This window comes from Rutidosis leptorrhynchoides, chromosome 5, assembly GCF_046630445.1.
Source record: "Rutidosis leptorrhynchoides isolate AG116_Rl617_1_P2 chromosome 5, CSIRO_AGI_Rlap_v1, whole genome shotgun sequence".
Lineage (NCBI taxonomy): Eukaryota > Viridiplantae > Streptophyta > Magnoliopsida > Asterales > Asteraceae > Rutidosis > Rutidosis leptorrhynchoides.
The window spans coordinates 21,498,501-21,570,589 of NC_092337.1; the positions used below are offsets into that span (position 1 = coordinate 21,498,501).

The 72,089-nt window shown below is 35.6% G+C and overlaps 1 protein-coding gene across 1 annotated transcript; it reads left to right on the plus strand.

Moving 5' to 3' along the window:
- Positions 1-11,109: 11,109 nt before the first annotated feature.
- On the plus strand, positions 11,110-35,656 carry LOC139848446 (laccase-15-like). Its single transcript, XM_071838178.1, has 10 exons — positions 11,110-11,181; positions 17,850-18,001; positions 18,126-18,370; positions 18,503-18,631; positions 18,723-19,652; positions 20,988-21,113; positions 34,135-34,205; positions 34,676-34,739; positions 35,160-35,225; positions 35,649-35,656. The coding sequence occupies exons 1-10, from the start codon at positions 11,110-11,112 to the stop codon at positions 35,654-35,656; spliced, it is 1,863 nt and encodes a 620-aa protein (XP_071694279.1).
- Positions 35,657-72,089: the final 36,433 nt, after the last annotated feature.

Consider the following 72,089-nt stretch of genomic DNA (forward strand, 5'->3'; position numbering starts at 1 on the left):
AAATTACATATCCTTTATATCTAATCCATACACCAACGACCAAAAACACCTACAAACACTTTCATTCTTCAATTTTCTTCATCTAATTGAACTCTCTCAAGTTCTATCTTCAAGTTCTAAGTGTTCTTCATAAATTCCAAAAGTTCTAGTTTCATAAAATCAAGAATACTTTCAAGTTTGCTAGCTCACTTCCAATCTTGTAAGGTGATCATCCAACCTCAAGAAATCTTTGTTTCTTACAGTAGGTTATCATTCTAATACAAGGTAATAATCATATTCAAACTTTGGTTCAATTTCTATAACTATAACAATCTTATTTCAAGTGATGATCTTACTTGAACTTGTTTTCGTGTCATGATTTTGCTTCAAGAACTTTGAGCCATCCAAGGATCCATTGAAGCTAGATCCATTTTTCTCTTTTTCAGTAGGTTCATCCAAGGAACTTAAGGTAGTAATGATGTTCATAACATCATTCGATTCATACATATAAAGCTATCTTATTCGAAGGTTTAAACTTGTAATCACTAGAACATAGTTTAGTTAATTCTAAACTTGTTCGCAAACAAAAGTTAATCCTTCTAACTTGACTTTTAAAATCAACTAAACACATGTTCTATATCTATATGATATGCTAACTTAATGATTTAAAACCTGGAAACACGAAAAACACCGTAAAACCGGATTTACGCCGTCGTAGTAACACCGCGGGCTGTTTTGGGTTAGTTAATTAAAAACTATGATAAACTTTGATTTAAAAGTTGTTATTCTGAGAAAATGATTTTTATTATGAACATGAAACTATATCCAAAAATTATGGTTAAACTCAAAGTGGGAGTATGTTTTCTAAAATGGTCATCTAGACGTCGTTCTTTCGACTGAAATGACTACCTTTACAAAAACGACTTGTAACTTATTTTTCCGACTAGAAACCTATACTTTTTTTGTTTAGATTCATAAAATAGAGTTCAATATGAAACCATAGCAATTTGATTCACTCAAAACGGATTTAAAATGAAGAAGTTATGGGTAAAACAAGATTGGATAATTTTTCTCATTTTAGCTACGTGAAAATTGGTAACAAATCTATTCCAACCATAACTTAATCAACTTGTATTATATATTATGTAATCTTGAGATACCATAGACACGTATACAATGTTTCGACCTATCATGTCGACACATCTATATATATTTCGGAACAACCATAGACACTCTATATGTGAATGTTGGAGTTAGCTATACAGGGTTGAGGTTGATTCCAAAATATATATAGTTTGAGTTGTGATCAATACTGAGATACGTATACACTGGGTCGTGGATTGATTCAAGATAATATTTATCGATTTATTTCTGTACATCTAACTGTGGACAACTAGTTGTAGGTTACTAACGAGGACAGCTGACTTAATAAACTTAAAACATCAAAATATATTAAAAGTGTTGTAAATATATTTTGAACATACTTTGATATATATGTATATATTGTTATAGGTTCGTGAATCAACCAGTGGCCAAGTCTTACTTCCCGACGAAGTAAAAATCTGTGAAAGTGAGTTATAGTCCCACTTTTAAAATCTAATATTTTTGGGATGAGAATACATGCAGGTTTTATAAATGATTTACAAAATAGACACAAGTACGTGAAACTACATTCTATGGTTGAATTATCGAAATCGAATATGCCCCTTTTTATTAAGTCTGGTAATCTAAGAATTAGGGAACAGACACCCTAATTGACGCGAATCCTAAAGATAGATCTATTGGGCCTAACAAACCCCATCCAAAGTACCGGATGCTTTAGTACTTCGAAATTTATATCATATCCGAAGGGTGTCCCGGAATGATGGGGATATTCTTATATATGCATCTTGTTATTGTCGGTTACCAGGTGTTCACCATATGAATGATTTTTATCTCTATGTATGGGATGTGTATTGAAATATGAAATCTTGTGGTCTATTGTTACGATTTGATATATATAGGTTAAACCTATAACTCACCAACATTTTTGTTGACGTTTTAAGCATGTTTATTCTCAGGTGATTATTAAGAGCTTCCGCTGTCGCATACTTAAATAAGGACAAGATTTGGAGTCCATGCTTGTATGATATTGTGTAAAAACTGCATTCAAGAAACTTATTTTGTTGTAACATATTTGTATTGTAAACCATTATGTAATGGTCGTGTGTAAACAGGATATTTTAGATTATCATTATTTGATAATCTACGTAAAGCTTTTTAAACCTTTATTGATGAAATAAAGGTTATGGTTTGTTTAAAAATGAATGTAGTCTTTGAAAAACGTCTCATATAGAGGTCAAAACCTCGCAACGAAATCAATTAATATGGAACGTTTTTAATCAATAAGAACGGGACATTTCATTTACTTTGACGCATATATTGCGGGGAACCCAAATGCTATTTTACGCAACGGGTTAAGAAATTATTTTGACTCAATATATCCGAATATTGGACTTCGTGATTTAGAAAAAGCGGCTAACATGCAACATAAAGAAGCATGTTATGCTTACGGATTAGTAATGTTCGCTTCTCACCAAAGTGAGAACAAGAACATCAGGCTACAACTATTAAACAAAACGTTTCCACAAGTGACGGAGTCGGTAATTGGGGTAAGAAATGAGGTTTTTAGATTATTAGGGGACTGTTGGACATTACGTAACCCTCGTCCCTTTGATGACGTTACAACACGCTGTCTTATCAACGGCCATAACGGTTATGTTGCACAAGACCAAGGATGGGAAGTAGTCCTAGTAAAACCAGAATGCATGACTTGTTTCTGGACATATGAATTACGTGTCTTTATTGCCTTTGCTGAACGACTTGTGTACTAGCTAGAATTGTCTTCACAACTATCTTGTATCAAAGTTATTGTGTGCTATATTTCATGCTTTATGTAAAATAAGCGGTATTGTAAGTTTATAAAATATTGTATAAAAGTTTGAACGCGAAATATTATTATAATCAGTTTTTCATATAGAATTGTAGTAGTTGAATTGTATATTAGCTACTAAGTATGAACTTAACGGGTAGGTACTACCCGAATTTAAACTTATAAAATGCTAATATGAAGAAAAAGCTTTTATAAATGAGTTCATATTATGCTACGAAATACTATTAACTACTCTTAATATTCTGTATGATTAACTTGTTCCATTTAACTATTTTGAAGGAAATGGCACCGACTACTCGACACACCGTGAATATGAATGAAGAGGAATTCCGTACTTTTCTAGCTTCAAACATAGCCGCAGTACAGGCTGCGCTACATACCAACAATAACCTTGGATCTAGCAGTACAGGAAATCATGTAGGATGCACCTACAAAGAATTCACTGCCTGCAAACCTTTGGAATTTGATGGAACCGAAGGACCGATCGGATTGAAACGGTGGACCGAGAAGGTCGAATCGGTGTTTGCCATAAGTAAGTGTACTGAAGAGGACAAAGTAAAGTACGCTACGCATACCTTCACAGGTTCTGCGTTAACATGGTGGAATACCTATCTAGAGCAAGTGGGACAAGACGATGCGTACGCACTACCGTGGTCAGCATTCAAGCACTTGATGAACGAGAAGTACCGTCCCAGAACCGAGGTCAATAAGCTCAAGACAGAACTTAGAGGGTTACGAACCCAAGGATTTGATATTACCACGTACGAAAGACGATTCACAGAATTGTGCCTATTGTGTCCGGGAGCATTCGAAGATGAGGAAGAGAAGATCGACGCGTTTGTGAAAGGATTACCGGAAAGAATCCAAGAAGATATAAGTTCACACGAGCCCGCCTCCATACAACAGGCATGTAGAATGGCTCACAAACTCGTGAACCAAATTGAAGAAAGAATTAAAGAACAGACTGCTGAAGAGGCCAATGTGAAGCAAGTCAAAAGAAAGTGGGAGGAAAATGGTGATAAGAATCACCAATACAACAACAACAGCAATCGCAACAATTATCCCAACAATCGCAACATCAATCGCAACTACAACAAACGGCCCAACAACAACAACAACAACAACAGCAACTACAACAATCATCCCAACAACAATAATAACCGCAACAACAACAACAATCAGAAGCAGCTATGCCAAAGGTGTGAAAAGTATCACTCGGGGTTCTGCACCAAATTTTGCAACAAGTGTAAAAGAAATGGTCATAGCGCGGCGAAGTGTGAGGTCTACGGACCAGGGGTTAATAGAACGAAAGGAACAAATGGTGTCGGAACGAGTAATGGCGGAGCAAGTAGTGTCGGAGCAAGCTATGCCAATGTAGTTTGTTATAAATGTGGAAAACCGGGCCACATTATTAGAAATTGCCCGAACCAGGAGAACACGAATGGACAAGGCCGCGGAAGAGTTTTCAATATTAATGCGGCAGAGGCACAGGAAGACCCGGAGCTTGTTACGGGTACGTTTCTTATTGACAATAAATCTGCTTACGTTTTATTTGATTCGGGTGCGGATAGAAGCTATATGAGTAGAGATTTTTGTGCTAAATTAAGTTGTCCATTGACGCCTTTGGATAGTAAATTTTTACTCGAATTAGCAAATGGTAAATTAATTTCAGCAGATAATATATGTCGGAATCGAGAAATTAAACTGGTTAGCGAAACATTTAAGATTGATTTGATACCCGTAGAGTTAGGGAGTTTTGATGTGATAATCGGTATGGACTGGTTGAAAGAAGTGAAAGCGGAGATCGTTTGTTACAAAAATGCAATTCGCATTATACGAGAAAAAGGAAAACCCTTAATGGTGTACGGAGAAAAGGGCAACACGAAGCTACATCTTATTAGTAATTTGAAGGCACAAAAACTAATAAGAAAAGGTTGCTATGCTGTTCTAGCACACGTCGAGAAAGTACAAACTGAAGAAAAGAGCATCAATGATGTTCCCATTGCAAAAGAATTTCCCGATGTATTTCCGAAAGAATTACCGGGATTACCCCCACATCGATCCGTTGAATTTCAAATAGATCTTGTACCAGGAGCTGCACCAATAGCTCGTGCTCCTTACAGACTCGCACCCAGCGAGATGAAAGAACTGCAAAGCCAATTACAAGAACTTTTAGAGCGTGGTTTCATTCGACCAAGCACATCACCGTGGGGAGCTCCTGTTTTGTTTGTCAAGAAGAAAGATGGTACATTCAGGTTGTGTATCGACTACCGAGAGTTGAACAAACTTACCATCAAGAACCGCTACCCACTACCGAGAATCGACGACTTATTTGATCAACTACAAGGCTCGTCTGTTTATTCAAAGATTGACTTACGTTCCGGGTATCATCAAATGCGGGTGAAAGAAGATGATATTCCAAAGACTGCTTTCAGAACACGTTACGGTCATTACGAGTTTATGGTCATGCCGTTTGGTTTAACTAATGCACCAGCTGTTTTCATGGACCTTATGAACCGAGTGTGTGGACCATACCTTGACAAGTTTGTCATTGTTTTCATTGATGACATACTTATTTACTCAAAGAATGACCAAGAACACGGTGAACATTTGAGAAAGGTGTTAGAAGTATTGAGGAAGGAAGAATTGTACGCTAAGTTTTCAAAGTGTGCATTTTGGTTGGAAGAAGTTCAATTCCTCAGTCACATAGTGAACAAAGAAGGTATTAAGGTGGATCTGGCAAAGATAGAAACTGTTGAAAAGTGGGAAACCCCGAAAACTCCGAAACACATACGCCAGTTTTTAGGACTAGCTGGTTACTACAGAAGGTTCATCCAAGACTTTTCCAGAATAGCAAAACCCTTGACTGCATTAACGCATAAAGGGAAGAAATTTGAATGGAATGATGAACAAGAGAAAGCGTTTCAGTTATTGAAGAAAAAGCTAACTACGGCACCTATATTGTCATTGCCTGAAGGGAATGATGATTTTGTGATTTATTGTGATGCATCAAAGCAAGGTCTCGGTTGTGTATTAATGCAACGAACGAAGGTGATTGCTTATGCGTCTAGACAATTGAAGATTCACGAACAAAATTATACGACGCATGATTTGGAATTAGGCGCGGTTGTTTTTGCATTAAATACTTGGAGGCACTACTTATATGGGGTCAAAAGTATTATATATACCGACCACAAAAGTCTTCAACACATATTTAATCAGAAACAACTGAATATGAGGCAGCGTAGGTGGATTGAATTATTGAATGATTATGACTTTGAGATTCGTTACCACCCGGGGAAGGCAAATGTGGTAGCCGATGCCTTGAGCAGGAAGGACAGAGAACCCATTCGAGTAAAATCTATGAATATAATGATTCATAATAACCTTACTACTCAAATAAAGGAGGCGCAACAAGGAGTTTTAAAAGAGGGAAATTTAAAGGATGAAATACCCAAAGGATCGGAGAAGCATCTTAATATTCGGGAAGACGGAACCCGGTATAGGGCTGAAAGGATTTGGGTACCAAAATTTGGAGATATGAGAGAAATGGTACTTAGAGAAGCTCATAAAACCAGATACTCAATACATCCTGGAACGGGGAAGATGTACAAGGATCTCAAGAAACATTTTTGGTGGCCGGGTATGAAAGTCGATGTTGCTAAATACGTAGGAGAATGTTTGACGTGTTCTAAGGTCAAAGCTGAGCATCAAAAACCATCAGGTCTACTTCAACAACCCGAAATCCCAGAATGGAAATGGGAAAACATTACCATGGATTTCATCACTAAATTGCCAAGGACTGCAAGTGGTTTTGATACTATTTGGGTAATAGTTGATCGTCTCACCAAATCAGCACACTTCCTGCCAATAAGAGAAGATGACAAGATGGAGAAGTTAGCACGACTGTATTTGAAGGAAGTCGTCTCCAGACATGGAATACCAATCTCTATTATCTCTGATAGGGATGGCAGATTTATTTCAAGATTCTGGCAGACATTACAGCAAGCATTAGGAACTCGTCTAGACATGAGTACTGCCTATCATCCACAAACTGATGGGCAGAGCGAAAGGACGATACAAACGCTTGAAGACATGCTACGAGCAGGTGTTATTGATTTCGGAAACAGTTGGGATCGACATCTACCATTAGCAGAATTTTCCTACAACAACAGCTACCATTCAAGCATTGAGATGGCGCCGTTTGAAGCACTTTATGGTAGAAAGTGCAGGTCTCCGATTTGTTGGAGTGAAGTGGGGGATAGACAGATTACGGGTCCGGAGATTATACAAGAAACTACCGAGAAGATCATCCAAATTCAACAACGGTTGAAAACCGCCCAAAGTCGACAAAAGAGCTACGCTGACATTAAAAGAAAAGATATAGAATTTGAAATTGGAGAGATGGTCATGCTTAAAGTTGCACCTTGGAAAGGCGTTGTTCGATTTGGTAAACGAGGGAAATTAAATCCAAGGTATATTGGACCATTCAAGATTATTGATCGTGTCGGACCAGTAGCTTACCGACTAGAGTTACCTCAACAACTCGCGGCTGTACATAACACTTTCCACGTCTCGAATTTAAAGAAATGTTTTGCTAAAGAAGATCTCACTATTCCGTTAGATGAAATCCAAATCAACGAAAAACTTCAATTCATCGAAGAACCCGTCGAAATAATGGATCGTGAGGTTAAAAGACTTAAGCAAAACAAGATACCAATTGTTAAGGTTCGATGGAATGCTCGTAGAGGACCCGAGTTCACCTGGGAGCGTGAAGATCAGATGAAGAAGAAATACCCGCATCTATTTCCAGAAGATTCGTCAACACCTTCAACAGCTTAAAATTTCGGGACGAAATTTATTTAACGGGTAGGTACTGTAGTGACCCGAACTTTTCCATGTTTATATATATTAATTGAGATTGATATTTACATGATTAAATGTTTCTAACATGTTAAGCAATCAAACTTGTTAAGACTTGATTAATTGAAATATGTTTCATATAGACAATTGACCACCCAAGTTGACCGGTGATTCACGAACGTTAAAACTTGTAAAAACTATATGATGACATATTATGGATATATATATATATAGTTAACATGATACTATGATAAGTAAACATATCATTAAGTATATTAACAATGAACTACATATGTAAAAACAAGACTACTAACTTAATGATTTTTAAACGAGACATATATGTAACGATTATCGTTGTAAAGACATTTAATGTATATATATCATATTAAGAGATATTCATACATGATAATATCATGATAATATAATAATTTAAAATCTCATTTGATATTATAAACATTGGGTTAACAACATTTAACAAGATCGTTAACCTAAAGGTTTCAAAACAACACTTACATGTAACGACTAACGATGACTTAACGACTCAGTTAAAATGTATATACATGTAGTGTTTTAATATGTATTTATACACTTTTGAAAGACTTCAATACACTTATCAAAATACTTCTACTTAACAAAAATGCTTACAATTACATCCTCGTTCAGTTTCATCAACAATTCTACTCGTATGCACCCGTATTCGTACTCGTACAATACACAGCTTTTAGATGTATGTACTATTGGTATATACACTCCAATGATCAGCTCTTAGCAGCCCATGTGAGTCACCTAACACATGTGGGAACCATCATTTGGCAACTAGCATGAAATATCTCATAAAATTACAAAAATATGAGTAATCATTCATGACTTATTTACATGAAAACAAAATTACATATCCTTTATATCTAATCCATACACCAACGACCAAAAACACCTACAAACACTTTCATTCTTCAATTTTCTTCATCTAATTGATCTCTCTCAAGTTCTATCTTCAAGTTCTAAGTGTTCTTCATAAATTCCAAAAGTTCTAGTTTCATAAAATCAAGAATACTTTCAAGTTTGCTAGCTCACTTCCAATCTTGTAAGGTGATCATCCAACCTCAAGAAATCTTTGTTTCTTACAGTAGGTTATCATTCTAATATAAGGTAATAATCATATTCAAACTTTGGTTCAATTTCTATAACTATAACAATCTTATTTCAAGTGATGATCTTACTTGAACTTGTTTTCGTGTCATGATTCTGCTTCAAGAACTTCGAGCCATCCAAGGATCCATTGAAGCTAGATCCATTTTTCTCTTTTCCAGTAGGTTTATCCAAGGAACTTAAGGTAGTAATGATGTTCATAACATCATTCGATTCATACATATAAAGCTATCTTATTCGAAGGTTTAAACTTGTAATCACTAGAACATAGTTTAGTTAATTCTAAACTTGTTCGCAAACAAAAGTTAATCCTTCTAACTTGACTTTTAAAATCAACTAAACACATGTTCTATATCTATATGATATGCTAACTTAATGATTTAAAACCTGGAAACACGAAAAACACCGTAAAACCGGATTTACGCCGTCGTAGTAACACCGCGGGCTGTTTTGGGTTAGTTAATTAAAAACTATGATAAACTTTGATTTAAAAGTTGTTATTCTGAGAAAATGATTTTTATTATGAACATGAAACTATATCCAAAAATTATGGTTAAACTCAAAGTGGAAGTATGTTTTCTAAAATGGTCATCTAGACGTCGTTCTTTCGACTGAAATGACTACCTTTACAAAAACGACTTGTAACTTATTTTTCCGACTATAAACCTATACTTTTTTTGTTTAGATTCATAAAATAGAGTTCAATATGAAACCATAGCAATTTGATTCACTCAAAACGGATTTAAAATGAAGAAGTTATGGGTAAAACAAGATTGGATAATTTTTCTCATTTTAGCTACGTGAAAATTGGTAACAAATCTATTCCAATCATAACTTAATCAACTTGTATTGTATATTATGTAATCTTGAGATACCATAGACACGTATACAATGTTTCGACCTATCATGTCGACACATCTATATATATTTCGGAACAACCATAGACACTCTATATGTGAATGTTGGAGTTAGCTATACAGGGTTGAGGTTGATTCCAAAATATATATAGTTTGAGTTGTGATCAATACTGAGATACGTATACACTGGGTCGTGGATTGATTCAAGATAATATTTATCGATTTATTTCTGTACATCTAACTGTGGACAACTAGTTGTAGGTTACTAACGAGGACAGCTGACTTAATAAACTTAAAACATCAAAATATATTAAAAGTGTTGTAAATATATTTTGAACATACTTTGATATATATGTATATATTGTTATAGGTTCGTGAATCAACCAGTGGCCAAGTCTTACTTCTCGACGAAGTAAAAATCTGTGAAAGTGAGTTATAGTCCCACTTTTAAAATCTAATATTTTTGGGATGAGAATACATGCAGGTTTTATAAATGATTTACAAAATAGACACAAGTACGTGAAACTACATTCTATGGTTGAATTATTGAAATCGAATATGCCCCTTTTTATTAAGTCTGGTAATCTAAGAATTAGGGAACAGACACCCTAATTGACGCGAATCCTAAAGATAGATCTATTGGGCCTAACAAACCCCATCCAAAGTACCGGATGCTTTAGTACTTCGAAATTTATATCATATCCGAAGGGTGTCCCGGAATGATGGGGATATTCTTATATATGCATCTTGTTATTGTCGGTTACCAGGTGTTCACCATATGAATGATTTTTATCTCTATGTATGGGATGTGTATTGAAATATGAAATCTTGTGGTCTATTGTTACGATTTGATATATATAGGTTAAACCTATAACTCACCAACATTTTTGTTGACGTTTTAAGCATGTTTATTCTCAGGTGATTATTAAGAGCTTCCGCTGTCGCATACTTAAATAAGGACAAGATTTGGAGTCCATGCTTGTATGATATTGTGTAAAAACTGCATTCAAGAAACTTATTTTGTTGTAACATATTTGTATTGTAAACCATTATGTAATGGTCGTGTGTAAACAGGATATTTTAGATTATCATTATTTGATAATCTACGTAAAGCTTTTTAAACCTTTATTGATGAAATAAAGGTTATGGTTTGTTTAAAAATGAATGCAGTCTTTGAAAAACGTCTCATATAGAGGTCAAAACCTCGCAACGAAATCAATTAATATGGAACGTTTTTAATCAATAAGAACGGGACATTTCAGCGTGACTCGTAGTATCTCCTCTATAGCGTCCACACGTGTGAGTAAGGCTGCATGCTTATCAGAAGAAATGATCCCCAGTTGTGTGAAGCTATCAGGAGCAGAGGCATCAACGGGCGTCAGGTCAGGAATAACGCGTGAGGTAACAATCGTCTCTGAATCAGTCATCTAATTATAACAGTAGCGATCATGTGACATGAAATTAGCATACAAACAAGTACGACTCGATTGTAGACTAGATCACTATTGTATCCTAACAACTCTGGTCAGACACACTAATGCACCTAATTCCCTACAACCAACGCTTTGATACCAACTGTGATGACCCATCAAAATTGCTATTGATGCGGTGCATCAACATCCGGTCTCACAACGAGGTTATGCCCTCTATATGCAATGTTTAATAAAAGTTTGCCTTCATTTAACATAAGTTTTTCACAAGTGGGCAATCACTAAGAATAGACAATTCCCATAAATAGTAAGTTGTTAAAGGTAATAGGTTTTCAAAAGTAGAAAGCTTTCCCATAATGGAAAGTTTTCGAAAATAGTAACTTTCTAAAAATAGAAACTTATTTAAATAGTAAGTTGACTAAAAAGTCAACATTATTCAAAACCAACATGAGTAAACACCAAGTGAATGCAAAAGTAGTTTTGAAACATGGCATCACTGTGACGATCGCTCCAAATCCATATGGACGAACACGTCATTCATTGATTTCATTGCGAGGTATTTGACCTCTATATGATACGTTTTGTAAACATTGCATTCTTTTGAAAAGGCATACCATAAATGAATATTTAATTCCAAGGTTTTCGACATCTGATGATTTCTACATATAGACAATCACCGTAAATAATAGTTTACAATAATAATACTTCCGTTGACAATGCAGTCAAAATAGATACATGATGATGGTTTTGTGAATGCAACGTTTTCTTGAATAAAGCATGCAAGACTCCATGCACATAGCTTGTATATCATGTAAGCAAACAGCGGAAGACTTCTAGGGAACCTGAGAATAAACATGCTAACAAGTGTCAACACAAAGGTTGGTGAGTTCATAGTTTTAATGTTTCGTATAATCTGTATATAAAGGTGGATCACAAGATTTCAGTTGTTTCATCCAGAAACGTTTATCAATAGATTATATAAAAGTGGATCACAAGATTTCAGTTGTTTCATCCAGAAACGTTTATCAAAATATTCTACGAAATTGAGCACCCTGGTAACTAAACTTTAACGTATATATAATTTGTACCCTTTGTATAATCATCTTAATAATACACGCAAACCAACGTGTACGCTTCTCAAATAGCATACGTCCGTTAAAAGGCTAGTGCTCTAGCTCGGACGGGGATATCAAGCCCTATGGATCCATATATAACTACTCGCGCCCACCAGTTCTTATAACCGGCGGTTACTAGTTACCAAAGCTAAGGGATTTTCGGTTCAAACTCGGTGTAGAATTTAGTATGTACTTGTGTCCATTGTTTTTAAAATAAAGTGCATGTATTCTCAGCCCAAAAATATAGATTGCAAAAGCAATTAAAAAGGGAGCAAATGAAACTCACACATATAAATATTGTATATCGGTTAATAAAGCATTTGCATGTATTCTCAGCCCAAAAATGTAGAGAGTAAAAGGGATCTTATGAAACTCACACAAAATCAGTTTTAGTATTTGTATCCATTTAGTAAAACAATTTATAAAACTGCGCATGTATTCTCAGCCCAAAAATATATTGAGTAAAAGGGATCATATGAAACTCACACAAAATCAGTTTTAGTATTTGTATCCATTTAGTAAAACAATTTATAAAACTGCGCATGTATTCTCAGCCCAAAAATATATTGAGTAAAAGGGATCATATGAAACTCACTGTTTTATATTGATATACAATATTGCAGGAAAGCACGTAGACGCATTGGATATAATAAGCACGAGGTTTGATTCACAAAAATACCCCCGAATATTACCCATAACCTCCTTGGCAATAACCCATATTTTCCTTAGCTCTAGCTTTCTCGGAAACTCGTTTTGAAAAATTACTTGGACAGCACTCCGTCGTAATATTTTATGTACATTATTATTTTTGTATCGCAAAAATAATAACACTAATAATAAAAATAATAAGATTAATAATAATCTTATTATTAATAATAATAATAATAATAATAATAATAATAATAATAATAATAATAATAATAATAAAATAAATAAATACGGAGTAAAAATAATATATGTGTGTGTGTGATTTATCTGGCCAAAACTCGAGAATTTATAGCACTTGGCCTGAAATCTGGAGTCATGCGACTCGCATGGAAATGGCCTTCTGGCCATGCGACTCGCATGAGGACCAGGGACAGCTCACATTGTTTTTGTCCTAACATTTGTCGACATAATAAAATATAAATATAATATATATAATTTAAATTAATTAATTATATATTATATTAAATTCACGTGCATAGTTGACTTGTAATTTTTGTTCCGATAAGTCGTACGTTGTCACTCGACTTATGTCCCGGTTCCGGTTTTTCGAACGCCCTTTCGTACGCTGAGAAAACTTGTACTTTACGTTTCGTGAATCGTACCTTTGTCAAAATATAGTCTTAAATCATCCATAAAATATACCACTGTAGCAAAGTTACTCGCGCAAAGTCAATTTTTACTGTAGCAATTCACTGTAGCAAAGTCAATTTCACTGTAGCAAATAGTGATTTTCGAAAACACTGTAGCATTTTGAGTAATGTGGCAATTTGAAAACACTGTAACAAATTAGTGTTTAACTGGTTCATCTTAAACGCTTTAGTTAACTTATCTAAATATCAATTGAATCAATAAACGAATGTTACTATCGTTTATTATATATATGTATATATCTTTTTAATATACATAAATCAGTTTTTAAATACACATTGGAAGTTATTTATAAATAAATTTTAATAATAAATATTTCAACTTATCATATACATTCAAATAGATATTTAAACCAATAAGTTTAATGTACGGTATCAAACAATTAATACATTGTTACCTTTTCATGTTATAGTATATATGTATCTATTTACATATAATTGTTCGCGAATCGTCGAAAACAACCGAAGGGTATTTAAATATATAAAAGTAATTCAAAAATTTTGAGATTCAGTTTTACAGACTTTGCTTATCGTGTCGGAAATGTTAATCATACAAAGATTAAGTTTAAATTTAGTCGAAATTTTCGGGTCATCACAATCACAGACTTCATGCAGCACCTTGTCAAGTATCAAGCAAATAGACAACGGAAGCACCTTTCGGACCTGAAAATAAACATACTAAAAGTCAACAAGAATTTTGGTGAGTTATAGTGTTATAGGTTTAAATATTACGAATAATAAATAAAGTAGACCACAAGATTTTCTGTATTAAAAAACAATGTAAAAGATTCTACCAAAAGTTGAGCACCGAGTAACTAAGCTTAACGTAAATAATAAATACATTTGTAATAAAATACACCAAGTCAAATACTATACGTTCGTTAAATGTTAGCACGACCAACCCGGACGAGGTTTGTCAAACCTTATGGATCCATATATACGCATTCGCGCTCACTAGTTCAAAAACAGCAATTATTAGTTACCAAAGCTAAAGGATTTCTGTATCAAATTCAGTGTAGAATTAAGTTATGCACTTGTGTCTATTGCGTAAAATAAAAGTTGCATGTATTCTCATCTCGAAATATTAAAAGTTAAAAGCGGAACTTCAACTCACTTTGAAAGCTCGGCAATAAATCACTCAAACGTGACAGTAACTCGTAGCGTACTACTGTAGACTTCAACCTAATTAAACCAGTTGATCAGAATAATGTCCAATAAAATAGGTCATGTCACAGTATATTACATTCCTAATGCTGACACGTAAAAGTTAACAAAAGTCAACTCAAAAGTCTAAGTCATAAGTTATTAAGAAAACGACATAACAATGATACTCAAAAGATAATTTAGACAATTTAAAGTTACTACTATTAGAATGAAAAAAACGACATAACAATGATACTCAGAAGTCAAGAGGTTAAAAATGTACGCACATTGTTCAAAAAAGCAAAGTAACTTCCATATTAGTACACGTAAAGCCAATTTTATTTTTTATTACTTTATATATCCGTATTACATACCATCCGTGACAATATTGTTGAGAAATTACGGTCTCACTAATTCCCACCACCCAGCCCAACAATAATAGTAAAGAAATAAGAACAATACACAACACAAGATTTAACGTGGAAACTCCAAAACAGGAGAAAAACCACCGGCCCCCAAAGAGAGAAATACACTATATCACAAATTGTTACAATGATATAGACGACTCTCTTAAGTCAACTACACTCTCCAAAATATTTAACTAATACAACTCTCAAACAAGGGTAAGAAAGAAAGAAATAATCAAATACTTAAAGTGTATTGATTGGTGCAATTTGGAATAAAGACTTAGCCCCTCTTATATAACCAAGTCACCCACCCCTCACATCTTCCTCCCACCAATGTGGGATAAACATATCTTCTACTAGCCAAAATAAACCAACAAATCTCCACCTTTTGGATAGAAGAAGATAATCATGCTTCCACATTGCTAGGATAACCGATGTAGACGCTTCCTCGACGACAACTTCAAGATCCTCATCTTTATGCCGTTGACATTATCTCCCAAGAGACAAAACTTGCATCTTCATCGAACATTGTCTAAACCGACAATCATTGGCATCACAGACAATCATAACTCTTAACAAGAATTATCATACTCCACCATTAAGAGTATAGCACTTAGAATATCACATTCCAAGCATTTCACCTAGGCACATGTTGTTGAACAACCAGCTGAAACTTTATGGTGCAACTTCCCTGTTTGGCTTTTCTGAAAGTCCCATCAGCTACAACATCAGTTTCCACCACACAACCTGCATAAATGCCAAACCAATGCCCATGTGTAATTGTGGAACCGCTAACGAACATCCCTTTCCACGGTGGCACGGACACACCATGAGGATGACGTGACTTCAGAGTAATTCGTCACTCTCCGTAACAACGGAGACAATGTTAGCGTCTTTGGAGCCATTTGCCGGATTAGCTCCACCTGGACAATTAACCCTTACATGCCCAGTCTTCCCGCACTTCCAGCATGTCAGATTCTTTCTAGAGTTTCTCTTCTGCCTATCCGAACACAACACTATCGTATCTCCTGATGACGAGACCCCGTTACCTTCCAGTCTTTTCTCCTCGGATAGGAGCTTGCTAGTAACGTCTTCAAACTTCAGAGTTTTCTTCCCATACATCAAAATAGGTTTCATGTGTTCATAAGACGATGATAAAGATAATATCAACCTCAAAGCTTTATCTTCATCATCCGTTTTAACTCCAATAGCCTCCAGTTCTGAAACAATACCTTTAAGAATACTTAGATGATCTGAAATCTTTGAACCCCCATCCATACGCAGAGTATGAAATTGTTCTTTAAGACACAACCGATTTGAGATGCCCTTGCCCTGGTACAACTGCTCTAGTTTAACCCAAATCTCCTTTGCCGTTGATAACCCGTGCACATTTGCAAGCACGTTCTTTGCAAGACACAAACGAATCGCACTTGCTGCCCTCAAATCCATATCATCCCATTCTTCTTCATCGAACTTACTGCTAGAATCACTGCCGGGAACAAAGGTGGGTTTACCTTTCAATGCCTTGTGTAACCCGGACTGAATCAACACATCCTTGACTTGAACCTGCCATAAGCCAAAATTGATCATCCCATCAAATTTCTCAACATCAAACCTCATTGGACTGAACTTCGACATCGTATCCGTATCCTATAAACAACACTTTCTCTGATTTTGCTCACGTTTCGAATAGCCAAAAGATGTAGCAGGTAGCCAGGACCCTTTAAATCGGAAATCCACAACTAGGCCACTAACAAATCCAACTATTACTACGAATTAGAAAAAATATTGTCTAACCAGATACCCTATACGATCAATAGAACTCGTTTCTGATGTGGACGATCCACTCCCGTGGCAACCACAGAGCATACTCCGACTCCTATAACGGAGACCCCCGTCAAACCTGACGCTCTGATACCAGTTGTTGGGAAATTACGGTCTCACTAATTCCCACCACCCAGCCCAACAATAATAGTAAAGAAATAAGAACAATACACAACACAAGATTTAACGTGGAAACTCCAAAACAGGAGAAAAACCACCGGCCTCCAAAGAGAGAAATACACTATATCACAAATTGTTACAATGATATAGACGACTCTCTTAAGTCAACTACACTCTCCAAAATATTTAACTAATACAACTCTCAAACAAGGGTAAGAAAGAAAGAAATAATCAAATACTTAAAGTGTATTGATTGGTGCAATTTGGAATGAAGACTTAGCCCCTCTTATATAACCAAGTCACTCACCCCTCACATCTTCCTCCTACCAATGTGGGATAAACATATCTTCTACTAGCCAAAATAAACCAACAAATATGGTCCATTTACACGTTACGTTTTGGATGATACTATCATATCAAAGTTACACAAGTCTTTATAAATTCACTTGATTTCAACTAGACTAAACTTGTGTACTTCAAAGTATCTCAAAATGCATTCAAGCAACAAATTCTTGTTATTTTTCTTCTTGTCATTTGCAGCCTTAGTTCATAGCGAAGCATTGCGTCGACACTATAAATTTTTTGTAAGTAATACTTTGTTATAAGGTGCATAAAACTAGCATTCGTCATTCACTAGCTTGTTCGTATCACTTACTATTATTATTGATTGTGTAGGTGAATGAAACATCATACACTCGCCTTTGTGTAACAAAAGACATTTTAACTGTAAATGGACGTTTTCCTGGACCAACTATACACGCTAGAGAAAAAGATACTGTTTGGGTCAAGGTTTATAACAATGGAAGTAACAACATCACCATTCACTGGTATGCCAATTATAATTTTGATCCACAAATATGAATATGATCTTTATTTCAAATGAAAAATATTAATATTAATATTAATATTATTGCTATTTGACTAATTACTGAGTTACTCCGTATTAACTAGGCATGGAGTAAAGCAACCTAGAAATCCATGGTCAGATGGTCCTGAATACATCACACAATGTCCAATTCAACCGGGTGATTCATTCAACTACAAGCTGATATTTTCTATAGAAGTCGGGACCCTTTGGTGGCATGCTCATAGCGACTGGTCTAGAGCCACGGTCCATGGTGCTATCGTGGTGCACCCAAGGCGTGGAATGGGCTATCCCTTCCCTCGACCCCATCAAGAAGTACCCATCATTATAAGTACGTACCGTATGGTTTAACACGCTTGAATCGTCCGATCCTTCTATTTTGGATTTTTCTAATGACAACTCTTAGTGGCTGTCTGTAGCGTGCTTTTCAATAACTATCACTTAATTTTATTGATTTTTTTAGGTGAATGGTGGAATGAAGATATAATGGAAGTGCTTGAAGAGTTTGTTGCATCTGGTGGTGCACCTAGAAACTCTGATGCTTACACCATCAATGGTCAACCCGGAGACCTTTACCCATGTTCGAGTCAAGGTTAGTTCAGTAATTTCGCGTACTCGAATTCTAACTCTAATTACAACCATTAACGAATTTTTTCCAGATTACATGAGTTACCTGTCTACAGATACCTTCAAGATAAATGTGACATACGGGAGAAGATATCTTTTACGCATGGTAAATGCAGCCATGAACGAAATCCATTTCGTCGCCATAGCAAATCATTCCCTAACCGTTGTTGCAGCTGATGCGAGCTACATCAAACCAATAACAGTCGATTATGTAGTAATCGCACCCGGCCAAACACTTGATTGCTACTTCGAAGCAAATCAATTGGCCGGTGGCCGTTACTACATAGCTGCCAGAGCATATGCTGGTACAACCGCAATTCAACTTGATAACACAATGACAACAGCTATCATTCAATACGAAAATTCATCAACAACTCCTATTCTCCCTTCTCTACCCGGTTACTTCGACACAACCGCAGTTTACAACTTTACCGCTCTCCTTAGGAGCCTCGAGCCACTTTTGTACCCGATAGACACATACGACAAGCGAATCATTTCAACTGTTTCTCTAAACTCGTTTCCGTGTCAAAACAATTCGTGTGCCGGTCCAAATGGGACACGACAAGCGGCTAGTATGAGCAATATTAGTTTTTTGCTTCCGTCTATTGACATACTTGATGCGTATTATTACCACATCAGCGGCGTATTTGGCACGATTTTTCCACGTGTACCTCCATTTCCGTTCGACTATACGGGTACGAACTTGCCTTTATACCTACGAACGCCCGAAAGAGCGACCGAAGTAAGGTTGATCGAGTACAATTCAACAATAGAACTTGTTTTTCAGAACACGAATATATTTGTAGCATTTGATCATCCTATGCATTTACATGGATATAGTTTTTACATTGTTGGATCTGGATTGGGTAACTTCAATGAAAGTACTGACCCGTTGAGTTACAACCTAATTGATCCGCCATTAAGAAACACGGTTCTTGTTCCTAGAGGTGGATGGGCCGCGATCAGGTTCAATGCTCACAACCCTGGTAAGATATTATACGTATTGATCAGTTTAGTTTATGGGTTGTTCGTTCAATCGGTTCAGTTTATTCGGTTTTAAAATTTTATAAACAAAACTGAAATCGAGTGGAATTTTATTTCAAAAGCAAACCGAAATCAAATTATCAGTAAAAACCGAAACTAACAAAATTTAAAGTTGATTAAAAAACACGATCAATATAAATAACCACAAATATTTGATTTTGACCATTTTTAATAGCCACGTTTTGATCCATGTACACTTTTATTTTACAAATTTACAGTTATACCATAGATTAATATAGGAATTTGAACTTATATTATTATTGTAATTATAATTATAATTAAGAGTTTATAGGTAATTATGTGTATATGGATTAAAAAATGGTGTGTGAACACCACCTCTCATTTTTAGAGTAATATGATTTTATTTTCAAATTAAACGTTTTAAATAAAAATGTAGGATACCTCGACCTATACTCATTAAAAATATCATCTACATAGCAAACTCCACAAGTATAAAAATTGAAGTGCTATCATATATGCTCTTTTAACATAAAAATTTTAAAAAAAAGATATGTGCACTTTTAGAATTTAAATATAAATAAATATCTATCGCAAGATGGTAATCATTTTCTTAAAACTATTTTGTAATAAAAAAAAGTAGAGTATAATTAACATTAATTAATTAACATTATTAACATTAACATTAACATTAACATTAACACTTACATACTAAAAGTTCTGACGGTTTCCGTCGTTTCAGTTATATCGGATTCTCGCTTTAAGTTTGCGTTCACATTACAAACGGTCCCTCAACTCCGGTTATATTTACACAACGGCCCCTGAAGTTTACACTTTTTCAGGGGTAAAAAGTATAAATATATAATTTAATTAAAATAAAATAAACTAATTCCGCATGAATTTACAACGGGTCCTATCTTCTCGCTCGGTGCGAGTTAAATTTTTCCGAGATCACCGTTTAACTCGAAAAAATCTTACCAACCCAACGGGACTAACTATACGCGAAACGGATACTTTTTAAAAAACGCTATACACAACGACAGCCCATATCTTTCTGTTCGTCGCGAGTTAAATTGATAGCACCGTTACACTTGAAAAATTTATTGAACAAAACAAAACTAACTACGTTCGAAACGGATACTTTTTAAAAAACGATTAACACAACGACATTCAAAACGACGCTTAACACAAGGGCCGTGTTCCCCTCTGTAAATACACAACGCTACGTTAAATATGAATGCGCAGGCCGAAAGTTCTCGCCACAACGCGCGGGCCGGTCCGGACTAGTATAATACTATTTGTTTATGAATTTGAAACAGGAGTATGGTTCTTGCATTGTCACTTGGAACGTCATCTTACGTGGGGGATGGATACAACGTTTATTGTCAAGGAAGGGACTCGACCACAAGACCGCATCCTCCCACCCCCACGTCACAGGCCCCGTTGTATTTAAATTTAAGTTGGTGTAAATTAATGTACTCGATCCATTGATACACGATTCTATTCTATATTCTATGGATTTATGTAAACGAATTAAGCTGTTATATGTATGTATGCTATTCAATATCTATGGATTTATGTAAACGAATTAAGCTGTTATATGTATGTATCCTAGTCTATATCTATGAATAATCAAATTAGTTTTTGAGTGTTTGAGAAAATCAACTTATTTGATAACTTAACAACTTTTAAAAAGAAATATAAAATAAGAAATTGTTGATATTGAAAGTAGACTTTGAGAAAGTCTGTGATTCGGTTCATTGGAAATATTTAGACAACATGCTTCTCAAATTCGGTTTTGGTCTTAAATGGAGATGTTGGATTAGTATGTGTTTGTCCTCGACACGTACTTCAGTTTTTGTAAAAGGAAGTCCTACTAAGGAATTCGGGATTAAAAAGGATTACGACAATGTGACCCTCTTAGTCCTTTTTTGTTCGTTATTTTTTTTTTTTTTGAACGACGATTTTTTAACATCAGTAAATCATTTATTTCAACGACCCTCATCATTTGAACGTAACACACACGTTCGGACGGAAACCCGAACCCGATAGACGGTACCCGGGAACACATCCATTTGGACAGTGATCCGGATAGACGTCCGTGAACGAATCCGGTAAAACCTCCCTATAGGGTCAATATATACCACCATTATTGGTTTTCAATTGTTTAAAGGAAATCATGTCATCCCTAAGGATCGAACCATGATCTCTCCCTATCCCATGACACAATGTACATGGGGAGAACTGTTGGGCTATGCTCGCAAGTTCCTTTTTTGTTCCTTATTATTATGGAGGGTTTACATATGGACATAAAGGTGGCGGTGGATGAAAATTTTAAAAGGAGCATGCATTTGTACTTCTAACTACAAGGTATCTCATTTATTTCATGAGGATGATGCATTAATTATTTTGGAATGGGATGATGAGTCTTTGAATAATATAATGGGCATTCTTCAAAAAAAATTTTATCTTACTTTGGGTTTAAAAATAAACGTTTCTAAATCAAATGTGTATGGTATTGGTGTATTGAACTTGGAGTTGGATTTGATTGCTAATCAGTTAGGGTGTCTAGAGGAAGTTTCCTTTTTTATTATCTTGGTCTTCCAATGGGTGAAAATATGAACTTAGTTAGAAATTGGAGTGATTTTATTCAAAAGTTTCGACTAAAGTTATCTCGTTGAAAATGCAAAATGTTATCATTTGGAGGAAGATTTACTCTTATTTTAATTTTATTTTTTTGAAAGGCAAGCCCCCCAAAGTGTAGCAGGTGAGGATTGAACCTGGGTCCATTTGGAACTTTACAAGCATCTTACCACCAAGCCACCCCTTGGGGTTAAGACTTACTCTTATTAAATCGGTACTTGGAAGTATGTTTTTATATCATTTTTCTCTTTTCAAAAGCCCGGAATCTGTGTTAAATGAATTGGAAATGATTCGTAGTTCATTGTGGGTGTTGGGGGGGGGGGGGGGGGGGGGGGGGGTGGTTAATGATGGGGAGAAGAAAATTCATTGGGTCAAATGGCACAATGTTTTGGCAAGTTTCGAAAAAGGAGGTTTGGGGATTGGAAGTCTCAAAGCTTTAAATCTTGCTCTTTTATTTAAATGGATTTGGCGATTCTCATCTAACTCTAGAGGCATTTGGATTGAAGTCAATAAGGCATCTTATGGTATGGATGGTGGCCTGTTGAATGATTTTTGCAATAGAAATACTATATGGAAAAATATGGTTGCTTCATTCATTACTGCCCAACGTACAAATTTAATCCCTTTAAATCCGATTAGATTGAAATTGGGTAATGGCCTTTAAGTCACTTGGTATGGAGAAGAGCCTTTAAGTCGTCGAGTTAACAGACTGTTTCATCTTGACGTTAATTCGAATTGTGTTACTGCGGATAGAATACATCTTGATCAGTGGAAATGGAGCTGGAAACGGGATATCATTGGTGGTCGGAATGAATCTGCGATTAATGTTTTAAATGAGTTACTTTATATTGTGTCTTTGTCCAGCGAGCCTGATTCAAAATTTTGGGCCATATCCCAACAGGACGATTACACTGTTGCAGGGACACGATTATTTATCAACAACCGTTTGCTTCCTTCAAGTCAAGTCACATCGAGGTGGAGTAAGTTGATCCCCAGGAAAGTAAATATTTTTCAATGGCGCCTTGCTCTAGATAGGCTTCCTACTCGGCTTAATCTTTTTATCCGAGATGTCGACATCTGAGAGATTGGTTGTCCGATTTGTGATCATGGTGTGGAGAATGTCAACTATATATTTTTCTAATGTTCTGTTGCAAAAGAGTTATGGAGGAAATTTAGTTTATGGCTAAATGTGGATTTGAATGGTTTTCAATTTTGGAGTAATTGGGTGGCTTGGTACGATTAGTGGAGTACATCTAATTCGAGTAAGAACAAAATGTTTGCGATTATTGCTGCTTTCTTGTGGGTGCTTTGGAGATACCGTAATGTTGTTATATTTTCGGATGTTCATGGGAGGAGAGACGAACGTTTCGATTCTATAAGGAGGTTTCTTTTGATTGGATAAAATGTAGATCTAAGGATCCTGTTTCATGGAATAGTTGGCATATAGTGCCATTGTAATTGTTATTTATTTTTTTTCTTCTAGTTTCTTATTTGAAGCCTAATAAAATCTGTTGTTCAAAAAAAAAAAGATAGATAAAACTAAAAATAAAATTAAATAGTAGGTACCGTAACCTGTTGTGTGGTAATAATGTAGTGTGTAAAATTGTAACGACCCAAAACACATTTACGAGAAAACACACATTTTTTTTTAAAACAACAATTCCTGTCCCGGACCATATGCGCGGCGCGCATAGGAACGCACGGCGCGCTCTAACGCGTGAAACAAGATCAGAAGTTGGCACCTGGGCAGACCATCAGCATCAGGCCATTTGCGCGGCGCGCAAGGCCACGCGCGGCGCGCGCTCTAGCTGCAAACTCAGTTCAGCCCATTTTAACACGTTACAAACCATTTTCACTCAAACCGTGTTTTGTTAACCCCAAACCAAAATCAACGGTTTTCCAATATTAAATATCCGAATTTTAATCGACAAAAGTATAATACGACCCTTGGGACTCCAACGACCCATAAATACAAGAACGTGACAATTTCGACCCATTTCGTTTAAACACAACAAAATACCGAGCATGGTGATTGGGATTGCACTACCCAATCCTAAGTCTAATCCAAAAGCAAAGTCTTCTAAAGCAACCCGCAAAGCAACTAGTTCCCACGCTTACCCGAACCACCTCCTTGCGAACCTATAAAAATAATATCAACGAGAGGGTAAGCTAACGCTTAGTGAATGCAACGGTATTATATACATACATATGCATAAAATGAACACGGATTACTAACACAAGTAATAAACACATACCACATTCTAAGTATAACTAAGCAAAGCTATACATAACGTACCACCAAGCCAAAACCGCAAGATTAGCTACAACACAACAATAATATGTACATAGATATATGTGTCTACCTAAAATCTCAAGGTTAATCCCTTAACCTCAAACTCATGAAGGCCGGCCGAAACCACACGCGATTCACCACCTTCACCTCAACGACCATAGGGTTGGCCGAACTACACGCGCCCCAGTGAATCCGAAACTACAAGCGATTCACTACCCTAAGTCAACAACAATGGGAATGTCCGAAACCACACGCGACATCGTGAATCCGAAACCACATGCGATTCACTAGTGAAGCCGAAACTACACGCGAATCACTACCCAACTCATCTCATCAACAACAACGGGGTTGACCTACTTGTCAACGAGAATCTGTATCGCCCGAGATTCACTACCCCACGGGTGGTAACCCAAACACACAAACATGCCACAAGGACCCAAAACTCATAGAGTCCACCATCTCATACACATGTAAAGTGAACCCGAACGCCAAGGATCACTCTACCCCACCCGCACTCATCCTATGCATACATACACATATAATACAATTACACTCACCTTAGCGCCTTGATGAATGCAACCAATAATCCGAAACGCGTCAATGAAAAGTACCTATTCCATTTATCACATAACAACAACACAATTAGGGTAGATTACAAACCAACCCAAATTGACATTTATTGCAATTTTGACCCAATTGCACTTCCAAGCACAACCAAAGCCCAAACTAACCAATAATCACCTAACACGAGCGAAAATGGTCCTATAACACCAATTTAAACCAAATCATAAGTGTTAAACACTTGTCTTACCCAATTTGACATACAAACCCTAATTTTTACCCATTTCAAAATTAGTCTTTCAAATACACCCAAATGGATTCTAATACTTCCATAATCACTAACACTAGTGATTATACCCAATTTACAAGCCCTAAACATGGTTAAATCATCAACCAACCCAAAATCGACCGTCGAGGGTCAACCACACCCGCCACTAGTCTAAATCACCCATTTACTAACTAGTGGGGTTACTCAAGAACATGCAAGTTCAAAACCCTGAACAATAATCATAAACAATGAAATTCGAAGTTAGAGCTTACCACCACTACCAAACTGTAGCCAAGAACGAGGTGAACAACTTTAACTCTCGAGCTTTGGTGAGAACCGAGCTTCTTCCTCCTAGATCGGAGCTTCCTCACACTAAAATCACCCTCTCTCTCTCTAGAATATGTTGGAAGTGTTTTGTGCGGGTGAAATGAGGTCCAAGACTGAGTTTGGATCAGTTTTAGTGGCTCAAAACCGACCCCCACATGAAAAGACCCAAATGCCCTTCTTAAAATATTAAAATTACAAAACCTGTCTGTCAGCTGGTTTTGCGCGGCGCGCGGCCATGTGCGCGGCGTGCATTATAACATAAAACGAAGACAGCACAGTTATTAGAAATTCAGGGACTGAGGTTGACTGATTCTGATGTAAAATCTGAAAATGCATAAGTATAGGTAGACTTTTTCCTGACACTTTCTGAGGACACTCTCTGGTGACAGTTTCTGGCGACACTTTTCGATGCATATAATTCAGGTTCTTACAAAAATGTCACCTTATCATAAGCATATGTTTTTAGGGTAATTAAGGAATTTTGACAGCAAAGAGATAATGCGTTTTTCTGAAGTAGGTCATATGCCACTGTTTGAAAATTGCGTTTTGAGATAACCGAAATGCAAAAAATCACTTTTAAAATTTCACTTGCCAAAAAAAAAAAAAGAATAAAAAAAAATTATTCACGTATTACAATCGCAATATTAAAAAAATACACTCAAAACGCAACGCCAATCACCCAAAGTAAAAAGAATAACATAATTTGATCAATTACTTCTATTGATGTTATTGAAATTTAAACATAATTTTTTTTGTTGTTGTTTAAGTTGCAATTCTAAAAGAATAAATATACTATAAATATACGGTAATCAAAACTTATAGATAACTTCAGAACCTAACTATCTCTGTAACAAAATCGGAAACAAATGAACGTTTTGAAATTGTTTTTCGTTGTTAAAAGGTCAAATATCAAAAGGATTGGCCATATTCATATATTGCATAATTTTCAGGTGATTAAATGCATATCTATCGTTTAAAAAGAAGTTTTTGACAACATAGTAAGTCAACAATGAAAGTAAGAAATACTATATAAAGATCAAACATTTCTTGTGCGTTTGTTAACATGAAATATAGTAGGAAAAATGTTTTTCACACAGTTGTTATTTTGTTGTCATAAGTATCACATCTCCAATACTAGGTTTAACAGGTCCATTTATCTTGTAACAGTCACTAAAAATATTAATATTGACTATAACGTACCTATTCAAGATTAATTAATTAATTTCTTCTCAATGAAATTAGTAAAACATTTTTGAAGAAAAAGAAAAGAAAAAGAAAACCATAGAAGCATGCATGCTCAAGGGTTTAAAGGTTAACAGAGAAATTTTGATTTATGTAGCTTTAAACTAGTGATGCAAATTAGAAATTATTATTATTATTATTATTATTATTATTATTATTATTATTATTATTATTATTATTATTATTATTATTATTATTATCACTTATATTAAAAAACGTAAATTATCTCTTTAACTAAAAGGCATAGTGATTATGAATAGTAAATAAATACAACCCTAAAACACTAAATACAACTTTTCAATGCACACTTCTACCTTCACTAAAAGCCAATATACGTAAATATTTTGTTATTTTACATTTTTTTTTGTTAACAAAATTAAAATGCATTTTTTTTATCAACCACCAATCTTATTTAACAAACAAAAAAATGTTTTTATAATATTATAGTGTTATACTATCAAATCAAATAATAATAAGAAATACAAGTAAAAAAGGAAGGAGTACTAAAATAACAAATAACATTATATTACGGAATATCTTATTATTACGGAGTATCAAATAAAAAGTATAATTATAAATATAAATAAATAATAATTTGATTATAAGTTATAAATTAGTTCAATTGGGAAGAGGTTGACATAATTCTTATTCCTATCTTCCCTAAAAAATGCACGATTGGGAATCAAATCTCCTAACAACACTCCTAACTCGTATAACACTATAACAGTTAGATCAATTTCAGTCCCTTCCATTCTTATCTCAGGCGATTTCATCCACGATTCTTTCTCACTCAAATTTGAATTTCGAAAACAACATTAATGGACTATAAAAGGAGAGCAATTCTCATTTGTGGGTTATCAATAGTTTTCATATAGTTCTAATTGCCCCATATAAGGATGGTTAAGTAAGTGATTTTAGTTTACCCTTCTATAATTAAAGTATGCTATATCTTTGAAAAGTCAGATAGTTAGATGTATAAAGTAAGTTAAGAACTTTTGAAGTTAAGTCAACTATGCTGCTGATCGAAAATGATTATACGAATACATCCCATTATGAACATTTGAGTACTAAGTCTGTTTATCATTTACTGACTCGAATATCATTATATTTAAGATAGGAAAGGTTTCAATACAAGCACAATGAGGCTTTGAGCATATGTTTTAGTTTTAGTCGTTGCCCAGGATAGGGTGGTTGAAGGTATGATATGACAAAAGTATGTGTAGCTAATCAATGTCATTTACTAATTTTGTTGCCCGGACGCACTCGAATAGGAGACGGAAGTAGTGCAGAATTTTAATAACTTATGCATGATATATGAGTGTAAAAATGTTGATGGAAGATACAGTCGCTCAAGTTATGACGTGGACAGTAGACACCGAGGATGAAGCCAATGTACTGAATTTTTGGTTTGCTTCTATTTTTCCTAAGTAAATTTGTTGTAATTTAAATATTTGCTTGTAAGCCTTTTGGGATTATACATATTTGCTTGTAAGCATTCTGAGATTATATATATTAGGTGATGATAACATCCTTCTAAAATTGTCCAATACTACAAATGATGGATTAAGGTTGATACACTCTGTACTTGATGGTGAACAATGGCTACAATTGTGTTATGTTGCATTATATTTCTCTATATTATGTCTGGATCTTTTATATACACATTATTAAATCTTCTTCTGTCATCTTTCAATGGGTTCGTATATTCTATTTCCCATTTACCCACAAAGGATGTTTTTGTGTCGATAAGCTAGAAACAAGCCAAGAAGTTGAACATAATGAACTACTTGATTACTAAACAAATCATATTAAATTATACTAACCAAAACCAAAGAGTTAATGGCTTGGCGGTATCGAAGTTACCTTGACAACCTTAAGGTTAAGGGTTCGAGTTCTGTTTAGGACAATTTGTTGGTGTACATATTCGTGTTAGTATCAGGTGGGTATGTGAATTTGTCTTTTAAAAAAAATAATATTAAATTACTAAAACAATATAACAAACTACTTGATTGACATACAAAATCAATTACTCCGAACAAACTAATACTGTGTTAGATTTGACATACTTCACTACATCATTACTCATTACAAAATTTTCTATTTTTTTATTTGAAAACCAAGTAACGAAATATATTATCAACGAGAAAACTGTATATGACGAGAAAGAGCATAATCAAGCACTTAGAATGCTCAAGTGAAGAGCACAAAACATGAGAGACCTATTACAAAAAAACAGATTATCCCAAAGCTAAACATGAGGATCAATATCAGAATGGGTTGCAGAGGTAACAACCCAAAACCACGATCATGATGTGTAGAACCCGGGATTCGTTAGCCATGTTTGTCAATCGAGATTCTTCTGTTTAATTCTTCTTGATATCCATTCTAAAGATGCAACTTAAATTTCATTCAAAACCAAAGGAGCCGTCTAACATTTACCACATAACACTTTGTTGTTTAGATTTTTCCATAGTAAATAAGCTCAACTCTATTCAACAGTTTTTATGCATAAGCCCGCGAAATCGCGGGTTATAAACTATTCTATATATAATAACAAAAGCTAAAATATGTCATTTTAAAAAGCCTCAATTAATCTTAGCCATCCATTAAATTAATCATCTATGATCTTAACCCTTAATTTTTTCCTAATCTTTCTAATGACCTCATAAACCTAAGCTTGAATTCTTTGATTACAAAAATACCCTCTGAGAAAAAAGAGTGGCGACCTCCAAACCTTTTTCCTCTTCTACACCGTTTTTCTCAAATATATATTCAATCATTCAGGTACTTAAAAACGATCAACTAAGGTTCTCGATTGCAATCGATGGTAAAAAAAACGCTCCCCTTTCAAAATCAAATTAAGGTTCTTAGGGTGCAATCGATTGATTATTATCGTTGATGTGATGCCATAGTTTCCGATAATCAGAATGGGAAAATAATCGATGAATCTGATTTCTACGCTTCAGTTCAATATATGCAAAAAGGTAGGCCATTTTGAATCGTGCTGCAGATCATAATTTTGCAAAAAGGTAGAAAATAATCAATGACATAATTTTGTTTGTGTTGAGATCATGAATCGTGCTGAGTGAATTTGGATAAACCTATTGATCATGATTTGTATAAGTTTCAGGTAATTAGTTCCAACTTTGTTATTTTTCTTATGTCTACTTTACATAGATTCTTTTTACCTGAAGTCTTTAACTTATCGGATTTAAAGGCTTACATAAGAGTTTTTCTTTCATGTGTGATTAAAGGATTGGTTGCAAGAGGTAAAAGGTATTTGTTATCAGAATAAGGCTTTCTATATGTTTTATTTTTTGAATGTTTTGATGGAGATGATTTTTCAGAGTAACGATTTTCTGTCAAATGGAGCAAATATTAATGCATAAAACTGCCTGGTATTCGACTTGATCTAAAATACTATGTACTATACTGATATTATGTGACTCTTGGTTTATGGAACACTTTAGTGTTTCTTCTGTTCAATTATTTGTAGTGATTTTCAAGTGCCTGATTTTGCAGAGCTGTTAATTTGAAGATGGTGGGATTCAAGTTTGAATCATGTGGAAGATTGAGGTATTATTTCCACTCATGTAATTTGGTTTGTGTTATCTGTTTGTGTTTGTTTATCCAATTATGTTTAATTGATATGATAAATGATAATGAAATGATGATAATGGTAATAAATTTCATGATAACTTTTTTATGTGCTTTTGCTGTCACGTTTTATTTATTGTTGATAAGTTTTTTTTGGATAAAATTATTGTTGATACATTCAACTACAAGAGTTACTAATCCTTCTGAAGGTGAACTGATATATTTTTAAAACTTTGTTTTTGTTTATAATTCAATATGATTGTGATTATGTAGAGGGATAAAATAATCGAGTCGATGGTAGCTGCATCAAATGTTGAATATCAGATATTAAACTATAAATTTATATGCTCTTAATTTATCAAAAAAGTACAAGAGTGTTTATTAATTAAACTTGGAAACTTACAGTGACTTATCATACACTTCATAATGTAGATCGAAGTTAAAAATTGCTAAAAATTGCAATTAGTTTGTATGTGTTTGAGGGCATATGTCTGTCTTTCATACTTTTTTTTTAAAGGCCTTTCATACTCTCTTTTCATTCTTAAATGCTACAACAAGTGTTATATTGAGGAATGGTAACATAGTTGTTCGTCCTATTTACTTGTGACCTGGTTTAGTTAGGATTATTAATCACAAAATGGGTCAAATTGGAATAAGTCGACCTATTGAGCAATTAAGCAAAATGATTTAATACAACTCAAACAAGTTGAAAGTCTTCTAAATGTATGCAAACTCATAAACTAATTTTGTCAATATAGTTGACCTTTGGTAGGTAATTTTTAATTGGGTAACTATTATTTTTGTTAAAAATAGCCTACTTTATTTTCTATCTAGGTGCTCTATAGTTTACTTCTATCCTCCAGGTGACACAAGTTCTTATATAGACCTTGAGACTGTTAGACGATAATAAAGTCCGAGTCTGTGTGTGGGCTTAGGGTCCATTATAGTAATTAGGGTTTTAGAGTATCCATTGTAATCTATAAATACATGACAAATAATCATAATACAGATGTGGGATTTCATTTTGTAACATGGTATCAGAGCCATACGATCCTGGTGGAACCAAACCCTAACAGCCGTACCACCAAAAAGAAAAAAAGAAAACAAAAGAAAAAAAATCGTGAAGCAACTGTTGTTTTGCTTTTCTTTCTTCTTCTTCTTATCTCAACTTTTCTTATTTCGTCTTTTCGATCCATGACTACAAGTTCAGCCACAATATTAAAGAATAGCACCCCATGTCCAATGCTTATCATATTCCACTGCAATATCCTTTTATCCTTCATAAAAAAGCCACCGTTCTTTGTTTGACTTTTAGACCGAACTATACAAATTAAATTTTGTGTAGTCTGTTATTTTTATTATTACTATTATGGTTCTTTTTTGATTTAATTTCAGACTAATAATCGGCGTGGGGATGAGCAGCCTAGCTTGACTAGGTTCCAAACCCCGAAAAAAATAGGAATTAAAAAAAAAAAAACTCACTTTTGCAGCGTTGAAGATGACTGTTATCGTCGACAAAAGTTCTATGTCCAAGTCCTGCTCAATCCTTAGGCAAAGCAAGTCACGATGTAAAAGAAAAAAAACACTACGAAAAAGGAATACACAGTCAAGCAATAAGCAACCATATCCGCGAATATCTGGCTATTCGGCTCATCAAACAAGAGAAGAAAAAACAAAGTAGTTAATTTTTATTTGTTTATTTTGTATTAAGCGTTTTCTTTCAGTCCGAGCTTTCGCGATTTCGCCGCTCGAACTGCGGGGGAGTGTTAGACGATAATAAAGCCCGAGTCTGTGTGTGGGCTTAGGGTCCATTATAGTAATTAGGGTTTTAGAGTATCCATTGTAATCTATAAATACATGACAAATAATCATAATACAGATGTGGGATTTCATTTTGTAACAGAGACTCCAACTCATTATAAGTGATACAAATTTAGTTATCCTTCATGTTTGTAACCTATCTGCATATAGTTAGTCCTACCATGTGCTCACCCTATATAATTTAATTATTCTATATAATAATGCATATAATGCATGACTGAAGTTTTGTTTTGCTAAAAATTATATTAGTGCTACTTTCGACTAAGGTATTTTATTCTGTGTGTTATAATGTTATATAGTGACAGTTTCAGTTTGTTTAATTAGTTCGACTACAGCTTTTCGGGACTTCAACAACACATTGCAATCTCAACCCACATATTGAAAGCTTCCACTAGACAATTGAACAGGTCCCCACATCATCATGTACTCTAGAGCGTGTAATCGTGTACTAAATATTATATATAATATTCCTATAACTCAAATCTAATCGACGAAGGCACCCGCATCAACGCGCGAGCTATTTCGTTGCTTGTTATTTATATTTTAATACCTTTGAACTTTTGGAATGCTATATTCTTTATTAATTAAACTTGAAAACTTACAGTGACTTATCATACACTTCATAATGTAGATCGAAGTTAAAAATTGCTAAAAATTGCAATTAGTTTGTATGTGTTTGAGGGCATATGTCTGTCTTTCATACTTTTTTTTGAAAGGCCTTTCATACTCTCTTTTCATTCTTAAATGCAATGTCAAGTGTTATATTGAGGAATGGTAACATAGTTGTTTGTCCTATTTACTTGTGACCTGGTTTAGTTAGGATTATTAATCACAAAATGGGTCAAATTGGAATAAGTCGACCTATTGAGCAATTAAGCAAAATGATTTAATACAACTCAAACAAGTTGAAAGTCTTCCAAATGTATGCAAACTCATAAACTAATTTTGTCAATATAGTTGACCTTTGGTTGGTAATTTTTCATTGGGTAACTATTATTTTTGTTAAAAATAACCTACTTTAGGTGCTCTATAGTTTACTTCTATCCTCCAGGTGTCACAAGTTCTTATATAGACCTTGAGACTCCATCTTGATGGACGTTAATAAAATAAATGATGCTATATGTGTTTTAGATGTATGAGTTGGCTTCTCATCATCTATGCTAGCGAACAGTTGTGATGGCTGAATCCCTTAAATTGTGGATTCTGGAGCTGATATACGTTGTCTTATTTTTAAGCTTCACTTCCCTAATTGTCATCAATGATCTTTCTTCTACAACGAGTAAGTACTAACATCATATCATTGAATTGTTATAAGTGCATTCTTAGCCAAATATGATGTACATTATAAAAGATGACTAATACTTTGCGTCTAAAAACTCTGTTATCAAAACCGACCTACTTGCAGAATTAAAATGTTTTAGATTTTTGTGCGTTTTATTGGCCAACGTTGTCGAAAATGGATCACTTGGCTGATCACATGATCAAGCATGTGAAACGATATAGGAATGGAATGAGTGTGAAAGTTTTGTAGTGGTTCTATTGAAAACTAGAAGTGGTGTTTTTATTTATCAATACATTTCCATGTTAGCATCTAATGTAATCTCCATCTCTAAGTTTTAGACATTACCTGAATTGCTTCTAATAACATATTTTTATGAAAATATTGTGACAGGACTTGAATTTTAACATTATTGTTTTGTGATGGTCACTGTAGCTTTAATCTTAGACTTCTTTTTGGGTAATTTGCAAGAAGCAATGTTTACCATCAATCATCATACCACTAAGGTAATCGAGCTTAAACTTTAGGTGAATTTTATTAGATAGACAGGTCGGCTGGATTGAGTAACAAGTAGATACATATTTGTTCTGATGGAGGCTGGTCGGGTCTGTTTGTGTTTACCCAAAACACTCGGTGATTACAAAGTCAGAATTTCTTGCATTCATTTTATTACTTTCCATTTTTTATTATGTTCATGTAAGCAGTGTATTTTCTTTTCTATGGTGCCCACATAGATGAACATTGCTATGGTGTTGTAGATCAATTTGTTAGACGTGGTTAATACTGGTCAAAGTGAGTCTATATGGATTAAACTAATATGTGTTATTTAGATAGTAATTAGTATGTTCATCTTAACAATAATGTAGTTATTTGAATAGAGCAACGTAATGTTTTTAGATAAGTAATTTTTATGGTTTCACCTTTTCATTTTTTGCTTATCATCCATTCTCAATTACTGGATATGTTAATCACATAGAAAGAGAAGATTTGTGCTCAAACATTCGCAGATGTGGTGGACCGCTTTACCTGCTTTGTTATCAGTAATTCAACAATCTGTTTTGGTTTCTTAACAACTATACAAATATTATTTGAATATAATTATTATGACAATTCAATTTTTGATTCGTCCCTAAAAAAATCCCGCGAATTCGCGGGTCTTAAGCTAGTATTATATATAATAACAAAGTTAGTTTTAGCTAATCAATTTTTAAAAAAATTGGTTGGGATGTTGAATTGATTTTCTGATATATTTGATTATTAGAAAATATTTGAATGAGGTCTCGCAAATGGTTCGTGAATTCGTTTCATGCTAAAGCGATCTTTGTAAGTACCTTTTCATATCGACCTGAAATTATGGATTCATATATCTTATATTTCTTTTCTCAGTTTCACGAAATAACTTGATGCAACTGTTTATATAATGTTTGTTCTTTTCATGATTTGGTTACTAAATGGTACAGATCCTGGTGAGGCAGACAAGTTGCTAAATTTTGAGCAGGAGTTGGAGGAAACAAAAAATTATCTTTGTAAGTATTAGTTGTATTATGCCCAAGAAAAATGATATATGTAGCATTATGTTATTTACGGTGATGGTATTAGTTTACGACATAAATTTGTGGATAGTCTTCTTGAAAAGTTCAAAAGGTAGACAATTTAACATATAATAGTTCAGATCTAATTACTTGACTTGATATTGTAACTTATTACTTGATTTATTATACTTGTGGGTTAAAATGTTAAATTCGATGTATTCTATATTATTTATGTTGATTAAAAGCTTTAGATAAATGTTATATGTTTCTGTTTCCAGGCTCTGATAAATTATTATTGATTTCCTTTTTTTGGTTTATGTTTATGCATATAAGGTGTTTGATTACATGTTTGTGTGAATTGATTATGTGATGTGGTCATTACCTGATTATGAATTTATTTGTATTGGTGAATTTTAGGTACATAGCATATTTATAAACTGTTGATCAACCATGATCAAGAGCAGGTACACTTCGAACAGTTACGATTCAATTTATTTATGAATTGCGCTAACTAATGAATTTTCAGTTTGTATATGAATCTTTATCTTAAAGGTGCATGTGTGACATGTTAAGTTCGAAATTTGTTGTTGAGTCTTTCAAAATAAGTTTGTTGAGTACAAATGGGACAACTTGTATAAATGGGACAACTTGTATAATTGCTGATTGTTTTGCATTCTTAAAACTCCCGTACTAATTTCAGTGTTATTTCTTTAAGACGGAATGATTTTAAGACAATCACAATATATGAGGCATGGAGCAAATGTTTTGGTTCTTAGACGCTGTCCAAGACAGAATGGTAGAAGGTATTATATATTGGAGTAAATGATATATTGGTATGATTATATGATATATTCTCATCTTTTATATGATGAGAATTGATTGATTGTTAATCTTCCCTTCTTTTATATTCCTTATCTGTGCAGGGAGCGAAATCTGTGATTTGATCATAGTTGTTGAATAAATACTATTATCCGAACCAAGGATACATGAACGTTTTCACGAAATAACCAACAGACGTCAAAAAGTTGCAAGCAAAGGAATCGACAAGCTGTTGACATTTCTTAAAACTGTCAGATAAGAAAAGCTTACTTTCCTATCATGACATAGCATGTGAGTTTTATCTTTCAAGCTTTTATAGGTTTGTATAAGGTGTTAATTTAATTTAGACCCATGCAAATATATTATACAAGGTGTTTTTGTGATGTTAGTATTAGGTGTTTTTGCGATGTTAGTATAAGGTGTTTAGACCCATGCGACTATACATGTATATTCTTGGGTATATTCTGAGTTGAAGAAAGTTTAACTTTTGGAGGTTAATCAAAAAGTTGAACTTTCTAAGAGGTGAAAGTTGTGGAACATTTGGAGCTATTTTTCTCAATCTGTACCTGATAATCAATAACCAGAACCCTAATAATTTGTTGTAATGAAACAGATTATATAAAAGAACCTTTGGAGTAATTTATAGTAAGGTCAATTATAAGAATATATATAATGTTTGACATATAGTTCTAATTGCCCCATATAAGGATGGTTAAGTAAGTGATTTTAGTTTACCCTTCTATAATTAAAGTATGCTATATCTTTGAAAAGTCAGATAGTTAGATGTATAAAGTAAGTTAAGAACTTTTGAAGTTAAGTCAACTATGCTGCTGATCGAAAATGATTATACGAATACATCCCATTATGAACATTTGAGTACTAAGTCTGTTTATCATTTACTGACTCGAATATCATTATATTTAAGATAGGAAAGGTTTCAATACAAGCACAATGAGGCTTTGAGCATATGTTTTAGTTTTAGTCGTTGCCCAGGATAGGGTGGTTGAAGGTATGATATGACAAAAGTATGTGTAGCTAATCAATGTCATTTACTAATTTTGTTGCCCGGACGCACTCGAATAGGAGACGGAAGTAGTGCAGAATTTTAATAACTTATGCATGATATATGAGTGTAAAAATGTTGATGGAAGATACAGTCGCTCAAGTTATGACGTGGACAGTAGACACCGAGGATGAAGCCAATGTACTGAATTTTTGGTTTGCTTCTATTTTTCCTAAGTAAATTTGTTGTAATTTAAATATTTGCTTGTAAGCCTTTTGGGATTATACATATTTGCTTGTAAGCATTCTGAGATTATATATATTAGGTGATGATAACATCCTTCTAAAATTGTCCAATACTACAAATGATGGATTAAGGTTGATACACTCTGTACCTGATGGTGAACAATGGCTACAATTGTGTTATGTTGCATTATATTTCTCTATATTATGTCTGGATCTTTTATATACACATTACTAAATCTTCTTCTGTCATCTTTCTATGGGTTCGTATATTCTATTTTCCATTTACCCACAAAGGATGTTTTTGTGTCGATAAGCTAGAAACAAGCCAACAAGTTGAACATAATGAACTACTTGATTACTAAACAAATCATATTAAATTATACTAACCAAAGAGTCAATGGCTTGGCGGTATCGAGGTTACCTTGACAACCTTAAGGTTGAGGGTTCGAGTTCTGTTTAGGACAATTCGATGGTGTACATATTCGTGTTAGTATCAGGTGAGTGTGTGAGTTTGCCTTTTAAAAAAATAATATTAAATTATTAAAACAATATAACAAACTACTTGATTGACATACAAAATCAATTACTCCGAACAAACTAATACTGTGTTAGACTTGACATACTTCACTACATCATTACTCATTACAAAATTTTCTATTTTTTTAATTGAAAACCAAGTAATGAAATATATTATCAACGAGAAAACTGTATATGACGAGAAAGAGCAGAATCAAGCACTTAGAATGCTCAAGTGAAGAGCACAAAACATGAGAGACCTATTAAAAAAAACAGATTATCCCAAAGCTAAACATGAGGATCAATATCAGAATGGGTTGCAGAGGTAACAACCCAAAACCACGATCATGATGTGTAGAACCCGGGATTCGTTAGCCATGTTTGTCAATCGAGATTCTTCTGTTTAATTCTTCTTGATATCCATTCTAAAGATGCAACTTAAATTTCATTCAAAGCCAAAGGAGCCGTCTAACATTTACCACATAACACTTTGTTGTTTAGATTTTTCCATAGTAAATAAGCTCAACTCTATTCAACAGTTTTTATGTATAAGCCCGCGAAATTGCGAGTTATAAACTAGTAATATATATAATAACAAAAGCTAAAATAGGTCTTTTTAAAAAGCCTCAATTAATCTTAGTCATCCATTAAGTTAATCATCTATGATCTTAACCCTTAATTTTTTCCTAATCTTTCTAATGACCTCATAAACCTAAGCTTGAATTCTTTGATTACAAAAATACCCTCTGAGAAAAAAAGAGTGGCGACCTCCAAACCTTTTTCCTCTTCTACACCGTTTTTCTCAAATATGCATTCAATCATTCAGGTACTTAAAAACGATCGATTAAGGTTCTCGATTGCAATCGATGGTAAAAAACGCTCCCCTTTCAAAATCAAATTAGGGTTCTTAGGGTGCAATCGATTGATTATTATCGTTGATGTGATGCCATAGTGTCCGATAATCAGAATGGGAAAATAATCGATGAATCCGATTTCCACGCTTCAGTTCAATATATGCAAAAAGTTAGACACTTTTGAATCGTGCTGCAGATCATAATTTTGCAAAAAGGTAGAAAATAATCAATGACATAATTTTGTTTGTGTTGCAGATCATGAATCGTGCTGAGTGAATTTGGATAAACCTATTGATCATGATTTGTATAAGTTTCAGGTAATTAGTTCCAACTTTGTTATTTTTCTTATGTCTACTTTACATAGATTCTTTTTACCTAAAGTCTTTAACTTATCGGATTTAAAGGCTTACATAAGAGTTTTTCTTTCATGTGTGATTAAAGGATTGGTTGCAAGAGGTAAAAGGTATTTATTATCAGAATAAGGCTTTCTATATGTTTTATTTTTTGAATGTTTTGATGGAGAAGATTTTTCAGAGTAACGATTTTCTATCAAATGGAGCAAATATTAATGCATAAAACTGCCTGGTATTCAACTTGATTTAAAATACTATGTACTATACTGATATTATGTGACTCTTGGTTTATGGAACACTTTAGTGTTTCTTCTGTTCAATTATTTGTAGTGATTTTCAAGTGCTTGATTTTGCAGAGCTTTTAATTTGAAGATGGTGGGATTCAAGTTTGAATCATGTGAAAGATTGAGGTATTATTTTCACTCATGTAATTTGGTTTGTGTTATCTGTTTGTGTTTGTTTATCCATTTATGTTTAATTGATATGATAAATGATAATGAAATGATGATAATGGTAATAAATTTCAGGATAACTTTTTTATGTGCTTTTGTTGTCACGTTTTATTTATTGTTGATAAGTTTTTTTTTTGGATAAAATTATTGTTGATACATTCAACTACAAGAGTTACTAATCCTTCTGAAGGTGAACTAATATAATTCAATATGATTGTGATTATGTATAGGGATAAGATAATTGAGTCGATGGTAGCTGCATCAAAATTGAATATCAGATATCATAAAATTACATCATTCCATAACACTCGTGCGGGTCTTATGGGTGTAACCTTTACTTTGATAACATCATACTGTAAAATATAAATAGACATGCTTTTACATGTAGGTATTAATTTGGTTCCGGAGATTTTACATGCATTCAATGATTGCGTTAAAATTCTCATTATAGGTCTCAATATGGGAGGCTTTTATAATTAGTCAAGTGGGTAATATATTACGTTAAGATTCTTATTATATGTGTCAATATGGGTGATTTTTTTATTTATATTTTTACATTTGAAGTGTCATTGAAAGTAATTTATTAAAATATGTAGGGTTTTGAGTTTAGATTTAGGGTTTAGGGTTTAGGTTTAGGGTTTTGATTCTAGGGTTTAAGGTTTATTTTAGGGCTTAGGGTTTAGGATTATTTAGAGTTTTTAGGGTTTAGGTTATGGTTCAAGGTTTAGGGTTTAGATTTTGGGTGTAGGGTTTAGAGTTTAGGTTTAGGGTTTAGATCTGGCGTATAGGGTTTAGATTTAGAGTTTAAGGTTTAGATTTTAGGGTTGAGAGTTTAGGTTTAGGGTTTTGGGTTTAGATTTAGGGTTTAGGTTAGGGTTTCCAGTTTACATTCTAGGGTATAGGGTTTTGTGTTTATATTTAGGGTTTAGGTTTTAGGGTTTAGATTCTAGGGTTTATGGTTTATATTTTAGGTTTAGGTTTAGGTTTAGGTTTAGGTTTAGGTTTAGGGTTTAGAGTTTAGAGTTTTTAGAGTTTAGGTTTAGGGTTTTGGGTTTAGATTTAGGGTTTAGGGTTTAGATTTGTGGGTTTAGAGTTTAGGTTAGGGTTTAGGGTATAGATTCTAGGGTGTGGGGTTTTGGGTTTAGATTAAGGGTTTAGGGTTTATATTTTAGGGTTTAGGGTTAGGGTTTAGAATTTAGAGTTTAGGGTTTAGGGTTTCGATTTTAGAATTTATGGTTTAGGGTTTAGGGTATAGGGTTCAGTGTTTAGGGTTTATTGTTTAGACTTTAAGGTTTAGATTTTAGAATTTAGAATTTAGGGTTTAGGGTATAGGGTATAGGGTTTAGGTCTTAGGTTTTAGTTTTTACAATTTATTTTTAGAGTATAGATATAGTGTTTAGGGTTTAGTGTATATGATTTAGTGTTTAGTGTTTATGGTTTAGTTTATAGGGTTAAGGATTTAGAGTTTAGGGTTTAGGATTTAGATTTTAGAATTTAAGGTTTCGGGTTTAGGCTATAGTGTTTAGGGTTTAGTGTGGAGGGTAAAGGGTTAGTGGATTGGAATTCGATCAAGCTGGCGATTGGAATACGATTCTTGATCCCATGAATGGTGAACCATTCATTAAAGTTTCAGAAATATCAGAAAATGAAATCAAGGTACACCTTATTATTATAATAAATCATACTATCATAGCACAAAAAGACCAAAATTTTATGAATAAATCTCATGTCTTTTTCACATATTATATATGCAGCCTTTTGTAGATATCTTATCTAAGTGTCCCAAACATGACCTGCACAACCCATTCAAATCCCTAGAGAGGCACGCTCAACCATAGTAACGATCATAGTGATACTTATACGGGTACTAACTACTTACATTAAACGTTGTTTATAGGTACCTTTTATATGGAGACGTATCTGCAAAAGCAGGCCATATGCTTAAAATACCCGAGGTATCGTATACATACTTCATTCATTTTTTATAATAACAAAACATGGTTTGTTTTAACTTATTTTTAATTTGAAACCGTTGCAGGTTTCTGATTTCTTTGCTAAGTTAATACAAAGTGTCTCAGCACAAAGTTATCAGCAGGCTTTTGCTGAAGTGTTTGTTACAACAAAATTTCTAGAAAACTTTTCTGGTGATAAGGTACTTCACTATAAGTGTCATCAATAATTGCTTTTATTCTAGATTAGTCTCATAAATAAGTCCCGTGAATTCGCGGGCATTAAACTAGTATTTTTTTAAAAAATACATGAAATTGGCAATTATATTATGTATGGCACATTTGGATATTAGTAGTACGTGTCCCTAGGATTGGTATTAAATAATCCTTATTTTTATATAATGAAATGATTATCCATTTTATAAGGATGTGGGACCAGACCTTCATGTGAACCGGCAAAAATTGAGAACGATGTCAGAAGCAGTTACGATCATGTGCTCATTATGTAGAAGGGATGAGGCAAAGAACGATTATAAGTGAACCGACACCATCAGGGCCGGTCCTGAGAATTCATGTGCCCGGAGCGAGTTGGAAAAAAAAGGCCCTTTGGGCCGCGTCCATGTACGTTTTTTTGACGTGGATCGTCACTCTGATTTCAAAACGTTGTGCGGGTAATCCCGTCTCAAACGTACGTTAAAAATGACCGTCAAGCAAACCATGTGCACATCACGTAAGCAATAATTTGTCATTTCAATTTTACATTGTTCATGTTTATGAGTCCTTTCTTCCCCAAATCAAGAACACTTTGCACATTTTCTTTCTTCCAAGTATGAACAAACTTAAAAGTTACGAGTAAGAGTTAAGACCATCAAAGGTTTAAACTTAAAATCAAATACCACAAAACCGATTTGACCATTGGCATCTAACCAATTGGATTAAACAAACCTATTAGATAACTAAGGAACAGACCTAAAATATAAATTATTTTAACACCTACTAAAAAAATCACAAAACCCATTTGTAGTTAATCAATTGTTTGTTGTATGTATATAATATATTTAGAACAATTAAATTAATGTTATAAGCACCAAATATGAAGATGCAGGAAGAAACCCATACCATAAATTTACGCTTGCATTTGGGCGCTGCAAAAATTATGCTTGCAACAGCTTCTTTTAACTCCAAAAATTATGCTTACAACAACTTCTTAGATGGAATCTAAGCTACTGTAATTTATCCCACATCGGTATGTTAATAGAAAAGTATATTCTATAAAACTGAAACCCATGAGTTTTTAAAATAAAATAAAGTTGGGCCTGTTTATCTTCGGTATGATTTCTACTTGTGTTTAAAAAACTGGGCTTGTTGAAATTTTAGGCCCCTAAAAATGTTGGGCCCTGAGCAGATGCACACCTTGCACTCCCATTGGGCCGGGCCTGGACACCATGATCAAGTGCATGGTAGAGAGGTTCCGAATAGAACATGAGTAAGGTGTGCCGGACACCATGAAGTTGCCACGAAAAAAATACTTAAGGAATCAATATTGGATGTGTTTACACATAAGCCTTTCTACTTGGAAACGTGTATGCTATCAGGTAGCTTGCACACGTGCACCAAAATATCTAAGCAATGGCACACGATGAGAGCGTCTATGCTACGTCAGTCCATGAAACCATGAAAGTTTATAACACGTGTGCCATGTCAACCATCCATGTAACAAACTTTTTCGCCTATAAATAAATCCCTTGGTCATTCATTTAAGGAAATTCAATCACTGTAAACTTACTCTATCAAATAACATCTCAGCTACAAGTTTACTCATTACTGATTCAATTCCGTTCATCACCGGAGTTCATTCACTCAGATATTAATTACTCAATCATATTTAGTAGATTAATCTGATTGATTATTTTACTTCAGATTGAGTCATTTATCAGAGTTAATACAATTGAGTAATCTTCTTTTTACTAAAATTAAGCATTAGAACTTGTTATTTACAGTTTTAGGTCGTTATGTTATAAACTCCATCTAAGTTTACTTGTCTCCAAATCAAAATTACGTTTAAAGTATTTTTCTTTCATGTCCCAATTTAATAAACTTCAGTTATTACACATACTACAAATATCAAACCCGTTAACGTTCTTGGAAATAGGTTAAGCAAACTTTGTTGGAAATAAGTTGAGAAAGAATCAATTGATACCAAGCATGTTTCAAATGGTGATATATCCAACATGATTTTTACTTCATTCATCATAACTGTGCATTAACAGTTTGTACGATACAACATATTAATGCATGATTTATGGTGGATGAAGTAAAAATCATGTTGGATATATCAATGCACATTCAAATAATAATAATACGCGCAGAGTAATAAATAAATAATAATACAGTAATGAATATTCACGAGAAGTTTGTTGTTAAAATGTTACTTACAGTTATAGGATCATCCACCTCTCTGCCACCTCCACCACCGTTGTTGACGTCATCACCACCATCTTTTTGTTTATGTTCATTATAATCCTAAACACTTCAAGAAGCCTTTCAAAGCTTCTTGTAAATACGTACATGGATTACTAAAACCATAACCAATATCATACACAACTTCACTTCTTTCTTCAACCATTTTTTCTATTTATATTATATTATTCTAACAATTAACAAAGTTTAGAACACATAAAGAAATATAGCAAGTTTGAGACCAGTGACCCAACTATCTTGAAGTTAGAAGGAAAGGAGAGGAAGGTTAGAGGCCATAAATGTGCATATAATTTATAGAAAATATTGTTTATTTTATGCATTTTAAAGATGAGCTGTATGTATATATAGTAGTGATATTTAATACATGGGATGGTGAATGTGTAGTAACATGTAGTAACATGTAGTAACATATGCATATGAAACTGAAAATACTGATATTACAATAAGCATAAGAATTTATATAAACAACATGCGATGTATATAAACTGAAAAATTAAATCGATCAAACCGAACTTAAGAGTTGAACTTGTAGTGACCCGAACTTTTCCATGATTATATATTAAATGAAAACTATATTTGCATGATTAAATGTTTCCAACATGTTAAGCAATCAAACTTGTTAAGACTTGATTATTTGAAATGAGTTTCATGTAGACAATTGATCACCCAAGTTGACCGGCGATTCACGAACATTAAAACTTGTAAAAATTATATGATATATATATATATATATATATATATATATATATATATATATATATATATATATATATATATATATATATATATATATATATATAGTTAACATGATATTATGATAAGAAAGTATCTCACTAGGTATTTTAACAATGAGTTATACACATAAAATGAGACTATTGAATTAAGAAACTCGAAACGATATATATAACGATTATTGTTATGAAAACGTCTTACTAAGTACATATGTATCATATTAAGATATTGTTATACTATATTTAACATGATAAAATGATAATTATTTATATTATTAAGTATATTAACAATGAACTACATATGTAAAACAAGACTACTTACTTAAGAATTTCAAAACGAGACATATATGTAACGATTATCGTTGTAACGACACTTTAATGTATATATATGATATTAAGATATATTCATACATCATAATATCATGATAATGTAATAATATAACATCTCATTAGATATAATAAGCAATGGGTTAACAATATTAAATGAGATCGTTAACTTAAAGGTTTCAAAACAACACTTACATGTAACGACTAACGTTGACTTAACGACTCAGTTAAAATGTATATACGTGTAGTATTTTAAGATGTATTCATACACTTTTGAAAGACTTCAAGACACATATCAAAGTACTTCTATTTAACAAAAATGTTTGCAATTGCATTCTCATTCATTTTCATCAACAATCCTACTCGTATGCACCCGTATTCGTACTCGTACAATACCCAGCTCCTATACGTATATACTATTGGTATATACACATAATAATTCAGCTCTTAGCAGCCCTTGTGAGTCACCAACACATGTGGGAATCATCATTTGGCAACTAGCATGAATGATTTTTATGCAGATTGCATGTTATTGAAAGATGAAATCTTGTGGTCTATTATTACAATTTGATATATAGATTTAAACCTATAACTCACCAACATTTTTTGTTGACATTTAAAGCATGTTTATTCTCATGTGATTATTAAGAGCTTCCGCTGTTGCATACTAAATTAAAGACAAGATTTGGAGTCCATGTTTGTATAATATTGTTTAAAAACTGCATTCGAAGACATATATTGTTGTGTATTATTATTGTAAACCATTATGTAATAATCGTGTGAAAATGTTATATTTTAGATTATCATTATTTGATAATCGTCGTAATATTTTAAACCTTTATCGATAAAATAAAGGTTATGGTTTATTTTAAAATCGAATGCAGTCTTTGAAAAACGTCTCATATAGAGGTCAAACCTCGCAACGAAATCAATTAATATGGAACGTTTATAATCAATATGAACGAGACATTTCAGTTGGTATCTGAGCGTTGGTCTTAGAGAACCAGAAAATTGCATTAGTGTGTCTTACCGAGTTTGTTAGGATGCGTTAGTGAGTCTGGACTTCGACTGTGTTTTCTTTAAAAACGATTGCTTAACACTTTTTGTTGGAAACTATATATTATTAACATGTAAATATTATGTGATATATTAATCTCTTAACATATTTGATATTGTGTGATAGATGTCTACCTCTAGTACAAATCCCATCGACTCACCTAATAATAATGAAGAGTCGAATATATTTTGGGAAGATTCACAAATTCCCGAGGAAGAACCGGAAGAGGAGAAACCGGAAGAGGAGGAACCGGAAGAGGAGGAACCGGAATAGGAGGAAACAAAAGAGGAGGAACCGGAAGAGGTGGAACCGGAAGAAGAAGAGGTTCCAGAGGAAGAAATATTAATAACTACAGAAAAACGGTTAAATAAAAGAAAATCCTCAACCAATGGACCAAAGTTAAAAATGGTCAATGGTGTTTCCGCCGAGAAAGCAAAATATTGGGAAAATTACCAATTTTCTGATGAATCGGATCCCGATGAGGACTCCGATGATGTTATAGAAATTACCCCGACACAATTTGAAAAGGCAAAAGAAAATAATAAGGGAAAAGGCATAAAAATAGAAAAACCCGAGTCTAACCCCGATGACCTATATGTTAACATGAAATGTCCTGATGGAAAATACCGTCAACACCCGTATTTCTTAAGTGTTAGCTATAGCCTGGGAACATCTAAGCCACCGGGTCCTTCTAGATCATTTGTGAAAAGAATGGCTCGTATTAGGGGAGCACCATATATCCCTAGGAAATTAGCGAAACAAACCAAGCCCGAAGAAGAAGAAACAAGTGAGTCGGAATAAAGAGTTGTAATCATGCGGTGTAATATATGTAATATAAGTGTGCTTGTACTTTCTTGTTGTATGTAAAAAAAATTGCTTATATTATTTGATAATTATCTTTTACGAATCTAATTCTCGTCTGTTTTACAGTATAAAAACACAATGGACGTTAAGGATAGACAACTAAAAATGTTAGAAGACCTACCTGGGGACATGATTGATGAAATCTTGTCTAAAGTCGGTCAGAATTCGTCGGCACAATTATTTACGGTAAAATTAGTTTGTAGAACATTTGAAGAACGTTCCAGGCATCCCTTAGTTTATAAAAGGCTTTCATTTGAAAGATGGGGTATATCACTTTGGGGACACCTTAAGTTACGCCGTGTTTTCTTTAAAGCGTTAAATGCGGGGAACCCAAATGCAATTTTACGCTACGGGTTAAGAACCTATTTTGACTCAACATATCCCAACGTAAGACTCCGTGATTTAGAAAGAGCTTCTAACATGCAACATAAAGAAGCATGTTATGCTTACGGGTTAGTGATGTTCGCTTCTCACCAAAGTGAGAAAAAGAACATCGGATTACAACTTTTAAATAAAACCTTCCCACAAGTGACGGATTCAATAGTTGGGGTGAGAAACAAGTTTTTTAGATTATTATGGGGCTGTTGGGCATTACGAAACCCTCGTACCTTTGACGACGTTACAACATGCTGTCTTGTCAACGGCCACAACGGTTATGTTCCACAAGATCAAGGATGGGAAGTAGTCTTAGTAAAACCAGAATGCATGACTTGTTTATGGACTTATGAATTACGTGTCTTTATTGCTTTTGCTGAACGACTTGCGTATTAACTAGAATTTTCTTCACAATTGCCTTGTATCAAAGTTATTGTATGCTATATTTCATGCTATATGTATAATAGCGGTATTGTAAGTTTGTAAAATATTGTATAAAGTTTGAACGCGAAATATTATTGTAATCAGTTTCTCATATAGAATTGTAGTAGTTGAATTGTATATTAGCTACTAAGTATGAACTTAACGGGTAGGTACTACCCGAATGGAAAATTATAAAACGCTAATATGAAGAAAAAGCTTTTATAAATAAGTTCATATTATGCTACGAAATACTATTGACTACTCTTAATATTCTATATGAGTAACTTAATTCTTTTGGCTATTTTTGAAGGAAATGGCACCGAATACTCGTCAGAACTTGAACAAGAGCGAGGAAGACTTCCGTGTTTTCCTTGCTGTGAACATAGCCGCAGTGCAGGCCGCAATGAAAAATAACAACAATAACTCTGGTTCTAGCAGTGGAACTAATTCCACAAGAAATCGTGTAGGATGCTCCTACAAAGAATTCACTGCCTGCAAACCTTTGGAATTCGATGGAACCGAGGGTCCAATCGGATTAAAACGCTGGACTGAAAAGGTTGAATCAGTGTTTGCCATAAGTAAATGTACTGAAGAAGACAAAGTAAAGTACCCTACGCATACCTTCACAGGTACCGCGTTAACATGGTGGAACACCTATCTCGAGCAGGTGGGACAAGATGCTGCTTACGCATTTTCGTGGTCAGCATTCAAGCACTTGATGAATGAGCAGTACCGTCCCAGAAACGAGGTCAATAAGCTCAAGGTAGAGCTTAGAGGGTTACAAACACAAGGATTTGATATTACCACGTACGAACGACGATTCACAGAGTTGTGCCTATTGTGTTCGGGAGCGTTCGAAGATGAAGAAGAGAAGATCGACGCGTTTGTAAAAGGGTTACCAGAAAGGATTCAAGAAGATGTGAGTTCACACGAGCCCACCTCCATACAAAAGGCAAGTCGAATGGCTCATAAACTCATAAATCAGATTGAGGGAAGAATTAAAGAGCAGGCGGCCGAAGAAGCCAACACGAAACAAGTCAAGAGGAAGTGGGAAGAAAACAGTGGCAAGAGTCACCAACAAAACAACGGTAACTATCGCTTCAACAACCAACACAGCAATCACAACTACAATCACCCCATTTTTCGCAAAAAAAAACGCAACAACTATACCAACAACCACAATAACCGTCCTAACAACAATAACAATCGCAACAACAACCAAATCAATAACAACAATGGTAACAATAATCAGAACAATAAATGTCTAAGGTGTGGAGGGTATCATCCAGATAAGTTCTGTGTAGTAGTGTGTACCAAGTGTAACAGAACCGGACATAGTGTAACGAAGTGTGATGTCTATGGACCAAAGGCATATAAAAATAACAGAACAAATAATTCCATTATTTGTTACGGATGTGGAAAGCCGGGCCATTTCAGCAAAGCATGCCCTAATCAAGGGAATAATAACGGGCAAGGCCGTGGATGAGTCTTCAACATTAATTCGGCAGAAGCGCAGGAAGACCCGAATCTTGTTACGGGTCGTTTCTTATTGACGATAAATCTGCTTATGTTTTATTTGATTCGGGTGCGGATAGAAGCTATATGAGTAGAGATTTTTGTGCCAAATTAAATTGTCCATTAATGCCTTTGGATAATAAATTTTTACTCGAATTAGCAAATGGTAAACTAATTACAGCAGATAAAGTATGTCGGGATAGAGAAATTAAATTGGTTGACGAAACATTTAAGATTGACTTAATACCAGTCGAGTTAGGGAGTTTTGACTTAATAATTGGCATGGACTGGTTGAAAAAGGTGAGAGCAGAGGTCGTTTGTTACAAAAATGCGTTTCGCATTGTACGGGAAAAAGGAAAACCCTTAATGGTGTACAGAGAAAAGAGCAGCGCGAAGCTAAATCTTATTAGTAATTTGAAGGCGCAAAAGCTAATAAGAAAAGGTTGCTACGCTGTTTTAGCAAATGTTGAGAAAGTACAAACCGAAGAAAAGAACATCAATGATGTTCCCGTCGCAAAAGAATTTCCCGATGTATTTCCGAAAGAATTACCGGGACTACCTCCACACCAATCTGTTAAATTTCAAATAGATCTTGTACCAGGAGCTGCACCAATAGCTCGTGCTCCATACAGACTCGCACCTAGCGAAATGAAGGAACTTTAAAGCCAATTACAAGAACTTTTAGAGCGTGGTTTCATTCGACCAAGTACATCACCATGGGAAGCTCCTGTTTTGTTTGTCAAAAAGAAGGATGGTACATTCAGGTTGTGTATCGACTACCGAGAGTTGAACAAACTTACCATCAAGAACTGTTATCCACTACCGAGAATCGACGACTTATTTGATCAACTACAAGGCTCTTCGGTTTATTCAAAGATCGATTTACGTTCTGGATATCATCAAATGTGGGTGAAAGAGGATGATATTTCGAAAATAGTTTTAGGACGCGTTACGGTCATTACGAGTTTATGGTTATGCCATTTGGTTTAACTAACACACCAGCTGTGTTCATGGACCTTATGAACCGAGTGTGTGGACCATATCTTGACAAGTTTGTCATTGTTTTCATCGACGACATACTTATGTACTCAAAGAATGATCAAGAGCACGAAGAACATTGGAGAAAAGTGCTAGAGTTGTTGAGGAAAGAAAAACTATATGCTAAGTTTTCAAAGTGTGCATTTTGGTTGGAAGAAGTTCAATTCCTCGGTTACATAGTGAACAAAGAAGGTATTCAGGTGGATCCCGCAAAGATTGAAACTGTTGAAAAATGGGAAACCCCAAAAACTCCAAAACACATACGCCAATTTTTAGGATGAGCTGGTTACTACATAAGATTCATCCAAGATTTTTCCAAAACAGCAAAACCCTTGACTGCATTAACGCATAAAGGGAAGAAATTTGAATGGAAGGATGAACAAGAAAAAGCGTTTCAATTGTTGAAGAAAAAGTTAACTACGGCACCTATATTGTCATTGCCTGAAGGGAATGATGATTTTGTGATATATTGTGATGCCTCAAAGCAAGGTCTCGGTTGTGTATTAATGCAACGAACGAAGGTAATTGCTTATGCGTCTAGACAATTGAAGATTCACGAGCAGAATTATACGACGCATGATTTGGAATTAGGCGCGGTTGTTTTTGCATTAAAGACTTAGAGGCACTACTTATATGGGGTCAAAAGTATTATATATACCGATCACAAAAGTCTCCAACACATATTTAATCAGAAACAACTGAACATGAGGCAGCGTAGGCGGATTGAGTTATTGAATGATTACGATTTCGAGATTCGTTACCATCCGGGGAAGGCGAATGTGGTAGCCGACACTTTGAGTAGAAAGGACAGAGAACCTATACGGGTAAAAGCTATGAATATAATTATTCGCACTAACCTTACTACTCAAATAAAGGAGGCGCAACAGAGTGTTGTAAAAGAAGGGAATTTGAATAATGAAATACCCAAAGGATCGGAGAAACACCTTAATATTCGAGAAGACGAAACCCGGTATAGAGCCGAAAGAATTTGGGTACCAAAGTTTGGAGATGTGAGAGAAATGGTACTTGGGGAAGCACATAAAACCAGATACTCAATGCATCCCGGAGCGGGAAAGATGTACAAGGACCTCAAGAAACATTTTTGGTGGCCGGGTATGAAAGCCGATATTGCGAGATATGTAGGAGAACGTTTGATGTGTTCTAAGGTCAAAACTGAACATCAGAAACCATCAGGTCTACTTCAACAACCTGAAATCCCGGAATGGAAATGGAAAAACATTACCATGGATTTCATTACTAAATTACCAAGGACTGCAAGTGGTTATGATACTATTTGGGTAATAGTCGATCGTCTCACCAAATCAGCACATTTTCTGCCAATGAGAGAAGATGATAAAATGGAGAAGTTGGCGCGATTATACTTGACAGAAGTTGTCTCCAGACATGGAATACCAGTCTCTATTATCTCTGATAGGGATGGCAGATTTGTTTCAAAGTTTTGGCAGACATTACAACAAGCATTGGGAACTCGTCTAGACATGAGTACTACCTATCATCCACAAACTGATGGGCAGAGTGAAAGGACGATACAGACGCTTGAATACATACTACGAGTATGTGTTATTGATTTTGGAAATAGTTGGGATCGACATCTACCATTAGCAGAGTTTTCCTATAACAACAGTTACCACTCGAGTATTGAGATGACACCGTTTGAGGCACTTTATGGTAGAAAGTGCAGGTCTCCGATTTGTTGGAGTGAAGTGGGAGATAGATAGATTACGGGTCCAGAAATCATCCAAGAAACCACAGAGAAAATCATCCAAATTCAACAACGGTTGAAAATCGCCCAAAGTCGACAAAAGAGCTACGCGGACATTAAAAGAAAAGATATAGAATTTGAAATTGGAGAGATGGTCATGCTTAAGGTTTTACCTTGGAAAGGTGTTGTTCGATTTGGTAAATGGAGAAAACTAAATCCAAGGTACATTGAACCATTCAAGATAATAGATCGTGTCGGACCAGTAGCTTACCGACTTGACTTACCTCAACAAATCGTCGGGGTACATAACACTTTTCATGTCTCGAATCTAAAGAAATGTTTTGCTAAATAAGATCTCACCATTCCTTTAGACGAAATCCAAATCAATAAAAAACTTCAATTCATTGAAGAACCCGTCGAAATAATGGATCGTGAGGTTAAAAGACTTGAGCAAAATAAAATACCAATTGTTAAGGTTCGATGGAATGCTCGTAGAGGACCCGAGTTCACCTGGGAATGTGAAGACCAGATAAAGAAGGAATACCCGCACTTATTTCCAGAAGATGCGTCAACACCTTCAACCGCTTAAAATTTCGGGACGAAATTTATTTAACGGGTAGGTACTGTAGTGACCCGAACTTTTTCATGATTATATATTAAATGAAAACTATATTTGCATGATTAAATGTTTCTAACATATTAAGCAATCAAACTTGTTAAGACTTGATTATTTGAAATGAGTTTCATGTAGACAATTGACCACCCAAGGTGACCAGCGATTCACGAACGTTAAAACTTGTAAAAATTATATGATGATACATATATATATATATATATATATAGATATATATATATATATATATATATATATATATATATATATATATATATATATATATATATATATATATATATATATATATATATATATATATATATATATATATATATATATAGTTAACATGATATTATGATAAGAAATTATCTCACTAGGTATTTTAACAATGAGTTATATACATAAAATGAGACTATTGAATTAAGAAACTCGAAACGATATATATAACGATTATCGTTATGACAACGTCTTACTAAGTACATATGTATCATATTAAGATATTGTTACACTATATTTAACATGATAAAATGATAATTATTTATATTATTAAGTATGTTAACAATGAACTACATATGTAAAACAAGACTACTAACTTAAGAATTTCAAAACGAGACATATATGTAACGATTATCGTTGTAACGACACTTTAATGTATATATATCATATTAAGATATATTCATACATCATAATATCATGATAATGTAATAATTTAACATCTCATTAGATATAATAAACAATGGGTTAACAATATTAAATGAGATCGTTAACTTAAAGGTTTCAAAACAACACTTACATGTAACGACTAACGTTGACTTAACGACTCAGTTAAAATGTATATACACGTAGTATTTTAAGATGTATTCATACACTTTTGAAAGACTTCAAGACACATATCAAAGTACTTCTATTTAACAAAAATGCTTGCAATTTCATTCTCATTCATTTTCATCAACAATCCTACTCGTATGCACCCGTATTCGTACTCGTACAATACCCAGCTCTTCGACGTATATACTATTGGTATATACACATAATAATTCAGCTCTTAGCAGCCCTTGTAAGTCACCAACACTTGTGGGAACCATCATTTGGAAACTAGCATGAATGATTTTTATGCAGATTGCATGTTATTGAAAGATAAAATCTTGTGGTCTATTATTACAATTTGATATATAGATTTAAACCTATAACTCACCAACATTTTTTGTTGACATTTAAAGCATGTTTATTCTCAGGTGATTATTAAGAACTTCCGCTGTTGCATACTAAATTAAGGACAAGATTTTGGAGTCCATGTTTGTATAATATTGTTTAAAAATTGCATTCGAAGACATATATTGTTGTGTATTATTATTGTAAACCATTATGTAATAATCGTGTGAAAACGTTATATTTTAGATTATCATTATTTGATAATCGTCGTAATATTTTAAACCTTTATCGATAAAATAAAGGTTATGGTTTGTTTTAAAATCGAATGCAGTCTTTGAAAAACGTCTCATATAGAGGTCAAACCTCGCAACGAAATCAATTAATATGGAACGTTTATAATCAATATGAACGGGACATTTCAGAATCGGGCTTGTAAGAGATTGGAATTGAAGAGACATGCGACTGAGAATGGAAGTCGATGGTGAACAGTTGGCTTTTGTTTGCATATTCATTGAATCCCAAGCCCAAATCCATGTTTTTTGCGGCCCTCCTGCACGAGAGAATGAAAGGGAGTAAAATATGTCATAAGATCTTGACATAGCCTATACCCATTCCACTTATATACTACATATAAGTTCTTTCCCACTCCTATGTGGGACAAGTTCCACTTTCTTCAAAATCCTTCCATTTTACACTAAGCTAGCAACTTTGAGACGCGATATCTCATTCGCCATTAAACCGTTTTGAACACGTTCTAGCTTGTTTTAAAGCCCTCACTATGGACAATAAAACCCATAAATGGTCGTTCAAATATACCACTTTATTGTGTATTAATTTGTGTCCAAACATTAGTGAAACACACTTTTTCAACCAAAATTTCCAACAGAATGTTCTTCTTCAGATGTAACTTTACACAATACAATAATTAATAAGATTAAACATTAAGCATATAGTGTCATTCATTTTATTTTTCTCTTTTTTCACATGGAAAACCATATTATATTTTAGATCGATTGGTAAAAAAAAGGTTAAAATTTTCAAAAAAAATTGGTGTGGTAAGCTTAAAAAAGTATGTCACACATTGTTCATGAGAATATTTAGTACTCGTAAAATTAATGGATAAAGAGGAATATAAAAAGGGTACTTTGGGAATAGAAAAAGTGATAACAGAAGAAGATGGGTGTCGTATCAACCCCAAATGTGATAACGCTAAGTCAACGACATCAACATTGATAACAAAGCCACTGGAAAAAAATAAACACAACTCTTCTCTCTGACTTGGTTTCTGTGCCAACCTAAATCTCTTCTTTCTTCCTTGATTTTTCTTTTCTGGCCAGTAGGTTCACAACCACTCTTCCACTTCCATTTTATTATTTTGCATAGATCTTCTTCAACCTCTCTTTGTTGCCATTTTTTTTACATAGCCGCCACTCACTTATTCTTCATCTTCTAGATAGGCGGTTTTGTAGTCTCTTTGCCGCTTATATCTCTGACCACCAGCATCTTTCCGGTGGCTCGGCTTACTCGCTTTTCGTATAAATAAAGCACAACCTTCTCTTCCCTTTTTGGCGATGATTTTTGGCCCGATCCACTTCTCCAGTCTCACTAAAGTCGACCAGCGACGAATCTGTGTGACTGTTGCACGGGTTCTGGTTGTTTCTTGTGTTTTTGGTGTGTTTGATGGGTTTGCGGTCGTTCCGGTGGGGAGGTCTAGCTGTGGTCGCTCTTCCGCCCTTGCTGCCATTTATTTCTCTTTTGCAGTTGTAGGCGACGAGTTCCGGCAGAACTCAACAACTCTCTTGGTCGGACTTCGGTGTGACGCCCCGTACAAAACATCGTGTACGGATCATCAACAACAGGATCATTACAAGGTCAAATGCTATATGTTGTTTAAAAACCAGTTTTGCATTCATAAAAAGATAACGTTTTACAAAAGATAACGTAACACAAAGGTCGTTACAAAGCCATTATTCAAAATAACATAAGTTGCGAATGCAAAAGAAAAGTTCCATGATTGAGACATCTCTAAGTAATGCAGCGAAAGTCTAACACAACGAGTCTGTAACAGCAAGTCTATAACACCAAGACAGTAAGTCTAACAGTGGAAGCAACAACGTCTAAGCACCTGAGAAATACACGCTTAAAAGTTCAACACGAATGTTGGTGAGCTATAGTTTGTTTGTAATCAGTAATGTAATGTAGACCACGAGATTTCGTATTCAAAACAATATGAAAAGTATATGCTTATCCGTGGGCACCCGGTAACTAACTTAATGTAATATTACCCCTTAAAGTACACTTGGGGAGTGCGTCTGTTTACGAAGTATTAAACATAATACCCGTTGAATGCTAGCGCGACTAGCCCGAGTGGGGATGTCAAACCCTATGGATCCATATCTAAGATTCGCGTTCACCGGTTCATAAACCAATGACTAAACGTTACCGAGCTAAGGGGAATCTTTGTGTCATTATGTCACCCACACATATATAAAGTTTAAGTACTCGTGTCTAGTATGTAAAACATAAAAAGCACATGTATTCTCAGTCCCAAAAATAGTAGAGTAAAAAGGGAAGCTATAACTCACAGTGAATAAGAAGTAAAAGTTGATATGAAAAGTATGCAAGTAGTAAGTCGGTCCGAAAGGTCGTCAACCTAAGTCAAAGGTCACTAAGTCAGTATATTGTCCCCAAAAGTTTAAAAGTGAATAAATTAAGTCTTAAGTATCATCATCATCATCATCATCATCATTCGTAAAAGCTAAAGTAAGTTTTCAACAAGAATAGAGATCGAAACAAACGGCTGATTTCAGACAGCTGCTACGACCTCTATACAGACTGAAAAGATGCGTGGTCAATGGCCAAGGCTCCGTATGTGAGTCCTCTAACCGCTGTCAAATTTTTAGATCCTAACTTGATGTTGTTTGACCGTGGCGACAGTTCAAGTGCGAGTAGGTTAGAATTTTTAGCACGTCGTTAAAAAGGCGTAGTGATTTTCGGAAGGCTATAAATTCTAAACCGTATATCGGATTTAGGCGAGTCCTAAACAAAAAGTCATATACTCGAAATGAACTATCTGAAAATCAATTTTTCAGAAGTCTTAGGAGTCTAATAAGACCCCGAAAAATAGCAAACAAGTGCTCCGGTGGGTTTCTTGGTGCTTGATGCACATCACGGTTGTCATCCTTGATGCGTGTAAGCTTCAAGTGTACAACTCTTTGATGTTTTAGCATCACTTTAACCAAGTTTCAACCATCAATACACAATGTCAAGACTAAGCAAGAATACAACTCACTTAAGAGTTTTAGAAGGATGATGAACCAAGGTTACATCATGTTCTTAGTTTTAACACAAATACAAGTTCTATCTACAACTAAAGCTACAAACTTTCATTCAATCAAACAAGTAAGAACATAAATTTGATCAAACAAAGTAATGGAACCCTAAGCTAGAGAGCTTGGATCCTTTTAACAAAAGTTATGAGATTTCAAAGCTAGAAAGCTTGAATCTTTTATGTTCTTGAAGATCTTCAAAGCAAAAGGCTAGATCTTCAAGTTCCATGAAGATCATAAACACAAGTTTTGATCTTTTAACAAAATAAAAGAGATCATAAGTTAGAAAACTTAGATCCAACAAAAGTAATGAAGATTCAAAGCTAGAAATCTTGAATCTTGAATCTTGAATGTTCTTGAAGATCTTTAAAGCATGATGCTAGATCTTCAAATTTCATGAAGATCATAAACACAAGTTTTGATCTTTTAACAAAAATAAAGTGATCTTAAGCTATAAAGCTTAGATCCATCAAAGTAATGAAGATTCAAAGCTAGAAAACTTGAATCTTTAATGTTCTTGAAGGATTCAAATCAAGTTTGAATCTACAAGATATAACAAGATCAAAAAGCTAACAAGCTTGATCTTATAAAGATGATGATGATGTCGTGATTTAGAGGAGAAGAAGAAGAAGAAGAAGAAGAAGAAGAAGAAGAAGAAAATATAAAACTTACAATTTTTAGAGTGAGAAAGACTAGAGAGAAAATTAGAGAGTAAGTGTGTGTAAAATGAGAATGAGATCAAGTGTAAAATGGATGAGAATAGCTTGGTATTTATAGTGGTGATGAGTGGTTTAGGCCGTGGGGTTTGGGGGGGACAAAGGGACACCTTTTTACTTTTTGCTTAGTGGTGGTCTAAAGGTGGTGCTTATTGTTAGGATCCCATTCAACATTTGTGATAATTGTTAACAAAAATGCTAGTATGTTGGCTCTTATAAATGGGTTTTTGTCCTACATCTTAATGGGTCATAATCCATTTAAAATTGGGCAAATTAAATGGTCCATTAGCTAGGGTAGGGTGGGCTAAAGTCCAACAAGGTAGAAAGTCCAACAAGACTAACTAGTGAGCATAAGTAAATTACTAAGCGTAATTAAGCAACCAAAAACCCAAGTAATTGTTATTAGGAAATAACAATTAGTATTACGTAGTCGTAATATTCCAATTACGACAAAAGTTAAACGTGTACCAAAACATATAGCTCGTTCTAAACGTCAAGTGACACTAACGGTCATAAAAGCATTCGGGGATCAAGTTAAGTAACTAAGTACTTAATGGCACGTTGTATGGTATTAATGAAAGTAATTAACATGAAATAAGATCCCAGAATATAAACCAACACAGTACGCACAAATACGCAGTTTCGTGAAAGTAACAAGCACAAAAGTAAGTCGAAAAAGTCGGGTCGTTACATTACCCACCTGTTAATGAAAATTTCGTCCCGAAACTATAAGCTGAGGTAGACGGTAGAGTTGTGAAGAGGTGAGGATATTTCTGCTTCATTTGATCCTCTCACTCCTAAGTGAACTCGGGTTCTCGTTAGCATTCCAACGGACTCGGACAATTGAAATCTTGTTGCGTTTCAAGGTTTTGAACTCACAGTTCATAATTTCAACAGGTTCTTCCACGAAGTGGAGTTTGTCATCAATCGTAAGCTCCTCAAGAGGTTTGACAAGTTCTGGTTCAGCAAGACATTTCTTCAGATTCACCACGTGGAAAGTGGGATGAACTACACTCAACTGAGTCGGAAGATCCAAACGGTAAGCAACAGGTCCAACACGCTCCAAGACTTCATGAAACAACCCCAATCCATTAAACCAAAAACGGGGTACATTTTTTTATATATAAGTTAGGTCCCAATAGCATCCAAGTACACAACCATTTCAAAATAGTTTTCCGTATACAATTTATCATAATAACACGTTAACGTTTTATCTCGACTCTTGGTTTACAATTGACATCATACATCCTTACGAGAATGTATTTCACATACAAGGTTTGACTCGACACAACCAAACAATACGACCTCGAAACATTTATTCAACACCACGGCTAAGACACAATAGCCCAACCCGATACCAAGAGCATAATCCAGAGGATCTACCAAATCCCCAATCCACATCCATATCCGAAAGCTACCCCATCGAGCCCAAGCGCTCTTACGCATCTAGTCTAATGACTAACTAGCTTCACAATCACAATACCTGTAAAAAGGTAAACAACGAGAAGGGTAAGCTAATGCTTAGTGAGTGCAATAAGTATACACATGCATATATAATATACCTACTTGCAACCACCTACACACATACCGCAAACATGCTAGCAATATAATATTAGCATACGAACTCCAAGTATAAAGCTAATAACCTCCATTACCGCAACTAGCATAAACAATAGCATATACTCCAAAATATAATATGCTACACTACATTACATACAAAACTATATGGTTAACCATACACACGTCATGGTGCTACCGGCTCCATGGTTCACACCATACGTAATGCTATGACGCTACCGGCTCCGTGGTTCACGTCACTACGCATTCGAGTCATACTATTTTATAGTGCTACCGGCTCCGTGGTTCACACTTCGGTGTTACCGGCTCCGTGGTTCACACCTCATTATATAGTGCTACCGGCTCCGTGGTTCACACTTTGATGCTACCGACTCCGTGGTTCACATCACAACACATGCACCATGATGCTACCAGCTCCGTGGTTCACATAATAGCACACTCCCACACATTATGGCACTCCTGGTTCCGTGGTTCATGCCATAGCATACAAATAAATATACTATATACATACGTGCATAAATATCCCACTCACCTCGAGATGCATGCACAAGTCATTTATGTAAAGTCGCCACCAAACGCAATCGAGCAAGCTTTTACCTATAATATACATATAGGTATTCACACAATCAACACACATTCCCTTCAAGAGAATTTGACGCAAACACCCTTAACCAAGGGTTTATACCTACCTCCACAATCCGCCCATTTAGACACCTAAGTGCAAAATATACCTTTTTATACATTTAACGACACCCGAAGGTCCAAAACTAACGAGACTAGTTCCCGCGTTCCCGAAATACCCAAATACATCAACTTTAGCCATTAAACACATACTATCTCATATATTACCCAAAAATCCGTTTCATGGTTGACCAAGTTTGACTTTATGGTTAACATACCAATTTTAACCCGAAATCATTTCCAACGATTAAATTACATCCAAACACACCCTTTAACACTTAACACTAGTATTTAAACAATCATTTAACTCAAACTCGAGTCATTGTCAATTTTGACCTAAATCAATTTATCCATTTTGACCAAAGTCATAAAAATGCCCAAACTAACCAATAATCACTAACACAAGTGAAAATGGCCCTAATACACCAATTATACCAAATCACAAGTGTTAAACCCTTAACTTACCCAATTTGACACATAAACCCTAATTTTGACCCGATTCAAAATTAGTCAACCAAATAGTCCCAAATGTGTTTCAATACTTCCATAATCACTAAACCTAGTGATTAAACTCATTTTACAAGCCTTAAACATGACCAAAATATCAACCAACCCAAAATCCACTAACGACACTATAAAACCCGATTACTAGCAACACTAAACTCACTTCATGAGTATAAATGGGTTTCTCAACAAACCAAGTTCAAACCCTAACTTTGAATATCAAATCAAACAATGAAATTCGGAGTTAGAACTTACCAACACTACCAAAATGTAGCCGTGAACGAGGAGAACAACTTTAACTCTTGTGACCTGACCCAAAACACTCTTCTTCTTCCCCGATTCGAGCTTTCTCTCTCTAAACCCTTTACTCTCTCTCTAGGGTTTGGTGTGTGAGTGGGAGGGAAGGAGAATGAAGAAAATGAGGTTTGGATAAGATTGGGACCAGTTTTATTGCCAAAAACCCGTCCACATGTGAAATACCAACTTTGCCCTTCATTTAACTCATTAAAAGGCTGAAAAGAATCAGATCGTTCCTATTGTCGCGCCGCGGAGTAAACCCTCCGCGCCGTGGCCCAAAAGGTGAATTTAGATCACATTTTCAAGCTTTTTGACCCTCAAAATAGGCAATTGTCGTGCCGTGGCCATTCTGGTCGCACCGTGGCAATAGCCTATTTCATCCGAACTTCAACAACTTGTTTTGGCCATAACTTTTTGACCGTAACTCCGTTTTCGATGAATCAAATATCGTTGGAAACGTAATAAGATTTCCTTTCTAATGGTAAGGTTTTGAAACATCAACTCAAATTTATTTGGGGTCAAAAAGGTACGTACACACCTTGTAACTCAAACAACTTCCAGTTTTCTTCGACATTCGAACAAGCAACACGTACACGCTTGGTACACTTCATACACGCATAGTACAATCATCTTTATACAATTATACAACCAAGTATGAACATTCTAAAGATCAATCACGTACCTCGGACATGTATGATGAAAAACGGGATGTTACAACTCTCCCCCACTTAAATTGGACCGCGTCCTCGAGATCTTAGTCACTTAACCAATCCGAACCTACACGCTATGGTTCTCCGACACACATCCAAAATCGATATCCACAACGATTTCCATTATCTCGAATGTCTCACTACACGCTAATAACCATTAGCGTGCATTACCGCAACAAACGGTATCTCGTACACCCAACATCCCAATGCCCACTTAGGAAAAATACGGAATACACCATTATATTCCTTCAAATTCTCCCAGTTACAACTCGCAACAAGCTACATTCACAACTATAACACTCGACACGGTCTACTAAGTCCACTACGCTGTGAACCAAGTCTTGCATTAATCCAAATTGAGAAGGATTTATGCCGTGTTAAACTCCGTACTTCAACGACTCGTAAACCAGCAATTCAAGAAGGTTCTCTTAATCAAGAATCAACTTCCCCCGTCTGCACCACCGGGTCATTCCTTCAATGAAGAAATCTCGGTATCGCCAACTAATCACACTAGGGACACAAACTTTCCCATCAATCGATCCACGCACGATCACCAGTCTCTGGATTAAATCCAGGACGACGATAATACACCACGTGCTAAACAAATCATCAACACTCAACACAGGGTTTCTCCTCCAACTCTACAATATAACCCCATAAGAAGTCTTTCTAGTACTAGCACAGAGACTATTCATATACTAGAATCCCATCAACAGCAAATCATCATCACTACATGTTTGCCACTCGACATACGACCCATAAAATATTCACCGACGTCGGGTGAACCCTCCTACCTAGACCGTCCATTAAGGATGGCCTTGACATTTCCATGCAACCAACGGGTCGCATCACTAGGGAACACACTCTCGCAAACAAAAAACAACCGCGTGTCTCGACGTGAGACAATCAGAACCGGCGCTCCCCGCCTCACAACCATCCACAAAGTGGAATAATCCCTTAAAAATTCTCACGGTCACGTTTTCCGACAGGGAAAATACAGTATTCACCACCATCTCGAACTCGTACTCACTCGACAGTACTATCTGAGCTTCACACCAACCCAAATTTATATCACGAGAGCACCCGCAATAACAGTTACATTCTCTCACTTCCGTGATCTCAAACTTCACACTTGGTCTCATACCACACTTTGGTATTACACGACCACCTTACATAAGAAGTCTTACACTTCACTTGATCTAGTACCACGAGAGCTTCCTCGGGCTGCAGTAAAAACTCCCCCACTTAGGATTTAGCTCCAAATCATTACCGCAAAGATGATAACATCCCGCGGAATTACCATTCCACAACACACATGATCATTCTCATCACTAATCATAAACACCGAATCACTGAAAATTTACTTTAGGCTCTCAGAGCCGTCATACAAAAGTACCAGAGACGTCGTACACGCGGCACTTCGCACCTTCATACCACAAATCACAATCGACTGCCTTTATCGTTTTCAAAGCGAACTCCACCAAAGTCCCACATACGTCTCTATGCCTAAGCATACGTCACTCCTATAAATCAGTCGTGCATCTCAGTCGAGATCACCCGACCTTCCACTAAACGAACCTTTACCAACAATTGCTCACTCTCATGGAGAAGAGTGACCAATTCGACACAATAATTGTATCGATCGCAATATCAACACTTCATCATAACCTTCGGTCTTAACCGAACATTAAGTCCGTCACCGGCTCGCCGGTCATCTTCACCCATCTATCACAAGAGCAACCAGATTCGCTCATCCGTCACTTCATAGGAAGTATTTACCGCAATGCTCTCTAACTTCGACTTTCGCAACCGTCGAATTACTATCACCCGTCGATCACCATTGTAATCTCAGCTGCTTCCAAGGATATCTCACGGACACCCCATGTACAAAGTGATCACACCATCATCGGAGTTGAACATCACACTTTGCAGGTATAAAGGGGCACCTGACGCAGTATCATGCAGACTCCTACCACAATCTACCGAAATTTAGAAACTCGATCTTTAGGATCCATACACCCGATGTCACCCTTCTCTCCACAATAATGACCCGAAGTTATACCTACTCGACAAACCTTATGGTTTATTGTCTTATCGAAAGTTCCTAGCGATCACACGCAACCCACAATTTCCACAAGGCCAAACGATATAGCCTCACGAAACCCTTCATCTAACACTAAAGATATGCTTGGAAACACCAAGTCTTACACTCTTCCGTACATCGACACAACCACATCATCAAGGGGTATTCCGTTAGGAATGTTACCCTATTATCCACAATACGCTAACACACTACGCAATCACCATCATACGAGTCCCACCCCCATGAGTTTAATGACCCAAAGACTCCTCAATTCGCCAATTCCAAGGCGACTCACAACAAAAATCCCAACACGATTCTCTAACCACACACTCTGCCGAGTGTAACTCAAAACTACAATCATTAGACTTGTCGCATTCCATTAGGGAATTTAAGTCCTCGACGCACACACACGCATACAATAATCGGTCATTCTAGTTACGATGGGTAACTACAACCAATGACGAATCTCAATAGTGCACCCACTACATAGGGTGGCTACGCACGCACCGAACTCGTGAGTTGCTCACTCACCTTAGCTAACTGAAACCACCGTAACACTTCCCGACTCACAAAGAACCCGATGTGACAACAAGCACATCACTCGAGACCACTATATCCTAGGAACCAATAAAAGATTCCTAACTCGTCTCGTTCTACCTCAACCATGCCATGTTTCCTCCGTTCGGTACTTGTCATGTCATGCTTGGTGTCAAGATACACTTTCGTAATAATGGTGATCAATCACTATTACAAATGCGTACCTTACCATTTTCACATGGTCACGCAAAGTACTTTACCTGGACTGACGCAACATTCACACAAGATAACATGCGATAACTCCTAGTACCCGAATGACCAAAGTCCTTACCGCGAACTTGATCACTCAAAACTGCCAAACATCCGAATCTCTCCAATAGATTCGTCTCTAGGACACCGCACCAATAGATACCTGTATATATACACCTATATACAATATAATAATAAATATACACAAGTACACCGCAACAACAAGTCAACCTACAACCTAGGTGACTATCACTAAAACAACGACCTAGTTCACCTACTTACATTAGGCACTAGCAATCTAAGGCACTAATTTACACATGAAATAAGGCCCCACATAATCACGCTTCGGACAATCACAAGTCCTAGTTAGTCACCTACTCTAAGGCACTAACAAATCTCAAACCGACCCGTATTCCTACAAGTCCCGCAAATAACGCAAAACTATCAATAAGTCTAAGACTAGGCACCTATTCCAAGGTCACCTAATTCCCTTAGACTATGCTCTGATACCACTTGAAACAACCCCAATCCATTAAACCAAAAACGGAGTACGTTTTTCTTATATATAAGTTAGGTCCCAATAGCATCCAAGTACATAATCATTTCAAAATAGTTTCCCGTATACAATTATCATAATAACACGTTAACGTTTTATCTCGACTCTTGGTTTACAATTGACATCATACATCCTTACGAGAATGTATTTCACATACAAGGTTTGACTTGACACAACCAAATAATACGACCTTGAAACATTTATTCAACACCACGGATAAGACACAATAGCCCAACCCGATACCAAGAGCATACTCTCGAGGATTTACCAAATCCCCAATCCACATCCATATCCGAAAGCTACCCCATCGAGCCCAAGTGCTCCTACGCATCTAGTCTAATTACTAACTAGCTTCACAATCATAATACCTGTAAAAAGGTAAACAACGAGAGGGGTAAGCTAACGCTTAGTGAGTGCAATAAGTATACACATGCATATATAATATACCTACTTACAACCACCTACACACATACCGCAAACATGCTAGCAATATAATATTAGCATACGAACTCCAAGTATAAAGCTAATAACCTCCATTACTGCAACTAGCATAAATAATAGCATATACTCCAAAATATAATATGCTACACTACATTACATACACAAACTATATGGTTAACCATACACACGTCATGGTGCTACCGGCTCCGTGGTTCACACCATATGTAATGCTATGACGCTACCAACTCTGTGGTTCACGTCACTACGCATTCGAGTCATACTCTTTTATAGTGCTACCAGCTCCGTGGTTCACACTTTGGTGTTACCGGCTCCGTGGTTGACACCTCATTTTATAGGGCTACAGGCTCCGTGGTTCACACTTTAATGCTACCGGCTCCGTAGTTCACACTTTAATGCTACCGGCTCCGTGGTTCACATCACAACACATTCACCATGATGCTACCAGCTCCGTGGTTCACATCATAGTAGACTCCCACACACTAAGGCACTCCCGGATCCGTAGTTCATGCCATAGCATACAAATAAATATACTATATACATACGTGCATAAATATCCCACTCACCTCGAGATGCATGCACAAGTCATGTATGTAAAGTCGCCACCAAACGCAATTGAGCAAGCTTTTACCTATAATATACATATAGGTATTCACACAATCAACACACATTCCCTTCAAGAGAATTTGACGCAAACACCCTTAACCAATGGTTTATACCTACCTCCACAATCTGCCCATTTAGACACCTAAGTGCAAAATACACCTTTTTATACATTTAACAAAACCCGAAGGTCCAAAACTAACGAGACTAGTTCCCGCATTCCCGAAATACCCAAATACAACAACTTTAGCCATTAAACGCATAATATATCGTATATTACCCAAAAACCCATTTCATGGTTGACCAAGTTTGACTTTATGGTTAAAATACCAATTTTAACCCGAAATCATTTCCAACGATTAAATTACATCCAAACACGCCCTTTAACACTTAATACTAGTATTTAAACAATCATTTGACTCAAATTCACGTCATTGTCAATTTTGACCTAATTCAATTTACCCATTTTGACCAAAGTCATAAAAATGCCCAAACTAACCAATAATCACTAACACAAGTGAAAATGGCCCTAATACACCAATTAAACCAAATCACAAGTGTTAAATCCTTAACTTATCCAATTTGACACATAAACCCTAATTTTGACCCGATTCAAAATTAGTCAGCCAAATAGGCCCAAATGTGTTTCAATACTTTCATAATCACTAAACCTAATGATTAAACTCATTTTGCAAGCCTTAAACATGACCAAAACATCAACCAACCCAAAATCCACCAACAACACTATAAAACCCGATTACTAGCAACACTAAACTCACTTCATGAGTTTAAATGGGTTTCTCAACAAACCAAGTTCAAACCCTAACTTTGAAAATCAAATCAAACAATGAAATTCGGAGTTAGAACTTACCAACACTACCAAAATGTAGCCGTGAACGAGGAGAACAACTTTAACTCTTGTGACCCGACCCAAAACACTCTTCTTCTTCCCCGATTCGAGCTTTCTCTCTCTAAACCCTTTACTCTCTCTCTCTAGGGTTTGGTGTGTGAGTGTGAGGGGAGGAGAATGAAGAAAATGAGGTTTGGATAAGATTGGGATTAGTTTTATGGCCAAAAACCCGTCCACGTGTGAAATACCAACTTTGCCCTTCATTTAACTCATTAAAAGGCTGAAAAGCATCAGATCATGCCTATTGTCGCGCCGCGGAGTAAACCCTCCGCGCCGTGGCCCAAAGGGTAATTTTAGATCACATTCTCAAGCTTTCTGACCCTCAAAATACGCAATTGTCACACCGTGGCCATTCTGGTTGCGCCGTGGCAATAGCCTATTTCATCCGAACTTCAACAACTTGTTTTGGCCATAATTTTTTGACCGTAACTCCGTTTTCGATGAATCAAATATCGTTGAAAATGTAATAAGATTTCATTTCTAATGGTAAGGTTTTGAAACATCAACTCAAACTTTATTTGGGGTTAAAAAGGTACGTACACACCTTGTAACTCAAACAACGCCCAATTGTCTTCGACATTCGAACAAGCAACACGTACACGCTTGGTACACTTCATACACGCATCGTACAATCATATTTATACAATTATACAACCAAGTATGAACATTCTAAAGATCAATCACGTACCTCGGACATGTATGATGAAAAACGGGATGTTACACTTCAAAAGGACCAATATATCGTGGATTTAGCTTCCCACGCTTTCCGAAACGGATTACACCTTTCCGAGGTACGACTTTCAACATCACTCAGTCACCTACTTGGAATTCGCGATCTTTACGCTTAAGATCGGCATAGCTCTTTTGACGATCACGGGCCGTCTTGAGCCTTGCTTGAATTTGGACAATCTTCTCGGTTGTTTCATGGACGAGTTTGGGTCCAGTGAGTTTCTTTTCACCTACTTCGGCCCAACAGATAGGAGAACGACATCTACGGCCATACAAGGCTTCGAAAGGTGCAGCCTTAATGCTTGCATGATAGCTATTGTTGTAAGAGAATTCAGCCAGCGGCAAATGCTTTTCCCAAGCCTTTCCGAAATCAATTACAAAAGCACGCAACATGTCCTCCAGGGTTTGAATCATGCGTTCGCTCTGTCCGTCGATTTATGGGTGATACGCAGTACTCATATCTAAACGTGTTCCCAAAGCTTCTTGTAAAGAACGCCAAAATCTAGAAGCGAAACGGGCATCTCGGTCTGAAATAATCGATAAGGGTACGCCGTGACGAGATACAATCTCCTTTATGTATAGTTGTGTGAGTTTCTCTATCATATCAGTTTCCTTCATGGCTAGGAAGTATGCAGATTTGGTAAGACGGTCAACGATAACCCATATAGTATCATAACCGCCTACCATCTTCGGTAGCTTCGTGATGAAGTCCATTGTTATTCCTTCCCACTTCCATTGCGGGATTTCGGGTTGCTGAAGTAAACCAGACGGCTTCTGATGTTCGGCTTTGATCTTGGAACAAGCTAAACACTTTTCAACATACGTAGCAACATCCCTTTTAAGGTTTGGCCACCAATATTGAACCTTGAGGTCGTGGTATATCTTACCAGCTCCTGGATGAATCGAATACCTTGACTTGTGAGCTTCTTCTAGAATAAGGCTTCGTAAATCTCCATAACTGGGCACCCAGATTCTTCCAGAAAAGTATCGGAGTCCAGTCTCTTTAACCTCGAATCGAGAGATGAGAATATTCAAGTGCTCTTGAGCAATATTCTCCTCCTTGAGAGCTGCCTCTTGGGCTACACGGATTTGGCTATTGAGATTCGTGTAGATGGTGATGTTCAAGGTTCGGACACAAAGAGGTACCATTCTTTCCTTTCGGTTCAAGGCATCGGCTACAACATTTGCCTTGCCAGGGTGGTAACGAAGTTCACAATCATAGTCGTTCAACGTCTCGATCCATCGATGCTGTCTCATATTCAGTTGCTTCTGATCAAAGATGTGTTGGAGGCTTTTGTGGTCGGTGAAGATGGTACTCTTGGTGCCATAAAGATAGTGTCTCCACAGTTTAAGCGCAAAGACGACGGTTCCAAGTTCGAGATCGTGAGTTGTGTAGTTTCGCTCGTGAATCTTCAGTTGTCGAGAGGCGTAAGCAATAACCTTCTTCTGTTGCATCAATACGCACCCAAAACCTTGTCGGGAGGCATCGCAATACACAACGAAGTCATCACTGCCTTCGAAAAGGGACAGAATAGGAGCGGTGGTTAACTTCCGCTTCAGGGTTTAAAATGTAGACTCTTGCTCAGTTTCCCAAACAAAATTCTTCCCCTTGTGAGTTAATGCGGTCAAAGGACGCGTAATCAAAGAGAACCCTTCGATAAATCTACGATAGTAACCGGAGAGGCCTAAAAATTGGCAGATATGAGTAGGAGTAGTGGGGGTTTCCCACTTGCTGATGGCTTCGATCTTTGCGGGATCGACTTTGATACCCTGATCACTCACAATATGACCAAGAAATTGGACTTCCTTCAATCAAAATTCACACTTTGAGAATTTGGCATAGAGTTGCTCTTGTCTTAAGAGTTCAAGCATGAGTCGAAGATGCTGCTAATGTTCTCCTTCGCTTTTGGAATAGATTAGGATATCGTCTATGAATACGATAACGAATTTGTCCAGGTACGGCTTGCATACGCGATTTATGAGATCCATAAACACGGCACGTGCGTTGGTTAAACCGAATGGCATCACCAGAAACTCATAGTGACCATAACGAGTCCAGAACGCAGACTTCAGCACATCGCTCTCCTTCACCCTCAACTGGTGATAACCTGATCGTAAATCAATCTTGGAGTAGACGCTGGATCCTTGCAGCTGATCGAAAAGATCGTCAATTCAGGGAAGGGGATACCTATTCTTGATCGTCAACTTGTTCAGTTCATGATAATCGATACACATATGGAAAGATCCATCCTTCTTCTTCACGAACAAAACAGGGGTGCCCCAAGGCGATGAACTCAGTCGGATAAATCCACGGTCTAGCAGTTCCTGCAGTTGATAAGTTCGGAAGGTGCGCGAGCTACAGGTGCAGCTCCTGGCACTAGATCGATCTGGAACTCCACTGATCGCGGCGGGGGTAATCCTGGCAACTCTTCTGGAAAGACGTCGGGAAATTCGTTCAAAATTCGCACTTCATCCACGCTTTTCTCCTCGGTTTCTAGTTTCTTCACATGTGCTAAAACAGCAAAACGCCCTTTTTCATAAACTTTTGTGCCTTCATGCAACTAATAAGGTTCAGCTTCGGGCTACATCTCTCTCCGTAAACAATTAGTGGCTCACTATCTTTGCGTGGTATACGAAGAATCTTCTCTCCACAGATAACTTCTGCTCTTACCTTGGACAACCAGTCCATACCGACTATCACATCAAAACTCCCCAACTTAATGGGTATCAAATCAATCTCGAAATCCACACCAGCTAAGTTTATAATACCTCCTCGGCCAATTTGGTCAACTTTCTCAAGTTTTCCATTGGCCACCTCAACAAGTATACTCCCATTCAAAGGCACTAATGACTAATCTATCTTAGAGCAAAAGTGTCTACATACATAACTCCTATCAGTACCGGTATCAAACATGACAGAAGCTAATAATTTATTGATAGTGAATGTACCTGTAACCAAGTCAGGATCCTCGCGGGCATCTCTGGCGTTCATGTTGAAGACTCTTTCTGGTGCTGGCCCACCATCCTTCTTCTTGTTGGGACATTCATTCCTGAAGTGGCCCTGCTGATCGCACTCATAGCACTTCCTTGGTCCACTTGGGTTTGTTCTCACAGCTGGGGTGGTGCTTTTACAATCTCTGTCGACGTGTCCAATCCTTTTACACTTCTCACACACTACGTTGCAGTGTCCAATGTGATGCTTGTAGCATCTCTTACACTGAGGAAGGGTACCTTTATAGTTAGGGTTAGAGCTAGGGTTCGGGTTAGGGTTCCTCCAGGCGTTGTTTCCCTTAAAATTCTCATACCTCTTAGCTGGGTTTTGATCAAAACCTTTACCTCTGTTTCCATCCCACTTACGTTTCCCATTACTAGCTCCCGATTTTAATTTCGCCTTCTCTGGCTCTTGGAGGGTAATTTGATTCATCAGGGTGTGCGCCATGCGCATAGCTTTTGGGACATTTGCTGGTTTCGAAGAAGTGACATTTCCCTAAATTTCCTTGGGAAGTTGTAACGACCCGGATTTTTCCGATTGTTTTATACTTATGAGATTAATATTTACATAAAATAAACCTTACCAACATGATAAGCAATCCAAACTGTTGAGACTTATGTTTTTGAAAAGAGTTTCACACAACGTTTGACCGTCCAATTTGACCGATGATATCACGAACTATATAACACACGATAATTATACGATTATGTATATGTACATATCTATACATATTTAACATGATTTAAGGATGGTTTAACATTTCATTGTGAACTAATGAGTTATAAGTATACTTTGAGACCACTAACTTAAGTTTTCAAAACGATAACCATATGTAACATTCTTTGACATATATACTTACAATATATAATGTGTTGGTGATCTATGTCACCAATATGATTTAAGTGTAATGGGATTAATTTGTAACCAAAATAATCTTGATAAATATCGAACAAGTTTGGGGAAGTGTGGAGTGCACACTTGTTTGAACTTATCTTGATTATGACGGGGGTTCGGGGGCAGCGCCCCCGATAAGCGGGGTCCAAGGGGTGGCAACCCCTGGCAGGGTCCAAGGGGCAGAGCCCCTGGCTGGGGTCGAGCTGACATTGCTTTATTAAAAATGTCTTAAAATTTTATTTTGGCCCGGTTTGACCCAAAAATAAAAGCCCAGTTTTGAGCCTCTTTTACAGTTATAAACCCGTCCATATTTGAATTCTCGTTCCGATTCCTCAAAATTTCTACAAGTATATCTAGGGTATATGTAACCGTATCATACCCAGCTTCTATACGTATTTACTATTGGTATATACCAACAATAAACTTCAATGATCAGCAACTAGACATGATGTTACATTTGGGAACCAGCCATTTAACCTCATGTGTGACTTTTGTGCAAGAAAACAAACTAAATCTCCTATATATCCATCCCATAATC

Coding starts and splice junctions, on each gene's coding strand:
- LOC139848446 (XM_071838178.1), top strand. CDS start 11,110: ATGATCCCCAGTTGTGTGAAGCTATCAGGAGCAGAGGCATCAACGGGC. Junction 18,371..18,502: donor AGAAGTACCCATCATTATAA/GTACGTACCGTA, acceptor TGATTTTTTTAG/GTGAATGGTGGAATGAAGAT. Junction 18,632..18,722: donor TTACCCATGTTCGAGTCAAG/GTTAGTTCAGTA, acceptor ACCTGTCTACAG/ATACCTTCAAGATAAATGTG.